The 72,089-nt window shown below is 38.5% G+C and overlaps 1 protein-coding gene across 2 annotated transcripts; it reads left to right on the top strand.

Annotated features, from left to right (window-relative positions):
- Window positions 1-34,665: 34,665 nt before the first annotated feature.
- On the top strand, window positions 34,666-60,225 carry PEX2 (peroxisomal biogenesis factor 2). Of its 2 annotated transcripts, XM_051610385.1 has the most exons (3): window positions 34,666-35,035; window positions 50,780-51,095; window positions 56,156-60,225. In XM_051610385.1, the coding sequence occupies exon 3, from the start codon at window positions 56,176-56,178 to the stop codon at window positions 57,088-57,090; it is 915 nt and encodes a 304-aa protein (XP_051466345.1). In that variant the 5' UTR covers window positions 34,666-35,035; window positions 50,780-51,095; window positions 56,156-56,175; the 3' UTR covers window positions 57,091-60,225. The 2 variants fall into 2 exon arrangements, with proteins under 2 accessions (XP_051466345.1, XP_051466343.1); XM_051610383.1 differs by lacking the exon at window positions 50,780-51,095 and having other exon boundaries at window positions 34,667-35,035.
- Window positions 60,226-72,089: the final 11,864 nt, after the last annotated feature.

Raw genomic sequence — 72,089 nt, 5'->3', positions numbered from 1 at the left:
ATCTTATTTATTTCTACTTGAAGGGTGTAAAGGAATTTGGTACAGACACATATAAATTATTTTTTCTGCTCGACTTCAGCAAGCAGTAAAATATAAAATCACCTAGAAGATAGCACTGGAATTACATCACAGGTTAACATAGCTCTGGATGTGATTTTCACACAAACCAAAATGCAGATCAATTGCAGTAATGAAAAAAGTAATAATTCCATAAAAACCCTGTATATTAAAAGGAAAACGTATAGGACTATGAACAAAGATATGCCACAATCATGGTTGCACAGAAAGTCCCAAAATGAGTCCCTTGGACTTATGTAGTGCAATAATTCCTTTATTTAAATGTTCACATATAATTTCTCAAATAATTCAATAAGTTTATTTTTAACCCACAACCTTAAACTCATTTAAAACAAGTAACACTTTCAAGTATTCCATTCAACATTGCAACTTCATCTCACTGTCACAATTTTAACAATAATTGAGCACTTAAAACATTTCATAAATTTAGTAAAAGCCAGCTGAGTTCAAGGCTTACATGGGAGGGGAGACACCATAATCAGGAAGCATAATTTGTGGTAGTGGGGCACTGCATTCATGATAAAATAAAAATATTTTCTGGTGAAGTTCCCACTAACTGGGAAAGGGGAAACATAAAACTAACATGGTGGATAAGTCACAGAACACAAAGGTAAAGAACGGGAAAATACCCCCACTGTTGGAGAAGAGCAGGTTTGAGACCATCTAAAGAACCTGAAAGTGCACAAGTTCATAGGACCTGACAAGATCCATCTGCAGCTCCTAAGGGAGCTGGCAGATGAAGTTGCAACACCACTTTGCATCATATTTGAAAAGTCCTGGCAGTCTGGTGAAGTTCCCACGGACTGGAAAAAGGGAAACATAACTTCCATTTTCAAAAAGGGAAGGAAAGAAGACCCAGGGAACTACATGCCAGTCAGTCTAATCTCTGTGCCTGGCAAAATCATGGAGCAGATCCTCCTGAAGGCTCTGCTAAGGCACATGTAAAACATGGAGGTAGTTGGAGGCAACAAACATGGCCTCACCAAGGGCACCCTCAGCAAGACTGCTGACGACACCAAGCTGTGTAGTGGGGTTGACACTCTGAAGGGAAGGGATGCCATCCAGTGGGACCTTGACAGGCTTGAGAGGCGGGCCCATGTCAACCTCATGAAGTTTAACAAGGCCAAGTGCAAGGTCCTGCACCTGGGTTGGGGCAATACCAAGCACAAACACAGGCTGGGCAAAGAATGGATTGAGAACAGCCTTGAGGAGAAGGACCTGGGGGTGTTGATCAATGAAAAGCACAAAATGAGCTGGCAATGTGTGCTTGCAGCCCAGAAAACCAATTGTATCCTGGGCTGAGCCAAAAGAAGCATGGCCAGCAGCTCAAGAGAGGTGATTCTCCCCCTTCACTCAGCCCACTTGTGACTCCACCTGGAGTACAACTCTGGAGCCCCCAACACAGAAGCACATGGAGCTCTTGGAGCAAGTCCAAAGGAGGGGCATAAACATGATCAGAGGGCTGAAGCACCTCTCCTAAAACGGAAGGCTGAGAGAGTTGGGGCTGTTCAGCCTGGAGAAGAGAAGGCTCCAGGAGACCTCACAGTGGCCTTCCAGTATCTGAAGGGGGCCTACAGGAAAGTTGGGGAGGGGCTTTTTACCAGGGTGTGTAGTGATAGGACAAGAGGTAATTAATGGTTTTAAGCTGAAAGAGGGTAGATTTAGGTTAGAAATTAGGAAGAAATTCTTTAGTGTAGGGGTGGTGAGACATAGGAACAGGTTGCCCAGGGAGGTTGTGCATGCCTCCTTCCTGGAAGTATTCAAGGCCAGGTTGGATGGGGCCCTGAGAAACCTGGTCCAGTGGGAGGTGTCTCTGCCATGCAGTGGGGTTGGAACTAGATGATCTTTAAGGTCCCTTCCAACCTTAGCCATTCTATGATTTTATGAAGTCACAGAGTTTGGAGGTTTTTTGCCCTATATATGATAAACTATTTTTCCTTATTGGACTGTATTTTTAATTTTGCTAATGTGATTTGCTACACTTCTAAGAATCATAAAAAATCACTATATCCTCACTATGATCAAAAAAATAGCTATCTTAAAAATAGCTAAGTGTCTTGACAACAGTGTCCATTTTTTGAATCTTTTTTGAAGTTTCTTTTTTTCCTGAAGATTTTATGTTCAGCTAACTTAATGGACAGTCATAGAATCATAGAATCTTAGGGTTTGGAAGGGACCTCTGAAGATCATCAAGTCCAACCCCTCTCCTGCAGCAGGAACACCTAGGGCAGATCACACAGGAATACATCCAGACAGGTCTTGAAAGTCTCCAGAAGAGGAGACTCCACAACTTACCAGGGCAGCCTGTTCCAGTGCTCCATCACCCTCACAGTAACAAAGTTTCTCCTCATGTTGAGGTAGTTTCTTCGATCACCATATAACATTCAACATGAAAAGATTTTTTCCTTTCTTGGCATTTATTCCAGTATAAGTTATTTTTTTAAAAAAGTATCTTTTCAGGAACCACCTACTTCATTATACAAAAACAATTCACCCAATTATTAAAAAAAAAATTCAACAGAGAAGAATCTTTAGTGAATTCTAATAAAGATGTACTTACAGTCCAATAGCTGACCTTTAAGCATAACCTATCATGTTCCTTTACTAAATCTTTAGACACCTTACATTCCTTTTTGTTCTCTTCATTTCAAATTTTTCCATCTGTGTCCTCTGTAACTTATCCAGAATTCTAAATCATTATTACATATGTCTGTTGTGTCACAATCTAGGAAAAAGAAAAGATAAAGAAAAGGGTCCTTTCAGGTGAAATCTAGAAGCAAGGTTTGGCACACATTGCCTTCATTTTATTACATCTTCTGAGCATTAGGATTTGTTTTTTCCTCTTTCTAGTATGGTTTGTGTTTAATTTCCAATCTAAAGTAATTTAAATAAAATACATCAGGAATGAAGTTTAAAATTGCAAGAAAAGATACTGTTTTGATAATCAACAAAGCTGAGTTAAATAAGTGCAGTTTAATTCTGGGACGCAGATAAGAAAGAAAAACACATGGAAATAAATGGCTATTTAATATTACTCTTGCTGCTTTATGCGAACATGTGTAACTGTGTACTGAAATGAACTTGGAGCACTCACAAATTCATTTATCCTATCTCAACAGAAGAGGGTGTATTGAACAGCTGCAGGGTAACAAAACCCTAAAAGCACAATATATGTTTTGTAAGTAAGCATCTGTTTACACATCTGGTTACAACTTTATTCTGTCCCTTTCTCAGGTACCCTCTTATTTTATAAAAGCTCTTCCTTGTGACTTCCAAAAAAATGTGAATGCACATCCACTATGTCACTAAATCTAAGTACTTCTCACGAAGGAGAACTCCCTTAAATTGACTGATCATATTAATTCTCTCTTGTAAGAAAATCTGAGTACTTCTCATGAAGGAGAATTCCCTCAAATTGACTGATCATATTAATTCTTGCTTGTTCCAGTTTTCTTGCAACGAAATACTAAGGTACAGACTGAAGGGAGAAGGGATTCAAAAGAAGAAAGGAAAAACAGACCAGTGAAATGCACTGTCCTATCCCCCAAGTTCCAGCACCCGTGGTATGAAAAAAACATTTCTGCAAATACTTGCATGTTGAATAAGTGACTTAGTCTAACTTTGCTTAACTGTTTCAATTTAATTAAATTCAAGTCTCTATGTTAGTTAAAAAGTGTTACACAGATTCACTTTCCTCATGGAACCCGTTAACACAAAGATTCTATCATATTACTCTGAATATGACTGGATGCAGCCCCAGTCAATAAAATATGTATGTTCTATCATTTGCTAACAACTACAGTGTCCTGGTCTGAGCCAGGACAAAGCCAATTTTACTTTCCACCACCCCCCCCCCCCCCCCACCCCCACCCCAGTAAGCTCCCTTTTAAGCAGTACACTTGCTGAAATTAGCAGCAAGATTTCCAGCCGGTGGACTCATAACACTCAAATGTTTACAGATACTACTGAAGGATCAAGGCCACTTTGTTCTGCTTGTTGAATCTGCTGCTTTGGACACTAAAGGGATAGAAGAGCTGTACCTACAACCCTCCCGCAGGGAGGAGTGTACTAGACAGATGGGAAAATTGGCCAAACAAATTATTCCATCCCATGTATGTCCGTCCTAGTATAAAGTCAGGCATCACAGAAGTCAAGTCCCTTCTTTTTTTTTCTCTTCTGTCCACAGCCAGTGTTTGGGGAGGACTCCGTCTATCCATCACCTAGGCCCATGTGTTCCTGACCCTCATATCTCTACCCTCAGCTCCTGTCTGCTCTGCCACTATTTCCAGAAGCAGTCTGGGACTTTTTTTGAACTGCTCACAGCTAAGAAGAGTGCCATGGCAGTTGCTAGGGTCGGTAGAAGGTGATAGGGGTTTTGTACATTCCTGCATATATTTGTATATATCTGTACATATTTTATCATATCATTAGTATTTCATTAAAGCTGTCTGGTTTAGTTTTCAATACAGAAGCCTCTCCTCTTAATCTCTCTCTCCTTTCCCTATCTGGGTGGCAGAGGGAGGGGTTAGAGAGCATTATTGTCATTAGTTTAATTGCTGATCCTGAGTTAAACCATGACATATAGCATACCAAGTGTAAGCAAAAGTTTCAAAGCCAAGCTGTACTGTTAAGTATTGAGGCTGAGAAGCTCAACATTATTAGTAAATTTTAGACCCACAGAGGACAAGTCCAGGATTCCATCAAACTACAGACTGCTAGAGACAGCCAACCACCTGCAAGTAAATCAGTAAGACTGAGGAGAAGCCTCTAACAGCAGTCAGTCATGGGCAGACAAATTTTCTGTCTAATGTTGTATTTAAGTATATTGAAGAGTAATATTCTCCTAGAACAAGATTAAAGCGGCAAGTTTGAATCCAGTTGACATTCTACCTTCCTCCAGCTTTGAGTCCCACTGCCTGCATTTCTACACAAATATCATAGAATCCTGAAGTCATAGATGTCTTGGGTCAGAAGGGACCTCTAAAGGTCATCTAGTTCAACGCCCCTAAAAGATGTGGGGACATCTCACACTAGAACAGATTGCTCAGAGACCCACCAAGCCTGACCTTGAATTTCTCCAGGGATGGGGCCTCCACCACCTCTCTAGGCAACCTGTTCCCATGATCTACCACCCTCATATTAAACAACTTTTTCCCAATGTTCAACCTAAATCTACTCTTTTCTAGCTTAAAATTATTACCCCTTCTCCTATCATTACATGCCTCTATGAACAGGTCTTCCCAGCCTTCTTACAGGCTCCTTTCAGGTATTAGGTCCCCTTCTTTCAGGTCCCCTCAGAGCCTTCTCTTCTTCAGGCTGAACAACCTCAACTCCCTCAGCCTGTCTTCCTAAGAGAGGTGCTCCAGCCCTGTGATCATTTTTGTTGCCCTCCCTTAGACATGCTTGAAGAGGTCCACATCCTTCTTTTTTGGGGGGCTCCAGAGCTGTATGCAGTACACCAGGTGGGGTCTCACCAGGGCAGAGTAGATGAGCAGAATCACCTCTCTCAATCTGCTGGCCACACTTGTTTTGATGCAGCCCAGGATGCTATTGGCCTTCTGGGCTTCAATTACATATTGGTGGCTCATGTCCAGCTTTTGATCCACTGGTACCCTCAGATCTTTTTCCGCAGGGTTGCTCTCTAGCATGTCTTACCCCAGCCTGTATTCATATCTCTGGCTGCCCTGGCCTAGGTGTAGGACCCTGCCCTTGGCCTTGTTGAACATCATGAGGTTCACCTGGGCCCACTTCTCCAGCTTGCAGAGGTCATTCTGGATGGCATTTTGTCCCTCTCGCATATCAACCGCACCACCCAGCTTGTTGTCATCGGCAAACTTGCTAAGGGTGCCCTCAATCCCACTATCTATGTTGTTGATGTACATATTAAACAGCACTGGTCCCAGTACGAACCCCTGAAGGACACCACTTGTCACTGTTTTCCATCAGGACATCAAGCCATTGACCACTCCCCTCTCGGTGCAACCAAGACAATTCCTTATCCACTGAACAGTCCACCCATCAAACCCATATCTCTCCAACTTAAGAGAGAAGGATGTTGTTGGGGACAAAGGTCAAACGTCTTGCAGAAGTCCAGATAGATGACGTCCATAGGTCTTCCCTTGTCCACTGATGTAGTCACTCCATTGTAGAAAGCCACTAGGTTCGTCAGGCTGGATTTGCCCCTAGTAAAGCCATGCTGGGTGTCCTGAATCACCTCCCTGTCCTCCATACGCCTTAGCATGTCTTCTGTTCCATGATCTCCTGGATTGCCTACAGCTCATTGTGATACTTTTCCAATAGATGTCAGGATAGTTGAAATCCCCCAGCAGGGTGAGAGCCTGTGAGTGCGATGATTCATTGAGCTGGAGTAAGAAAGCTTCATCCACAGGCTCCGCTTGATCGGGTGGCCTGTAGTAGACTCCAACCACAAGACTACCTTTGTTGTCCAATCCCTAATTCCTACCCATAAGCTTTCGATCTGCTCATGGCTATAGGCACACAGCAGTCAATCTGCAAACACACAATAATTCACCAAGTCCTGACAGCACTTGATTTATAAAGTTCAACTGTACTGCATGTGCACAGTAAATATCTAATCCCTTTCCATAACTGAGAAATAAGCAACAAAGAAACTGGTAAGAAGAGACTGCCTTTCTCAAAGTAATTAATTCAGCCCACAGCTAGTTTTTGGCAGACATCTATCTTGACGACATATCAAACTTGAGCAACTGATGCAAGGTGGATGAATAACATTGGTGGCAGCAGCTAACCCTTTCCATCACTCCTCCAAGTAGTCATTCCTATTGCACCTTGCAAAAGATAATAATCAAAGGCAAACTACTGAGCAATCGGACTGTGTGGGCAGTTTGGATGCAAATGAAGCACCATGATATAGGTGGAGCATCTGCCTTTCTTCTTGACTTTTTGAGGACTTCTGGCCAAAAAATCTTCTTTTGGATTTATAATTGTGCATTGGTTTTGGAAGAGAAAACCTGATCGACAAACACTGATTATCTGATAATAAAACACACCAATGATGTATTGTTTGTTATTGCTAAGAAATTACCTCCCTTGCTGCTGATCTAGGGAAGAGGTGGAGAGGGGGAGTAACTTCAGTACTACTGAAGAGATAAGCCTATTAGCACTATCATTTCTCAATCCTATGCTATGTAATGCTTCCTATCACTCCAATTGAGCTCTCTTGAAAGGATACTGTCTTTCTGAGATGGTAGGGAAGTGCTGGTGCACTTTAACCTGGCTGGGTTTATATTGGAAATCCCCACAAACAATGTGGAAGTGTTTTAACAATGAAAGAACAATTACAGTTCACCATAGGTCAAAAGGCCACATAGTATAGGTATTCAATATTACTATTCACTTCATCTTTTTCAAATCCAGTAAACACCATTGAATAAAATAATAAATATTTATGCTTTCAACAGTGAAAGCTCAAATTATATTTTCTGCTTTTCATTTTTCAATAATAATGCATACTCAAAAGGAATATATTTTCTTAAAAAACACCAAAACTCAGCAGAAATGGAAACTTATACATTCTTTCACCAAACCATATTAAAATAACTATTTTAACCTTTACAGCAACCACCAGCCATCAACAACTTCAGTAACAGTAAGCAAAATCTGTCAAAACATTGTATACTAATCACTTTCTAAGCTACACATGTTTGTGTATCCTAAGTCATCATTACTGAAAACCCTAGCAGTTTCTGTAAACACAAGAAATTCTAGTTTCATTTTCACATTCATCCACTGAAAATTAGAGCTATCAAATTCCACCTTTGGAAAAAGATAGCAAGTTTTACAAAAAACAGCCATGAATTATGTGCACCACGTATTATGAAAAAAATCTATTGGGAAAATTGTCTCAGGTGAAAAAAAGAATTAGACAGAATTAGATACAAAAGGTGATCATTCAGTGGAAATATGTAACAAGTCTCTCCTTTTAGCCCAATTTCTGTTCTTAATAACATAAATATTTAACAGATCAAGACCTAAATTATATAAATGATACCACCACACACCTATGAATTTTGTCAGGTACAGGTTATGAGGACAAAGTACAGGAACCGGGCTCACATACACATCAGCCTCCAGGGTGAGGACTGCAACATGCAACCAAATGATTTAAAGATGCCAGGCTACTTCACAAAAATTCTTGTGGAACTAGCAGTTTCCCATTAAGCTGAAAAAAAAAAAAAAAAGTAAAAAAAAAAAGTAAGGAGTATAGACATACACTTTAGGGATTTTCTCTCTCTTTGACCCTCAATTCTGAAAAGATAAACGATATCCAAAGAGGTGGATGTATTGACTAAAGGTGGGGAGGAAGGGCACAAATCTGTGGGGCAGTTTTTTGGTATGAGTAACAATGAGTAAGTACATCTTCTACCTACAGATTCTAAGCATCAGATACCAAGAACGGATATCGTGTTTTTCATAGAAAAGGATTATTTGATACAGTCAAACTCAGGAATCCCTCTTAAGACTTCTAACACCCACAGCATCTACAAGCATTGTATTTGCTGATGTGCATAGCCAGGGACATTAACTCCACTGCTCTAAAGTTTTAGATTATATTATATAAAGCAAATGCATATAAGTTCCTAAAAAAGAAAAAAAAAAAAACTATAGGAGAGGACACACTGAGAATATCTACTTGGCAGATTAACTGAGTGCTGCCTTATAAAAACTGCAATCCTCATGTTCTAGGTGGTGTTCTGGAAAGTCCTTGTGCAGCAGCCATCATGTGCCCACACAAAGAAAACTTATTTTCATTTTCCTGGACTTTTAGCCAAATAAACAAGATTCTCTGTGTTACTATGTAGAAGGGAAAGACAACAAGTGATGTTTTAAGCCAACTAGGAAATGACACCCTTAGTTTGTTGTTCTTATTGTTACAGAATATGGTCCTGCTCTTTACAGCAGGATTGTTTCCTGCAGATGAAGAAAAAGACATCATGAATGTGACACAAACATTTTGCACTAGACATCCATATTTTATACTCAAACGATTGTGTTAAATTGGAAAGGGATAGAACTGGTGCAATGGTTAAAGCACAAGAAGATCATCATGAAGAATTGTAGTTCATGCAGGACCACAAAGCAGGTCTACTGTGACATGACTTCAAGACAGAATTGCATCTGAGTGTAATTAAGGATTGTAAGTATAATTAAGGTTAACAATTGTGCTCCATTAAGTAAGAATTGACAGACAGACGCTTTTGCAGCAAGAAAATTGCCTAGCATTTGAAGCTAGCAGCTTGCAGCTCACTTAGCAGGAACACAGTAGACACGAGAAGTCAATGACTTAGAACAGGAAAAGGTAAAATTGCAAAGAAAAACCTACAATGGTTCAAAGCAGGATTGACAGCCATGACTGTTGCATCTTAGAAATGTTTTTTAAAGCCTGTAATATAAGAAAGTAATGCATCATACTTGTTCATAGACACTGTTTGTAGTAAGTTAATTCACTTTTTCTTGGTATATCTTCCACTTCAGAATTTTCAGGGGTTTTGTTTGCTTGGAGTTTTTTTAATCTTTTACATGACATGGACTTTTCTTTCTCCATATTCAGATGTACATTTCTGGCGCATAGGATGAATCAGGACATGGGTCTGCCTCAGATAACCCACTATGCTGTAACTTCCAGCTTGTGGGTGGGTTTGAGATCAGACAGCTAGGTAAAATCAAGTCAGTCATGGCCACAGCAGAAATCTACAGAAAAAACCATGAAGACCTAGTTCAGAACTGGTTATATAGTTAGGAATAACTGGATATGCTCACTGAAGGTCATGTGTTCAACAAGACAAACCAGAATAATGATTTTTGGGAGACAAAGTAGGTAAGAAAGCATCACTGAAGCAGCTGTAGTTTGCATTCAAACATGAACAGTGCATGCACACATTTGTGATAATGGCCAATTACTACCAATTGCTATTTAATTAAAAATTACAGGGTAACAGGAGGAGGACATGAACATACAAATTTCTTTGCTGGGTCACTGCACCGTTTCCAGCATCAGGATGCAAGCGAAATTCCAATTACAGTCTAATGTACCCAGAGTACTGAACTGCAGAATGTATTTGGAAGAGAAATTACATACTTAATATTGACTAAATTACTTAAAAACTAGGATATTATCAGTAATCTATTTAATAATAATAATCTTGCTGACAACATTAAAGAGAAAACTAAGTCCTTTAAACTTACTGAGGACCTTCAAACTTGCTTTGTGTGCTATAACATCCCTTTTTCAAGTAACATAGGTATTATAATAGAATTATGGCCTGGAAGGTGCAAGGTAACATCCAATAAAATGTCTAATTGGTTTAGGGAAGGGGTAGAAAAGACCCTTTCTCCAGGAACTTGCAGCAAACCGACTCTCATTTCTGTAACTTTAGGGGACAGAAAGAAATTGCACACACACTTATACAACCGGTTGCAAAGATGCCATACAGGTCCTGAAAAGGTAACAGAAGTATGATAACCTCTACCATTTTCAGGGATATATTTCGCCACACAGTGGTAACATTCCAGGATATTTGACACTGAAGAGTAGTCTTACTTGTTTTTACAGTGCTGGTTTATGGACTTTTTTCATATATGTTGCATGAGCTGGTGGCCTTATCTTAATCTGAGATGGTCAACACAACCACTGTGTTAGTAAACGCCGGAGCTATCCCCGAAAGAGTGGAAACCTTCCTGAAGCAGTCCACACTAGCCAATAAAAAGGAGTTGTCCCAGTCAGTTGATTAAAGGGAGAGAAAATGTTGCCTATGGTCAGATATAGGAACTCTGGTGGGCATCTCTTATTTGCACATATGAACTAAACTCTTCAAACTGATTAGTTTCCAGCAGGGAAAAAAACCACCATGTTGCGCTGGTTGGAATTCCAGTGATTTTAGTCTTACTTTTTGGACAGGACAAGGTTCTTCAAGGGCATAAATGAAGCACAGTTTGACCCAGATGGCTATGAAATGGAGGCCTAATTGTTATTATTAACCTCATGAAGTTCAACAGGGAGAAGTGTAAGGTCTTGCACCTGGGAGCACATAACCCAGGAGTGCAGTTCAGACTGGGATCCACCTGGCTGGAGACCAGCCCTGTGGAAAGGGACCTGGAGATCTTGGTGGTTAACAGGCTCAACATGAGTGAACATGAAGTCATTATCCCACTCTACTCAGCACTTGTCAGGCCACATCTGGAGTATTGCATTCAGTTTGGTCCCTGCTCCACAAAAAGGATGTGGACAGGCTGGAGAGGGTCCAGAGGAGGGCCACAAGGATCATCACAGGACTGGAGGACCTGCCATATGAGGAGAAGCTGAGGAAACTGGGTTTGTTCAGCCTTAAAAACAAAAAGGCTTCAGGGAGACCTTATTACCATGTTCCAGTACTTAAAGGTGGCTACCAAGAAGCTGGAGACTCCCTATTAACAAGAAGTCACATAAAAAAGACAAGGGGTAATGGGCACAAGTTCCTCTTGCGGAGATTCCCATTGGACACTAGAGGTAAATTATTCACTATGAGGACAGTCAAACATTGGAAGAGTCTCCCACAGGAAGTGGTAGATTCCCCCACACTGGACAGTTTTAAGTTTCAGCTTGAAAGGGTGCTGAGCCATCTCATATAAACTACAGTAGTACCTAGAAAGGTTGGGCAAAATGATCCTTGATGTCCATTCCAACCTGGCATTCTATGATTCTGTGATTATAATTCAAATTTCCCTGATAATGACTAACCTATCCTCCTTTTCTACATAAACACAGCTGACTTTCTTTTCCATTTTACAGGAAGGATTCAGCAGTAAACAGTGTTCCCAATTCAGTGGCTACAAAGAGAGCTGAGAAGGCTGAAAAGACTGCCTGCAAGAAATATACTCTTTGTTGTATTAGAAGGAGCACAGTTATTAGCATATGTCATACTTATCATCTCCATCTACATAGCCACAGCTATCCAATGTCCGGGGGCACCATTTATACTTCAGAACTCCAGAACACGGGACTGAAGGAACACAGATTTTTGGTTACTTTCTACATTTGTGTTTTTTTTAAAATGCCACATTATCTCTCCAGTGATTTGTTGGGCTGGTTACTTTACCCAAAAACTTAACTATTTTTTGCATATTTTTTTTTTAGAGGAAGATTGTATAAAAGATGGTTAGATGTAGCACCATGGTTATTGTTCATGGTATAATACATGTTGGTAGGGTAGTTTACAGATCATGGTTTTCCTCTATTGGATTTGGGGTATGATTTGTGATTGAGCAACTTTATGAATCTAATGTCACATAAACCCTGAATAACATGTATTGTAAAGTGCATCCATGCTTCATGTTACATATTCATGCTTGGTCAAATGTGCCCAGTTCTGAGTTTCAAGAAAAGCTTGTTCTTTTCAACTGCACTGAAAAGATTTAAGTGTGGCTGAAAATCAGAATAAAGACTCCATTCTTCCCAGTTTAGATAGATTAAGCTCTATACATATGAACTGGAGATACACAGAATTAATGCCTGCCATTCAAACTACGTATTTAATTAATCTGTGTCATAATTTGTGCCTAAGTCAGAGAACTTAAGATAGATAACACATTAAGATCAATTCCACCAGATCAGCAGCATTATATGGTTAATTCAGACTATCTCCTGAGATATGGGTTTGGTTAGTGGAATATTTGTAAACCTGTTGATGTTTGCATAGCATGTCCATTTAGCACACAAAGAACAATTTTGGTATTAGGATCCTTAATCATATGAACGTCAATCCTGACTAGAGAAAAATGTAATCAACATCTCAATAAATAGAAAACTCCTAAAAGGGTGTGAGCAGGAACCACTGAAAGAGTGATAAGGCTTTGAAACAGGCTGCCCAGGGAGGTGGTGAAGGCACCATCCCTGAAGGTGTTTAAAAAATGGGCAGACCTGGTGCTTTGGAAGGTGGTTTAGTTGTCATGGGGGTGTAGGGATGACAGTTGGACTTGATGATCTTGAAGGTCTTTTCCAACCTTAATGATTCTAGAATTCTATGAAACTTACGCCAAACTGCATCAAGAAACATATGGAGACAACCTCCTTTCAGAACAGACTGATGCACAGCTCTGGAAAACAGTTTTGCAAGAATTAAATGTCCAAAAACTGCTGAAGGAGATGGACCCTTCATTCTTCCTGCCTTCTTGACTTTTAGAAGTTAAATGTCAGTTTTTTCTAATTTTGACACATTAACAAAGTAGCAATGAAAAATAATAATATATATATATATATATATATTCTTTATTTGACTTTTAAGAAAAGGTTTAGTGAATCTCAAATTGCCCTGAGCACCACTCCCTAATGAAACTTCATACCAAAACTTCTATACAGTTCTTTAAGTCATATGAGTGTCTACAGTGTTTCAAGAGCCACACGGCAACTGGTCAGACTGCTGATTGAGCCAAATCAATTAATCACCTGTTCAAATAATAAATGCATGTGAGAATTGGTTTCTATACTAAGTTTAAAGATATAACACAGCTACTCATCCTTATGAGTCACTATACTTGACATCACAAAAAAAAAAAAAAAGTGGAAAAATAGCTATTTATCAGGAAACACTCTGACTCCCAAATTAATTCAACAACCTCTGTTTATTAGCATCTGCAACAGTGGCAACCTACATCTGTATGCTGTAACCATGAAGTTTATACCTGGAGTTGCTCAGCAAAAAGCAATGTATTTATTCAGGAATTACTTCCCCATTGTTTATATATTGTCAGAGAGGAATACAACTAATGTACACCCATGAACACTCAGAATAGTTAAACTATAACTACTTCTTCCCATTGTTGCACTGTCATTATGCATCTTTGAAATAATATGGAAACCCTAATCACAGGTTCATACAAATGCACCCAACATATTTCCTAACATTAATTTGTCCAGCAGGAAATGGAAAGGTTCCCTGTGAAGAGGTCTTCACATGCACTAACTGTGCGTGAGTTTACTGAGAAAGCCAGTGGAAGCGATTACAGAGCCAACAATGTTGACATATAAAAAAAAAACATTTGAAAATTAAACTATCTCACTACAAAGGATTAGAGGCACACAGACAATCATTGTGGTCATACCAATTCCACATAATATTTATATGACTAATTTTTAGAATTATTAAAGCATTACTTTTGAAGAGAAAAATAACTGGCAAGGAGTAATAACAAAAACAAGTAAAGATAAAACTGCAGCTGAATACAAGGAAAAACTACTTGGCAATGAGCTCTGCAAAGCAGTACAAAAGCATCCCAAGGGAAGCAGTGGAATCTCCATCATTTGGGATATTAAAAACCAAACTGGACATAGTGTTGGAAAATCTTCTGTAGGGAATAATCCCAAATATGTAAGGAGACAGACTGGATGACCTAACAGGTCTTTTTTCCATCTGTAACGCCTATTAGTCTGTCGTTGTCTCACGTACTCAATCTACACATTAAGCAATCCTCACATAGCTCCGGTGTCAAATGTTTTGTGTTCCAAAGCTTCTACTCTTTCTTTACTCGTCATTTAAGACTAGCAGAGCAAATCCTTAGAGCCAGCTTAGATCCTTTCCTGGTGGTGCACAGAAGTTTACACATGGCACACATACTTCCAACCGGTTTACACAGTGTAATTTGCCAATAAATGTGTATCACTAGGAGTTTATCCATGGCCATGTTTATTCTGCAGTAAAAATACCCATACATAGACTTATCAAGATATGTAATGGTTATAAATTTAGGATATAATACCTCCCAGTATAGTCACAGTCTTTATTGTATTTGATCAAAATTCCACAGTTTTAAAACAGGGATATTTCCATACACCTCAGGACACTTACAGTAATGTAAGTATAAATTAATGTTCCATGGTCCTCTCAAACAGTGCAAAGTACGAAAGAAAACAAAACCAAAAAAAGCATTTGTATTTTCTAAACAATATTGCACATTTAAGTAAATATCTAAAATATTCAACTTACATACATATATCATTTATATCTAAGAGAAACTGATAAAAATATATTTTCTACTTCCCTTTGAAAGCTTAAAAAATACTCTAAAAATATATCAGCAATATACGAGATGTGTGACACCAAAAAAATTTGGAAAAAAATCTCAAGATAAGAACAAAAAAGTTGACAACAGAGGTACATACTGAGGTTACTGAAATAGAGAAACATGAGAACTACTAAAATAAATCTTGTGATAGTCCTAAAAGAAAAGTAATACAGGAAGAAATGCTTTTACTATTTGCATAAAAAAAAGAGGTTTACTAAAGCAAACTGCTAGGAAAATACTAAATAAACTAAAACTGCATAAAAATTAAAACCCAAAATGCACTGACTCAATTTATCTTTTCTATATTACCAGCTGTGAAGAGTAAAATAAAGCAAAATAACTGGGATGTCATATTGTTTTTTAACAGGACTGATTCCCAACTACTGCATACTGCTAATTATGTGTCATTCTGAGAGAAGCACCATGTATTCTGACAATGATGGCTTACAGAAGATGAATAAAACAACAACAAAAATTAACTACTTAAACATATGGCAAGATGTAGCAGAAAGTTTATGGCTTTGCATGTATAAGAAGAAGTACTGAGAACTGTTTATCTTCTCCTTAGCGTATCAGGAAGAATAGCAAATGTTACCATTTGAAACATAAATTATAAAAAGTGCACTAGCCATATCTGGTTTTGACACTAAAGAATAAAAATACAGTGCTGTATAGTGCCTTATTTTCCATTCTTGATTTTGCTTCATAGAAAGAAACAATCCCTGATGGTATCGTATTTATACATCCTGAATCCAAGCATAAGTCACAGAAATAATGTATACATATAAGAAGTTGAATATATGCATGTTACTTATGTAAGTTAACTGGCAAATTTGAAACGCAATGGAAGTTTAAATTAAAATTTTAATCTTGAGTATTCAAGCTATTTGTCCTTCAAATGGAGTGATCTAAATTAAGTTTTTATTTTAGGATTTTTTTTTTTAAGTATAATTTAAATATTTTTGTATTTCAGGGTTAAAACAGGCAAACTGTTAATGTGGTGCATTATCTTCCTAAATCCATCACCAACACCCCCCAACTTCTGACATTATAAGATATTAGTGGCAAAAAGCATACACAGCTGATAGTAGAAGTATATCTTGTCACTATGTAGGGAAAGTATTAAGCAACACCAAATGCAAGCACTGGATATCACTAAGTAAACGGTAAATTAAGAACAAGCAAAAGAAGAAACACCTTTTGACATTTAAATATAAGCCATCTCATAGATCCAACCTTAAACTTACCCAGATCAACACATGCATGCAAGGGCATTAGCTTTAAAGCAGTTTCAGCTGTTCCCATCAGCTGGCAAAGCTATCTCCTACAGATCTAGAAAATGGCCACAGGTTAGAAACTTCAGATGTGCCCAAGGGTGATACACTATTTGTTCAATGAGTTAGAATTTACACAACACAAGTTTAAAGAAAATTCTAACAAATGATACAGCACTTGGATAGCATACTCTATGTAGTTATTCATAGGCATGATAAAATTTGTTTCAGATGAAGAACAATTTGCCGATTCATGGAATTTCAGCTACTTTTTAGATTCTAGGTTTTTTAGCTCTTTGTTTTGAAAGGTTTATTTGAGGAAATCACATTACAACTAAACGTAGAGGTAAGCATTACTACCTTCATGTAAGTGCAAGACAAGACTTCATTCTATTTAAAAAAAGACCCATTAACCCATGGATTTACATTTTGCTGTATGCATACGTATATATGGTTGAGAAGCTGTGAGACCTGGCTGCCTATAAACTCTTGCTGCCTCCAAGAGGGGGAAGCGATTGCCCAAAAAGATGCTGCTTCCTGCAGCTGACAGCGGCTTCCTCTTCAAGGGCCTGGAAGGCTGCCTCTAATCTCTACTGCCACTGATTTCCAGTTCAGGAAAATGGGAGAATGAAGCACCTCCCACAGAGGACAGAAGCATTTATCTCTTTCTCAGCATAGGAAAATGACATAGGATGAAGATGAATCACTGTTCAGTGATGCCAGTACTTACCACCAACCTATTTTCCCTGAGTTCATACTCCCATCCTTCATATCCGTCATTGCACTGTGAACTGATAGGCCAGGCTTTTCCATCTTTCTCATCTAAACTGTGTTCCTGCCTAGAAAGGTTTGACCAGATGATCCTTGAGGTTCCTTCCAACCTGGCATTCTATGATACTATGATCTTTCAGTAAGGTGGTCATTTTTGTATCACTATCTTCAGGAAACAAGGAATAGGTTTCACTACAACACGTGAATTCTATAATAAAAGCAGACATGCTCAAGCTGTAAATGAGCCTTCTCATTACAGAAACGTACTAAAGGGGCTGAAGTGATGCTAGAGTGGTCAATAGCATTAATAATAAAATCTTTTCCCTCTAAAAAGTTAAAACAAGTATGATTATTTATACTGATAGTCTATACATCTACCAACTGCAGAGAAGTCAAAATATGAGAAGCAGAATTAAAAGAACATTAACATCATCTTTTTTGTTGACTTGACCAGCAGTAATTAATGGGGTAGATGAACAGCATCTATTAGGAAACTAAACTAATGGACTTAAGGTGAAAGCAAGAGTTTCCTAGCAAAATATTAATGCAGATGCTCCAAATGAAATAAAAAAGCATTATACATTTAATTGGCATTTCTTCCTTTCATAAACAGGAGAATGTCCTCAAAAAAAAAAAAAAAATCTTCCCAAGAAAGCCAACTCCAACTCCCCAGGCACACTGAGGCCACGCAATGGCATTAATGTTAGAGATTACTGAACTAGTACAAAATCAGCTAGTGTATTTACATGTCATATCAAAATACTTTACAGAAACACTAGCTTCAGCCCTAATAACAGAATAACTTTCTTAGTAGCATGCTGCACACAGGCTAATTACTTTTGCACTGCAAGGTGCAGATACAATTTTAAAATCCCCTCCCGCCTCCTATTTTCAGTGTAAACATCTTCTTCCCATTACCTAATTGAGCACCAAACCTATGGAACATCTTTCAAGGAGATATCCAATAAATGAATGACAAGTCTTCTGTCATGGTATCATTCATGTTCAGGTCTCCTGGGTTTTTCCTTTCCCTTCCTTCCTAATCTAGTATTCTGTTTTCTTACACAGGTAATATCTCAAATTGTAGATTTATAGAATCTTAGGCTGGGAAATAAATTATGATCATCTATGCTGATCTCCTGAATAACACAGACAACAGAATTATATGATTCCAAATTAAATCTATCAACTCCGGCTAAAGCAACAGTTTATTGTATTAAATGACCTCCAATTCCAATTTAAAGAGCCCATCATACTCCTATACCATATGTTCCACAGGTTAAGTACCCTGACTATAAAATTAAATCTTATCTGAATCTGCCTAACTTCACCTACCATGCATTGATTTGCTTAGTCTTCTACCAGATGCAAGAGCCTGCTGTAAGAAATATCTAGGTTTCTGTAAGTTTTAATTAACTTTTTTTCTTAAACTTTTTTAGTTAAATTAAGCTTTCTAGTTTCTCTTGGTCATGGTGGGCTGAGGAAGAGAATATCAATCCAAATTAGCAAGTATTTTAGTGAGTCAGTAAACCCAAGGCCTATCAAGAAACACATGGGAAAAATATATATTGAACACAGCAGTTGAAAGACAGAACAACAAACAAACATAAAGTTGAAAAAAATGTTTGTTTATAGCAAGTCAATAGTAATAACATTATATGAGTTAATCTAGTCTGCTTTCAAAATCATAGCAGCCAACTGAGCAACTTCATCATTGACCTCCTTCAAAATCTGTAGCCGTTTGAAGCAAAACTATTGTGAGCACTTAGTAATTCATACAGAACCGATACAATCTTATTTGTTCATTAATTGAAAATAAAAGACAAATCAAGCCCATAATATCAGAAAGGGATCACCTTGCTCAAAATTCTTGCATTTACTATTGTCACAGTAAGCATGCTCATGTAAGTTAATATGTATTTAAATAAAAACAACTAAACAGAATCAACATATCTAAAACATAGCCCCAAGGAACTGCTGAGGAAAAGGGCAAGCTTTCTTACTTTTATTAGAAGTTCAGACCAAGCTGCAGGTTAAAGGTTCTGTAACATACTAACAACTTGGTTTCCTTTAGGATATAGCTTTTGGAAACTTACCAAGATAAACTTTACCTCCTCGTACAATTCTAACACTGTTTGCTATACAAACTTCTTTGCCTCATTCAGCTCCTTCCATAAACTCATGACTGACATGAAGACTGGAAGAAGTGAAATTATTTTTCTAACTCACAGTTATAATATTTATAATTTTCCCCAAGTGAGTAGAGTTTTGTCTCTGTTGCAAAACACCAACACAGTTTAAAGTAAATAATGAACGACTGTTATATGAATATTTTAAAAATCAAGGTTCTGTATAAAATTGGATTATATAAATTTCCTAAAAGTGAGCTAAATCAGTATCGTGTTTGACCAAACTGTTAATTATACAGAGTTACACTTGAAAATTAAAACAGTGAAAAAATGCTGAAAACTTATGATGATCAACAGAAGTATAGGAATAGGAAATTATTTTCCAGAACAAGATGAAAAATGCTATTAGGATAAAAACACAAAAGTAAAGTGACCTACTCAATTGTAACCAATGCAAAAATGAGACACTCTGTTCAGAGAAAGCAAGGACATTTTCTGAAGTGTTACATTAGTCAGAATAAAGGGGGCATTTGAGATAAGTCTGAATGAACAGAAAGCTGGAATTTTAACATGAAAATTCACATGCTGACCAGTTCTTCATATTCCTAGGGACTATGAAACAAACACGAGTCTCAAAAATATTACTTATTTTTTACACAATGAGAACAGTTAATTAGAACCACTTAATTAGAACCACCATTAGCTTAATTAGAACCACTAAAAATATGAGAGACAAGACCTCAAACGTGATTTCCCTGCCGTTCTTTCCTATCTGATACCACCCTAAAAGGAACATTCCTGTTAGATGTCTACATAAGACTAAAATTCACTGAAAAAAATTATTCCTTTGTAGTAAGCATCTCATTCATCCCATGTGTAACAATGCAAATGCTGTACATTCTACAGAAAACAAACAAACAAAACAACAACAACAACAACAACAACAACACAAACCCAGAGGATAGTGCACTCCTTTTTTCTCTAGTTTTGTATGGAAACAAGACGTATGTATTATGTTATCTATCCATTCATCTTGTTTTACTCACTTGAAAATGAGCATATGTTACAGGCTTTAAGCACCAGGAGCTGCTGTGGTGACCTATATGGGGAGTAGGTCACAAACTACAATGTGCCAATCCTAACTGAGATAAAAATGGTGAAAAAAAGTTTGTCTATCAGAGGAGCACAAGGCATCCTTGCTCAGACGTATTTAAGACAGACAGAGACAGGTGTAAGAGGCTGTCTCACAGGTGGGGATGGGGCACTCCAAGCCAAAAGGCAGTAGGGATGTGCCTGAGGGACCATGACTATAGGCAAACCACAGCAGGGCAGACACGCCTCTGAGGGATATCAGCCACTTATGATTCACCAAAGGGCAGGGACACCTCTGAAGGACTATAGCCACTAGCAACCCACAGCAGGGCAGAGACACCCCTAAGGGACTGTAGCTTACAGGTGATCCATGCAGGAACCGTTGACATGGATTAGCAGACAGAAACCATCACACAGAACACCTCACCATGCCAGAGGTGTTCAGATGGACTAAGTATGATAGGACTCCAGGCAAAGTAAATGCAGTTGAAGTGGGGCAGGGGGGAGAGGGCACAGATATTTATTTAAGTGTGTGTCTATTTGCTTCTGATTTTCTTCTCAACACACAAAACAAAGATCAGAGTCTCATGTTGCTTTGCAAAAAATTATCTCAAGCAAAATTCCCCAACTATAGATTGTCTCACTGACCATATTACCTTAAATTTTAATTCAGGAACCTACTCCTACCAAATCTGAGAGCACTAAGTTCCCAAGGTCAATACAATTGTGGTGGTATTCAGTACATGGGGAGGGCCAGGGCATAGAAAGGTGGGAATAATCTCTGTTAATTACCTGACTGATGATAGACCAGGGAGACGTCAGATGTTATTCACTTTGAGAACTACCAGGAGGCCATTCAGCACGTGCATTCTTTGGAATAAACACAAGCTTTGTTTTGGAATAAGCGAGAGCACATGATGCCTTTTCCTCAGCTAACAGAAGTAAAAGGAAGCTGAAGGTATGACAAGCATATGTTTTCCAAAGGGCATAAGAAAGAAATGTGAAAAAATGCAGCGGGATTCAAAGGATATCATAGGACTGAATACGTAAGGATATAAGGGGTAAAGCTTTAAAAAGCCCTAGGGAGATCTAAGGGTACTAGGAAAAGATGCCAAAGAAAGGGGGAGGCAGTAACAGGATGTAGGGGACATAGGACACTCCACCCCCCTAAAATAAATAAATAAATAAATAAATTGGACAAAATATACTTCATTACTTCTCACTAAACAAAATATTGTAATACCCTATCAACAGAGCATTATTGTGAAAATTAGAGATAGGGATTAACTTCTCAATGCGAGAATGTATATGCTTTAATTCCATGATGCTCTCTCTAGCCACAAAGAATGGGCAAAGAATGGGGGTACCACTAACTTTTCCTGCAGCTGCTGCTGTTGGCAGTTAGGAATGCAAGACACCTGGGACCAACCTGGGCCACCATGAGGTTTGCCTTCACACCCTCTCACTCTCTGTGCAATAGCCACTGCTACACACTTTCAGATTTTCCTGTAAAATGATAGAAACTTATCTTCGATGCCAATTATGGCAGCTTCCTTCATCACTCATTTGCTAACTGTTTTTTTCTAACAATTTTGATACTACTTCTCATTGTGCCCTTACTATTGGCAAGATGGTCCCTGCATGACGGTGCTATAGTTTAACTTTTACTAGCGAAAAAAAGAAAAGACAAGTATTTTACCCATAGAATATTTTAGCAAACTAATTAGTATGAACTTGAAAGCTATTAACTTATTGAAAAAGCTATTAACGTATTTTCATTACGCTATCTTGCAAATTAAATATTATCTATGAAACTCGAGGATCAGGTCTTTATTCTGAGAGGAAATGTGTCTGCTAAGGAGATTATTTTTTTTTAATTAGAAAAATAAGGTAACTTGAAAAATGTGAATATCTTTCCCTCACACATATTTATAAACATTGTTGGTTGTAAAGCAAATGTTTACAGACATAAGGCTTTGCCCAATTCTAAAACCCAGTATTTCAGCTCCTCAAGTGACAAATCCTTACATTTAGGCTGGCATGTTTTTATGCTTTTCCTCAACTGCACTTTTAATTTTTATTAAACCAGGGAAAGAACTAGACAAATAGATAAAAAAAAAAAAAAGAGTGGCATCCACTTCAAAAATTAAGTACATAGGAAATCCTCCATCCTTATTAAGTGGGGACATGTCTTGCTTAAAAGTATAATTTAGCACAAAGGTTTGAAATATGGCATGTGGGATGATCTCAATACTGTGTTCTCATGAACCCTACAGAAATTCTCCCACCTTTGGCCAAATTGTGAATCTCTGCAAATTATATATCATATGCTCAGGAGAAAGTTTATCCCAAAAGCAAAAGTCTTTTTAAAAAAATGTTCCTACTGAGTATTCTCCAAGCTGGAGATGAAGAAGGTTATCCAGTCCTTTTTGATGGCCTCTGTTCCAGGCTGTTACAATGCAAAGACAAGAATAGACAGCAAAGGAACATTTCCTTCTGTGCCTTTTGTTCCTTCACTAATTGAGCACTGAGAGTTCACAGAAGAAAGAAGCATAAAAGAGAGAAGAAAGATCAAAGACAATTAGGTAGATTAGACAACTGCTACTGGAACAATTATGCAAAAGGTCAGAAACAAAAACAAACAAACAAACAAAACCCCAACAAAAACATCAGAAGGGGAGAAACTAAGACGATACAGTTTTAGACCTGTATTTGCTCAGAAAGGACAATGAACAAAGTCAGGACAGAAAGTAATGTGAGAATATGGGTTAAGCAAGATGAGGAAAGATGACAGGGAGAGACAAGCTGTGTTAAACAAGAGGGACACAGACAGATGTGGTGAGTTTTGTAGCTGTATAATACATTCAGCTCAATCTGAGTTTACAATCTCAACAGGCTTCAGTGGCCAGCAACCCATATACTTTAGCAACTACAGGTTGGCCCCTATACAGATTATTACCATTAGTCTCTCAAATTAAGTAGCAGATGTTTGCATTATCACAATGAATTATGTAAAGATCAAAATAATTGCAGATAGTAGATTTTTTTTCTTAGTTTACTTCACTTAAAACTTATCAGCTTATATTGATAAAACTACATTTTTCTGAGTGATCATTTTCTAACTGCATAATACTGTTTCCCAAATTACTTTTATTCCTTCCTTCATGTCATAAATCACTACTGGAGAAGCACTGGTATTATATCTAAAAATGACAAAGACTTGAGCTGGCACCACCAGTAACAAGGTAAATATTTTTTTAAAATCTTTTTAGCGCTTTGCAGGAAATACCACCATCACTGCACCAAGCTAATAAATAACCCTTTTGTTGGATAAAACATTTACTGAATTTTTCCTTCCACAGAAAAATAAAATCTTACTGAATAAACCTGAGATACCGAGATCCCTCTCATTGTACATAATTATGTGAAAAAGATTAATCTATTTAATTTCCTTACCACATAGAGTCATTTCAGAAAAATATCCCTCACAGCTAGCCAATTTTTTTAAAAAGCACAATATTGTAAAAGCAATCTTTGTCATGTTTTCCTAGTCCAGATCATCAGAAAGATAAGAGGGAACTTGTTTTGATGAATGTGGCCCCATTTTTTTCATTCAAATTTTTCTGTTATCATTTTTCATTGGGTTGGTCATACACGACCATGCCTACTACCTTAATTGCATGCAACACTAAACTGAAACTTAGAAGTTTAGAATTTAATCTTAATCTTTGTATCATCATTTATAATGTAGCAGGCACTGTAGTGCCCCTGCTCTCATGAACACCTACAGAAAGTAGGAGACAAATGTGTCTTAGGAATCAAGTTAGTGTACATAGTGCTATGAATATCTAAAGGGACAAAAGATGCCAAAGTTTTAAAGCATTAATTTTAAAATGAGAAGGACAGTACAGAAAGCTGGTCCCCTCCAAAAGAAAATGAGGAAGAGATCCAAATAAGAAATACTTCTTTATCTATTGTTCTGAAGAAGAATCTTAGGACTCCTATCAGAGAAATGTTGACTGCAAAGCACAGAAAGCAAATTTCTTGCATTAATAGGTACCATTTTAAACTGTTACTTTTCAGATTAAAACTGCATTTTGCAGTGATGCAAAGAACTGCAAAGCTGAAAAGACGGATTATAAAAAAGAAAGGGTACTCTTCAGTTTAAGAAATATTTCTACTGCTCTCCAAGGAGATTTATTTTATCCACCATATAGCATGTGTCAAGAGTTATGCTGATCCTTCACTGGGAGCTAAGTACCCAATAGTTTTTACATTACCATGCACCACAATAGCAATCCCTGACATTGGCTGTAAGTGTCAGACAGATCCTTCATTAATTGTCATCATCTTTAAGACATAAAGGAAACCCTCTCTTCTTGAATGTTATTACACAAAAAAATGTACATGTTATCTACATAAAGCAAGTGCAAAAATGTTTTGTAGTGTAATAATAATAATTTAAAATATATGGGATAGAAAGTGTACTATTGTTAAACTGTCAGTCAAAACCCTTGTTATACAAGGATAGAACATCACATCCATCTATAACAGCCTTTTCCGTCAGTCAAATGTGTTGTCCTATACAAATCTAACAGCAATTTGATTTTTAAATTGGTAGAGGCTGTAAAACGTTATTCTGATGCTATACCAATGTGATCTAAGTTGCTGTTGATATCACAATACAACACAGGTTTCCTCTTAAATCCAGTTATGCTCCTGCTTTTAGGCATCTACATAATAAAATTATTTTGAATATATAAGCATATGAACAGGCAAATAAAACTTTCTCTTTCATTACACAGCAAAGAACATGTTTGGTGATAATCCTCTTAATTTGAAATAAATAATAATTTGAAAAGTCTGTATCATGGTGATGAAATCATCATTAATATGTACCCAACAAATACTCCTGTTTATCCATCACATACCTTCATTCAGAATCAGATTAGTCCCTTTATCCTATCTATAAAAATGGACTTAAATAGCACTGAATTCCTACAGCATTTTTCTGTGACATAATCCACAGAATGAAACAAATGGGACAAATTATTCACTTGTAAAAGAATGGAAAGTTGGACTCCTGTCCCACTGCAAAAGTAAGCACAAATAAAAGGGCAGACAAAATTTAAGACAAGCTCTAGTCCCTTTTAGCCTGTTCCCACACACACCTTGATATCTGCAATTGTTCTACTAGTACTACTTTTTGTACATGGGTTTAACACAAGCTAGAGAAACCATATAAAATATATCTCTCCATAGGCCATTAAAAATTTTACTATCCATTTTCTTTCATCTTTGAAGTGTGTGAGCAGAGGTAATTAGAAGTACAGGTTAGCAAAAGCAATGTTATGTTTTGATGTCATATTATTTATTTATTTATTTCATCTAGGAATCATTAATCTAGAGTGATTTATTAGCTTCCTTACAATTTGAGCATTTGCAACGTAACAGACCTTTTTCACCAATATAATCAGCAAGTTTTAATATACCTGCCATACAAAAAAAAATATATGGAATACTACCTAACAAATGACAAAATTCCAAAACCCTCAAGAGCTCTAGAGGCAAGTTCAAACAAATTGCTATTGAGATGGTATCACCAATCTGTTTATCACTTGCACTGTTTCAGTAACACCTACAGTCAAAAGTGAGGGGTACCAATGCCTAAACTATCCCAGTTTTCAGATCACTAAAGCTTACAACTGTTAGTGATGGCACAGGACGATAAAACACAGAGGTTATTATAAAGTAAGGTTGTGCTTTAGTTTACCTACCCAGCTACCTTTTTACAGAACAGAGGTAAACAGCTGGCTACAGTAAACCTCAGTGAATCAGAATTAGAACTAAGTTATATACAGAACATTAGTTTACAAAGTCAGGCTATAACTCAAAAAAATCCCAATACTTTGCTTTTGTTCTCAGCTTAACACCTTAACTTCACAGTAAACCACCTAATATTTCTATTACTCAGTTAAAATTTAACTATTATATCTGAAAAAATCTCTTATAAGGCCCAACTAGTTCATTCATATTAAAATTATAAATGGAATTTGCAAGGTAAATGAGCTTACACATAAAAAATTAAACATAGGCAACTCATGCAATTAATATTTAGTGTAATATTTACTTAGGTATTATGTCAAGTGAGGCTAAAACATAGGCACCTTGCATATGGGTACCGTATCCAGTCTTTCTACTCTGACATAACTGTAATGTACTCATCACAGTGCATAGTATATATACTACTGCCCAGCCCTATAACATTCCACGTAGCAAATCACACTACGCTCACTGCTTCAGCTTACGTGCTTTTCAATTTAAGACAAGGGCAAAAACTACAATTTTAAATATTTGAACTTGTATTGAAAGCTGATCTACAATGAAAAAGTCTTGACAAGAATCACAGAATTGTTGAGGTTGGAACAGAACATCTTGGTCATCATGTCACAACCTCACTCAAAGCAGGTTGCTAAAAGCTTTGTCGCAGTTGAGTTTTTCCTACCTCCCGGAATGGAGACTCCACAACCCATTTGGGAAACCTGCTCCACTACTGAATCACCCTTAAGATATGAACAGTAGAATTGCGGTTTAATTTTCAACTTTCTTTAACAATGTTCTATGTAGCCTTAATATAACTGATAAGAATAGCTATTTATTCTTTAGAAGGAAATAGTACTGGAGAAATAACTACAAATTACTAAAAACCCAAGGAAATTAATGTTTCAAATGCAAGTGAGGAGGAAAATTTTGATCAAACTATACCATATATTTTATACATTAGTCAAATGTATTTTAAATTACAGAGCTAAAGATCACAGTCTTAGTGGAAATTTTCTGCGTAATATTATAGACTAAGAAACAAACAAGAAAAAATAAAGTATCTTTTTTAAAAATCAGAAAAGATGCAAAATCTATCTGTTACTTCACAAATAGCAAATCTGAATCATAAAATTGAATGTGTATAATACCTTAGACTGACAAACAAACAAACAACTTTAAATGTGAAGGTTACCACATAATATTTAGATTCTGGAGGAACAGAAGTGTTTAAGATTCATTCCTTCCCCAGCTTTACATGTTCAAAGAAGACTACATCATGGTTGATTTTCAAACTTATTAGAACAGTAATGGAAGTCAGCATACAATTTTGACAGTGACAGTCAAATTATAATAATTATTTTGACTGATAAAAATGCCTAATGTCTATATAATGTAAATTGTAAATTTTTGAGTACCAGTGCACTGCCTTAAGCATAATAAACTATGGAACAGCACTAGTTCTCTCAACAGATCTGCATCTCTACCAGAGCATCTCATGGCTGTATCAGGTAGGTACTATGATTTTTTTCCTCCTCCTGTGCTGTCATGATTATGCCAGCAGAATACAGTTGGATGTACCCATCTTAAAATTTCAAAGCGTAGAACAGATATTAATTTATATCTACAACACTAAGAAGAAAGCAGGTATTTTACATACCAGGCAATAAAAGAAAGGTGAAGTGCTTTGTCTAAAGGCACTTGGAGGAAATTAGTAACAAAGCCATAATTAAAATTCAACATCAAGCTTCACGTTAATCTTCTAGGCCAAACTGCTTTTTCAAAATGTATGATTTGGAACTTCAAAAATAAAAATCAATTCAGTCTCTTTTCTCAATACATGCTTTAATGATAAAATAAACCACCACACTCAGCTTTTTCTTCTCTATTGGCACGAACAACCACCTTTCTTAGGAATCAAATTAATGAAATCATTTGGGACTAAAAAAATATTAAAAAGGAAGCCAAGTTACAGTTAAAGTCTAAATTCCTCATTCAATTTGGCGTCTACCTCTGTGTAGTGAGGAACTCAGGAAAATACACATACACGCCAGATATGCTAGTATACCAACTTACACTAGACTGATTTAATTAGTTTGCTTTCAATGCAAAGGTGCAGCATCTCAGCAATTATGAGATCATTAATACAACAGAGCATAACAACACCTTTAGAGATCTTGTCTAACCTCTAGGCACACATATAACTCCCATTAAGGCTAATGGGAGTCACATGTGTGCATCCAAGGGAGAAGAGACCCATTAAAACGGATACAACATATCCATTAATCTTCAGGTCACTCTTAAGGTCAAACATTATAAAAATGTTTATGAACAGTACTTACTAGGTATGCACAGTGGGTACTTTGGTTTTAGGACAGACCTGTGAGCAGTTAAGGCCATGGAAAATACCTGCTTTAAAAGCATCATGTTTCAAGTGGTGGCACAGAAATTTGAGTTCTTCTGCAGTCAGAGAGGACATTTTTCTATCATCTCCTGAAAGAATTAAAAGGATAGAAATGACAGGGAAGGTCAGATGCGAATGAAAACCTTGAACAAAGGTATGCTTTAGTTTTTCATTTTTCTTCCATCCCCCACTCTTTCTTCATATTGCAGTCCCCTATTTGCGGTTTTCCACTTCAGGAAGAACATTAACTGCAGTAACTAAATTTCTAATCTGTGCAGTGCACAGACACTACAAATAAGATTTTGATTATTGAATCATCAGCAAACAACAATTCAAGCACTGCTTGCAGGGAGGAAGGGGCACTGAAAGTTTTTCAAAGAGGAAGGTAACCTTAGTTTGCTACCCATTTCATTCTGCATATCTGAAAACTCCCTTTTTCACCGCTGTAGTAGTTTAAGCAAGCTCTTTACCAGCTAGAAAAAGCTAAAGGTATCCATTTTCAGCCATTCAGTCTGTCAAACTGATCAGATCAGCAATGAACTTGCTACCTCCATCCATTTGGAGTCCTGGAGGAAAGGCAGATTTCTCAGCAGCATGGGGGCCAGATGATCTCCATATGAACAGAGCAGAAGGAACAGCTGGAGGAAATGTGAGTGTCAGATGAGTACAGAAATGAGGTCAAACCTCAGATATTAACTACTGCTATTTGTTTACCGTTTCTTTCAGGAACTGGAGTGAATGAGGAAAGGTGGCTTCAAGAGTTATTTATGAACTATTCTGAAACTCATCTTTCAGAACTCATGTCAAAACTCCGATTCTGCATGTAAGACTAGCTCAGCACTCCCTACTTACACTTCCTGTTACAGGGTCTGGAAGTATTCCAAATGCTGACAATTCAGCACTGCAAGCTTTTGTTCAGAGACCTCATGTGACAGACATAGATGGTTATCTGGAGCATCAGGTCAAAACATAGGCAAAAGGCTAGGGAGAACAATCTCTCATTAAGAAAGCATGGCTCCCAGACACAGTCACAACAATATCGGCCCCACCAAGAAACAGCACATTGCTTAGGTCTTGAGTTGCAGCTCTTCTGTTGCCTTTCTCTGGTATGTACATGTCACACAGGGTCTCACTGCACAAGATCGTCAAATGGTAGTATAGCTCTTTACAGCTCCTGAACACGGAATTGTTTTTGTTTGCTTCCAATTGAAATATGCAATGCTAAATAAATTATAATGAATAGAATATTAATTCCATGATTCAGTTAAATTAATTACTCCTCAGCAGAAATAAATGATGGTATCATTTTGTTTCAAGAAGAGAAACAATAAATCATGCCAAATACCTTGGTGGATATGGTACACTATCTAAACATTTGGGGTGGTTGTTTTTTTATTACTGGTCATAAGCTTTCCACTACAATGTCTTTCTGAGAAACAAAAGAGCTGTCTTAGTTCAACAGATAAAGTTACCTCATTTTGCTTAAAATACAGTTTCCATATAAAAAGATCTAATGCCCATTTGGAGAAATCAGTCACGTGAGTGAGCCTTACTCACTTCAAATAGTTCTTCTAAAAGCAGAATTAGTCACTGTTAAAGAAGTTTGGCATCTCACGAGAACCCCCTCATGAGACTTCACTCTGGTGAGACCCCACCTGGAGTACTGTGTCCAGCCCTGGAGTCCCCAACACACAACAGACATGGAGCTCTTGGAGCAAGTCCAGAAGAGGGCCATAGAGATGATCAGAGGGGCTGGAGCACCTCACCTATGAAGACAGATCCAGAGAGTTTGGGTTGCTCAGCCTGGAGAAAAGAACACTCTGGGGAGACCTTATAGGGGCCTTTCAGTACCTGAAGAGGCCTAAAGGAAACTGGGGAGGCACTTTTTATACGGGCTTGTAGTGATAGGATGAGACAGAATGGTTTTAAATTGGAAGGGGGTAGATTTATGTTGGACATTAGGAAGAAATTCTTCACTATGAGGGCGGTGAGACAGTGGAACAGGTTGCCTATGAAAGCTTTAGCTGCCCCCTCCCTGGATCTGTTCAAGGCCAGGTTGGAAGGGGCTCTGAGCAACCTGGTCTAGTGGGAGTTGCCCCTGCCCACAGCAGGGTGGTTGGAACTAGGTGATCTTTAAGATCCCTTCCAACCCAATGATTCTATGATCTGTTTTGAAGATGCTTCACTATTGTGAAAAAGTCATTTAAATATTCAACTGTTTCAAGATCATAATGTTCCTAAAAGGCTTTATCCTGTTCTGTGACACAAGTAGTCCAGAGCACTACCTAATTTCTTGGCTGTGAGTTAGAAAAAAATAGTATAAAACCCATCATTAAGTGCCCCTGGAATTGCCCATGGCCTGCTTAGCACAGACAACCCCAACAAGGTATCTGAAGAACTGGGACCCTTAACATCACTTGCAAATCTGTATTCTGCAATATGCCAAAACTAAATATAGTGTTTCGAAATAAATATATCACTATTTGAGTATCCTTTAATTTTTATGTTCAATAAACAATATAGATTCCTCTCAACTTATTTAGAACCATAGAACCAACCATTTGGTCGGAAAAGACCTTTAAGATCATTCAGTCCAAACATTAACCTAAATCTACTGAGCCCAGTGCTAAACCATGTCCCTAAGCACTACATCTACACGTCCTTAAAGTACCCCCAGGGATGGTGATGCAACCCTGGGAAGCCTGTTCCAGTGTTTGATAACTCTTTTGCTGAATAAGTTTCTTCTGGGGAGATCGTATCAATGCTTATAAATACTAGAAGCCTGGGTGTCGGGAGGATGGGGCCAGTCCTTTTCCAGTGGTGCCCAGTGACAGGACAAAAAGTAATGGGCACAAACTTGAACATAGTAAGTTCCATCTAAACATGAGGAGGAACTTCTTTGAGAGCGTCAGAGCACTAGAACAGGTTTCCCAGAACAATTGTGGAGTCTCCGTCTCTGGAGACACTCAAAACCTGCCTGGATGCCATCCTGTGCAACCTGCTCTAGGTGAACCTGCTCTAGTAGGGGGGTTGGACAAGATGATCTCCAGAGGTCCCTTCCAAACCCGAACATTCTGAGTGATTCTGGTGGGTTTTTTTAGTAACATACAATCTAAACCTCCCCTGGTGCTACTAGAGGCCGTAGCTTCTGGTCCTACCACTTTTTACTAGTAAAAACCTACACCCACCTCCCTACAATCTCCTTTCAGGTAGCTGTAGAGAACCATAAGGTCTACCCCTCAGCATCCTTGACCCCAGGCTAAACAACCCCATTTCCCTCAGTCCGTCCTTGTAAGACTTGTGCTCCAGACCCTTCACCAGCTTTGTAGCCCTCCTCTGGACTTGCTCCAGCACCTTCATGTCCTTCTTGTAGTGAGGGGCCCAAAACTGAACACAGTACTCAAGATTCAGCCTCACCAGTGCCAAGTACAGGGGGACAGCGTCACAATCTGTGACCTATTTTATCTCCTTTTTGGAGTGAATTTAACTTATCGGGATCTGCCGAGAGGTCCGCACGCAGTGCTCACCTCTCACAGAGGAGCAGTGAACTTCGGCACTGACTTTTCGGGTGAGACACTTGTTCAATGCTCACTAGTTTTTCCAATAACAGCAGCCAATCCCCCATTAGAATTTATGAATACACGGTTTATTGAGGGGAAGAAATAAAACAATTTGGGGCAGGAGACTCAAAGAGAGTAATTAAAAGAAAATATATTTAAAACACCAAATACCAAGACCTTACATATGCTCTAATACTTATATATATAAGCAAACCTTATTTACACACCCAGATTAATTATTATTATCCACAGAGGGGAAGAGGAAAGAGGCATATGCCTGACGCTTGTCCTGTATAGGGTCGCGATTTGTGTGCAGGTGAGACAGGAACACCTTCGGGAGAGACTTATACCCAGAATACAATCCTTTACTTTGTTCCTGAGATGGTCTAGGTACTTTTATAGTAGCTGCGGGTGACTTCCCCTGCAAACTGGTCTTAGAACCACGGGTGGCAGGAAGAAGTCTCACTGGACGTGCTCAGCAGCTGGCAGGACCGCTGGCAGGACGGCAGGCAGGCTGGCAGGACGGCAGGCAGGCCAGGAGCCGGGACTGCAAAAGCCGCGGGCTTGGCAGGATGAGCCGGGTCTGCGGAGATTAGCCAAGACTACACCTGAAGCGGGAGCCGGTACGAGCCGGGAGAGCTGGGACTAGCCAGGAGCCAGGCTGCAGGAACCAGCAGGTCCAGGACTAGCCAGGAGCCGGGCTGCAAAAAGCCGTGGGCGAGGCGGGACAAGCCAGGTTTGCAAGGATTAGCAGGTAAAGCGGAGCCGAAACAGGAGCGGGGACTTCTGGCTGGCAGGCACCCCCAAGGCGCAGGTCACCCCCCAAAACCAAGCAGGAGCAGTTCCAGTGTCCGTCCAAAAGCGCCCCCAAGCAGCACGCACGCTGTCTCTTTTGTGGGTCTCCTTTGCTCCCAATTGGCCAGTCTCTTGTTTCTGGGGCTTCTTAGCCAATCAGGCAGGGACTTTTTCCCGCCACTGCTGTTACCAGGCAGACTTTCAGTTTGCAACATGCTGCCCTTTTCCCGCCACTGACCCTCTCTAGCTAGCAGCTGGCTACCTCCCCCTCATGCCGTCGGAGTTGTTGTTTTCTGGCAGAGGAGGCAGGCAGGAGAGGGCTTAAAGTGCCACGTGGAGCAGCCATCTTTAAGCCAATTATGACTGTTGACCTAAAAGGCATATTATATTCTTGTGAGGAAAGGTCTGGTCCTTCACAGTCACTTCCCTACTCCTGCTGACCACACTAGTCATAAAAGCCCAGATGCTGTTGGCCTTCTTGGCCACCTGGGCACACTGCTGGCTCATATTCAGCCAGCTGTCAATCAACACACCCAGGTCCTTTTCCGCAGGGCAGCTTCCCAGCCACTCTTCCCCACGCCTGCTGCATGGTGTTGTTATGATGGAAGTACAGGACCTGACACTTGGCCTTGTTGAAACTCGTGCAATTTGCCTCAGCCCATCAATCCAGTCTGTCCAGGTCCCTCTAGAGAGCCTTCCTTCCCTCAGGCAGATCAATGCTCCCCCCCAACTTGGTGTCACCTGCAAACTTTTTAAGGGTGCACTTGAATCCCTCATGCAAATCACTGATAGAAATGCTAAACAGAACTGGTCCCAGTACTGAGCTCTGGAGACCACTTGTGACCAGCTGCCAGCTGGATTTAACTCCATTCACCACAACCCTCTGGACCTGGCCAGTAAGCCATTTTTTTTACCCAGTGAAGAGTACACCAGCCTATAACATATGTATCCAGTTTCTCCAGAAGAATGCTGTGGGAGACAGTTGTCAAAGGCTGTACTGAAGTCTAGGTAAACAATATCCACAACCTTTCCCTCATCCATTAAATAAAAACTGTAAAATTCCTGTAACAGCCATAAGACAAAACTTATTTCTTCTCCTGGAGACACTGAAGGGATGATGTCTTTGAAAGTTTTTTATGTCATTAAGAGAACTATACCTCTCACACAAATCGTTGCTAAACTGGTCTGGCCCAAATACTGAGCCCCAAGGACAGTGCTAGGGAAAAATACCTGTCTGCAGTACTTCCAGGCTGTTGCCACATTTTCTCCCTGGCCTGCTCCGCTTCTCCTCTCAGAGCACTGTGAATCCTGTCAGTAAAGCTACACAAGCCCTGCTCCTCCATGAGCCTCTAGTGCACCATAACTTGCGCTCGACTCCCAAGCTGCTCAGCCTTACCCCCTCGAATTCATCACCCTCGATTACCCCCCACCATGAGCCGGGAGCCTCTCTACCGCCTCACGGGTGGCTAGCGTGAGCAGAGGCCGCTGCTGGCGCTTGCCGAGCTGAAGATGGTAAAACCGCAGCTCTGCTTCCAGCAGAACAATTGACACCCCTCTCACGGACCTAAGAATGGAACCAGCGACCCGCCCAACCTCCCTCACAGCCGCCCTTCTTGCGCCTAGACCAGTTCCCTCCCGACTCGGCCGAGGAGCCGCCCCCTCCTGCCTCTCCATTAGCTCCTTAACCTCACTCCCAGCCAGGGATTCGCTCGGCGGCCTGTCAGTCAAGCTGCCGCGCCGTTCGCCCTGGCCCGGATTCCGCCCCGGGAGCCGTTCTAGTGCGTCATCTCGATGTCGCCGAGTACTTCCTGCACAGCCCCTCTAGACGGTTCCCCGCGGTATCTACTGTCCGTGCTGCAGCCGCTCTAGGCAGCGGGAGCTGGCTCTATGACCCAGAGGGGCCTGCTGGTGGGCCGGTGCCGGTGGGCCGGGGGCGAATCCCGGGGGTGGCCCGCGCAGGCCCCGTCCGCGCAGGCCTTCCCTAGGAAGCTGGAGGCAGAGCCAGCCACGCCTTACCCCTGCGGAGCGGCGAAGGTCAGTGGGGGCGCGGGGCGGCGCGGGGCAGGGGTGCTGCTGGCCTTCCTAGGGAGCGGGGCCGAGGCGGGGCCGCACTGCGGGACCCGCAGCGGGACCCGCCGCCTTCCACAGAGCCCGGCCAGGCAGCTGCTGCGACCCGACAGGCTCGGGACCGCTGGCCGGAGCGCGGCGGAGGGGTAGCCCTGGACGCTCCTCCGGGCCCTGTTGATAAAAACTGGTGTTTGGCCTCCCGCTGTGTCCGGGCGATTCAGCTTCCTGAGGCCCACTGGCGTTCTGTCCCCTGCTGAGTGCATCAGCGTGCAGAGACGCTGCAGGGTCTCCAGGTAGGCCCAGGGTGTAAGGACAGAAAGCACAGCACTTGGTAGCATGCTCTGCAGAGAGGAAAGGGCATAATCTTCTGGCAAAGGGATCTTTTCATATTAATTGTTATTCGAATGTCAGCTGAGAGAGCGAGCCGTTTATAGGCCTCTGAAATCTTTCCTGTGACTGACAGGGTTTCCTATAGGTGCTGCCCGCTAAAGGTGGCAGTGGCTCCTCTCTGCCTTCTCTTAATCCAGTTTTGTGCAGCCTGTAAGAAACAAACTGTTGGATTGCCACAAAATTAATTTACACTTAGTCTGAATGGCCAGCGTGTATAGGCAGAGAGATGAATTGTACATATCATATAGCCCATATTGAAAATCACAGCACTGTATGTTACTTTCGATCTCTTAAGTACATTTCTTAATAGTATGTTTGACATGTCAGTGGAAAGGAAGTGTTTGCCAAAGTCAAAGATTAATTATGGCCGGTTTGTAGTAAAATCTGATTCCAAAATATTTAGCCATTTGTTTTATTTTTTTTTACTGAAAGTTAGTGACTTTATGTCTGGTTTATTTGAGGCTGTTATTAATAGGCAGTTCAGCAACAAGTTGCTTACTATTTTTATTCTTTATTATCTATTCTATTAGCACTGCCTTATATAAACTTTTTTTCCTCTTTAGGCTTTAGTTTCTACTCATAAGCAGTTTGTCTTTTACTTCTTGGGTGTCTGCCATCAGTTGTTTATCGAATTAAGTGATTAGTAGGAAAACAGCTGGGATATCAATTAAGGTAGCAAATAAACTGTTAAGGAAAGTAACTGTTCACACCTCAGAATTCTTTAAGGTTTGTTCACACTGCAGTAAGTCATCCATTTCTATTACCTCATCTGGAGTTAGAGGATCAAATCACACCTCTATGATGTAGAAATGAACTCTTGAAAAGGGTGGGATTTTTGCCCCCCCTTTTTTTTAAGAAATGAAATACACCAGTAGGATACATAATGTCAAGAGTATTGTAGGGACACTTATATTTTAATTCTTCTGGAATTTACTATGAAAATAGATTATCATGTCAGTATTGGAGCTCCTACTGTGGTTGCTAATGCTCTAGCACTCGTTGCTACTAAGAATACTTTTTTAGAATTAAAGAGTTTGATTCTCCACAAACCCTTTGGAGACAGTAGCTCAGCAGTTGTATCTGTCGTGATGCAGGTGAAGAAAAGACAGCACTGTGCATGAGAGATTACACCAGGAACAGGATAGTTCAAAGTAATTTCACTTTCCTATAAAGAAACATTTTCCAATCTTTTGCTATCCCATGCACTGCAGTAATGTTTTGAAAATAATTTGTCTTTTATTGCTAAGAATTCGCAGAAGTTTGTGTCTTTCTGTGCAAACATATTCTTCAAAAAGCAGCATTTTTTATTTTAAAAAAATCTTAATATTTTAATGGCTTATTCATTTACACTCTTAATTACCATGATGATTATAGTGTTCTCTGTATTGTTAAGTAATTGATGGAGTCAGTGAATTGGAAAGTGTAATACATTTAAAGCTATTGTCTATGAAGCTTTTGGTTTTGCAAGGGTCTTATATTTACATCCCTCTTTATTGCTTACCAATCTGGCTTGTATTGTGGGAGGGTGAAAGAGGTGGGTGGGTGTTTTTATAAGTAGCAATATCTTTTCTTTTTTTTTTTTTCAAAACACAATATTATGTACATATATATTTACATATTTTTTTTTTAAGTGAAAATTGAGCACAAACCATACTGAAATCGCATTAATCTGCGGACAAGGTAGCTGAAATAACTTCTTTCTTCGAGTTTTGCATCAGTTTGTAAGTCCTTTTAACTTCTAGGCCTGCCATGTTTCATACTTGTAGGTTTTCATTTGTGGAGGTCATCTTTTTAACCAAATGAAAAAAATCACTTCCCACTAAAGCTGTAGTCAAACTTTTAATGTTGATATAATTTAGTAAATAACTAAAATTAGACACATCTGAGTAAGTTGCAAAGTATCTTTTAGTCATGTTAAAAATGTTGAAACTGGGAAATAATAGTGGTGTCACTTCTTTACTGTGAGAGTGACAGAGCACTGGAACAGGCTGCCCAGAGAGGTTGTCTGAGTCTCCTTTGCTGGAGACATTCAAAACCCACCTGGACAAGTTCCTATCTGATGTGGTCTAGGTGATCCTGCTCTGGCAGGGGCTTGGACTAGATGATCTTTTGAGGTCCCTTCCAACCCCTAGGATTCTGTGATTCTGTGTCTGAATCAGCTCTGTCTTTCATCTCTGCCCTAAGGACTCTTAGTACAAGCATATAAAATATCATTCTCTAAATTTATTTTTAAAAAGTTTAATGTCTTAGGTAATGGGTCTTCAGATGCATTGTATATCCATCTACTGATTAGAAGATTGTCAGGTAGCTGGAATGTTATCCCCCAGTTTGTGTTGGTGGGTTATTAAGGGTTAAGCTAGATGTATGGAATATGTTTTGTGCAAGGAAGGTGATTAGTTTTAGGAAGGAATTTTTTGTTTGGTTATTTGAGAGCTCTGTGTGTTTGTGTCCTATTAGATTAATGTATTATTTCCCTACCCCAACACTACATAAAATTGATTTTATTAGAGAGGGTGGTGACTCACAGAAAGGTGTTGATACTTACTGTGATTTAGGACATACAGGAAGCAAATGTTCTTGTGATGAATTAAATAAAACTCTTACTGTTTTAAACATGTGAAAGTAATTTCAAAGCTGTAAGTTTCAGAGAGAGTAGGGGAAAAGAAAAGACAGAGGAGAGAAACAGATGTCTGAAGGAAAAATAGTAATAAATTAAACAGTAGACAAATCAGTTAACAATTTGGAATTATAATGTAATTATAATGTACTCATAATTACTACCTGTGTGCTTTATTTCTATATTGGTTAAAAATGGCCTACTCTTAAAAATAATAATTAAAACAAAATAATTAAAAAATCCCACAGCGCTTGAGATTTCTATTCAGTGAGAACAGGAATCAAGAATAACTTAAAAAATATAAATTTGTCTAGCTAATACTAATTGATAAGTTTTGAAAATAAATGTAACTTCATTAAGTTAGCTGGTAAGCATGGTGTGCTCTAGTAATAAGAAAAATAAAATAATAATAAGAAGAAACAAACATAATATTTTTTTTATGGAAAGATAGCACTTTATCTAATAAGAAATGTACCTCCTACGTTACCAATAACATCATTCTGGATTAATGTCAGTCTAACTGAAGAATGAGATGTATTCTATTACATTATTTTTAATATCTAACTTCTAAAACTTTTTAGATACTTAATGATTTTTTGGACAGAGAGTTTTTTTGAATACTCTCTAGGTAATACATTTTTTAATAAAGGTATTCAGCATGTTTGTTCCAGTTCATCTCATGTCTCCTTTAAGTTATATGGTCACTGACAGAAATATATATTGGTTACTAATTTTAGTGCCAGCTTTCTCCAAGAGCCTTGTTTAAGCATTAGAAAGCAAGATCACAGTCCTGGACTTAAGGAGGGCAGACTCTGGACTCTCTGGGGATCTCCTAGGAAGAGTCCCATAGGATAAGGCCCTGGAGGGTGCAGGAAAGCTGGTTGATACTGAGGGATCACCCCTTCAGGGCTCAAGAGTTGGTCCATCCTAGTGAGTAGGAAATCAGACAAAAATACCAGCAGCCCAGCATGGATGCCCAAGGAACTCATCACAAAACTCAGACATGAAAAGGAAGTATGCAGAAGCAGGGACAGGTAAACTGGGAGGAGTATAGAGGTAGAGTCTGAGATGTGATTAGGAAAGTCAAAGCCTGACAGGAGCTGAATCTGGTGAGAGATGTCAAAGGCAGCAGGAGTTGCTTCTGTAAATATTCTGGTAGCAGGATGATGACTAGGGAAAATGTGGGCTCACTGTTGGATGGAACAGAAGCTCTGGAGTTACCGTACATGGGAAAGGCCAGGCTACTGAAGGCCTTACTTCCATGTCTACTAGCAAGGACTTCAGGAATTGTAAAACCCAGGGGAAGGTCTGGAGCAGGGAGGATGGACGCTTGGTAGAAGAGGCTTACATCAAAGAATACTTAAGTAAACTGGACATGTATTCAGTGACCTATAGGCTGATCAGCCTCACCTTGATCCCTGAAAGGAGGGAAAGTTGTGGAGCAGATAATCCTGGAAGTCATTTCCAGGCACATTAAAAACAAGAAAGTGATCAGTAGTCAGTATGGATTCACCAAGAGGAAGAAGTCATGCTTGACCAACCTCATAACTTTCTATGATAAAATTACTGGCTTAGCTGTCAAGAAAATGGCAGTAGATACTTTTCCAGTAAGTCTTTCAATACTGCCTCATGTGAAATCCTCATAGAGAAGCTGATGAAGTATGGACTGGGTGAGTAGACACTGAAGTTAACATAAAACTTTCTGAACAGTTGAGCCAGGGGGATGGTGATCAGTGGTGCAAAGTTTAGCTGGAGGCCAGTAACTAGTGGTGTACTCCAGAGGTCAATACTGAGACTGATCCCATTTAGCATCTTTGTTAATCATATAATGGTTTGGGTTGGAAGGGACCTTTAAAGATCATCTAGTCCAACCCTCTGCAGTAAGCAGGACATCTTCAACTAGACTGGGTTGATCAGAATCTGAATGATGAGGCAGAGTTGGGAAGTTTGCTGATGAAACAAAACTTTAAAGAGTGGCTGCCACTCAGACAGAAGGATTATGCTGCCATCCAGTTAGACCTTAACAGGATACAGAAATGGGCTGACAGGAGCCTCGTGAAGTTCAGTCGGGTGAAGTACAAAGTCCTGTACCTGGGAAGGATAAGCTCCATAGTCTGGTATCTGCTGGGTGTTAAACATCTGGAAATCAACTGTGAAGAAAAGGCCCTGGGTTGGACACCAAGTTCAAAATGAGCCAGCTGTGTGCCCTTGTGGCAATGGGAGTTAATGACATCCTGGACAGAACTCAAAGGAGTGTTCTCAAGGGAGGTGGTCTCCTCAGCAGTGGTCAGGCTGTGTCTGCAGTACTGTGTCTGATTCTGGCTTCCCCAATATAGTGAAGGCCTGGACATACTGAAAAGCCCAACAAAGGGCCATAAAGATGATTAATGCACTGGATCATGACTCCTGTGAGGAAAGGCTGAGAGAGTTGGGTCTTTTCAGCCTCAAGAAGAGAAGGCTCAGGAGAGATCTTATTAATTTCTATGAAGTAGACATAATTATGTAATTGGTATAGTCAGCAAGTCAAGGGAGGTGATACTCCCGATTTACTCCACTCTTGAGACCACAGCTGGATTATTGTCCAGTTCTGGAGCTCCCAAAACAGGAGGGATGTGGAGCGAGTCCAGAGGGCCACAGAGATCATCAGAGGGCTGGAGCACCTCTCCTGTGAAAACAGCCTGGGAGGGTTGGAGTAGTTCAGCCTGGAGAAGAAAAGGCTCTGGGGAGACATCATAGTGGCCTTTTAGTATCTGAAGGGGGCCTACAGGTTAGCTGGGGAGGGACTTTTTGCTAGTGTTTGTAGTGAGAGAATGGCAGGGAATGTTTTTAAGATGAAAGGGGGTAGATTTAGATTAGATATTATAAAGAAATTCTTTAGTGTGAGAGTGGTGAGACACTGGAACAATGTGCCTGGGAAAGCTTTTGCTGCCCCCTCTCTGAAGTGTTCAAGGCCAAGCTGGATGGGGCTTTGAACAACCTGGTCTAGTGGAAGGTGTCCCTGCCCATGTGGGGGGTTGGAACTAGATGATCTTTAAGGTCTCTTCCAGCCCAAACCATTCTATGACTCTATAATTACCTGAAACAAAGGTGCAAAGAGGATGGAGCCAGGCTCTTTTCATTGGTGCACAGTGATGGGACCAGTGACAGCAGGCACACACTGAAATGCAGGGAGCTTGGCTTGGATATAAGGAAATGCATCTTCACTGTGAGTGTGATCAAGCACTGGCACAAGTTACCCAGGGGAGGTTGTGGAGTCTCTGTTCTTGGAGATACATACTCAAAAGCTGTCTGGACATGGTCCTGGGCAACTGGCTCCAGATGGCCCTGCTTTGAGCTTCCCTGCAGGACTTCATAAACTTACAGTAAACACACTGATCCCTTTCTACTTGTCCCTGTTAATACATTTATAAAAAATTAAAAGGGAGGGGGTGACAGTCAACTCTGAAGTTTTCTTTTTGTTTTTCTTTTTTTTTGTTTTTCTTAGCTTGCAGTAAATATACAAGCAATATTTGACAACCCACCAGTGGACTCACACATGTTTTAGGAAATTCAGAGATAGAAAGCACTCCATACTACTTTAAAATGACTGCAAAAAAAGACCTCTTTGCCAGGAAGGTTCAAGAGAGGCATATTTGTCCTTAAATCACAAACAACTACATGCTACAAATATTGGGACATGTCTGTTTATCTTTCACATCTTAAGTACACTTAACTCTCTGCAAATATATTAGACCTATACATATGTTTAGTATATACTAAGCTGAACAACTCATAAGATACAAGCACAAATACATCCTTTTTATATTTTGTATCTAATGTGCACAGTTAGAAGATAATTTTGTTGATTAAAATCAAGTCTTTCACTAGAATACCCTAATGCAAATTTCTCTCTATCAAGGTCTGGTTTCCAAATGCTAACTTTACAGGAGGAATATTTGAATACATACTTTTTCCTGAAGCATGTATAGAGAGAATTTAGCCTAGATGATGGCAAGTTGTATACAACTAAAAATATTAATAGATTCCAACTCACTGTGATGCTGTTAATGATGACAGCCCCTACAATTTGTTATATCTCTTGGATGGCAACAGAAGGTTGCTTCAGTATGGTGCTTTTAGGCAGACTGCTTATACTTTTTTGGGATTTTTTTGTTGGTTTTGGGGTTTGTGTTTTTTTTGGGGGGGAGGTTGTTTTTTTTCCTCTTGACACCTAATGTAATACATACTTTTTCACATTGACTAGTGAAGGAGCAATAGAAGGATGTGATGCTACAACTAGTATGCTCTCAACACCAGCTTCTCTACAGCACTCCATGTGCTCTTAAGTAGTAAAGTTAAAAACAGCAAATAAAAAAAATTAACAAAAAGGTGGGTTTTGCTAATAAGCTGCAGTCTATTGAGTCAGATCATGCTGTAGATGGACAGAGAAGGTAGCAGGGTCTCGTCTTGCAGCTTTTTAATGAGCTAAATGGTTCCTGCAGCCACATTTGACCTACGTCTACAAACATTGTTAGTTTGCATCCAGACTTTACAAAAATCTTAACGAGAAGAAGAACAGAAAGGATGCTATCTCTTTGTAACATGCCCTTCTCAGATATGGTGGTAGGTATTTTGGGTTTGGAGATAGATTGCAAGAAATTGGAAAATTATTTCAGACTGTTTTCAAAAAGAAATGAAATACAGATTTGTCAGAGGAAGAACAGGTAAAAACTAAGAAATACAAAGCTTTGAGATGGAGTAAAAAGATGACAAATACATGACATGGGAAGATAACGGAATTGTAACAGTGGTGCAACTCTTGAATCAAGTTTGATTCTGACTGGGTATGGGCACCTTCTCCTTTCCCTTCAGGAAAGGACCTGTGGATATTGTTTGCATTTAGAAGTAAGTTGAATCACTTTAATACCATTTTGTGTCTGTAGCTACTTGAGAACAACCTCTCTAAAAATGCTGTCCCTTCCACTGCTTATCTCCACCGTCTCCATTTTTGCTAATGTTGGCAGTAGGGTTGGAAAAGAAAAGAAATAATCCAAATATAAGTTGTAAGAAAACTTAATAAATATATTAAAAATAATGTTATTTAAAAGTATTAATTCTACAAGCAGAGAAGCTGACAGGACATACCACAGGAAGGGGCTGGCGAGGCAAAAGGAAATTTTCCTGGAAATTTAGTTAATGTAGGCCATGACATTGTGGGTGATAACTAAATAAGTAGAATTCACATTGGAATTGCAGGCAGATTGTAGAAGCTGTCACAGTGCACAGCTTAAGCTACCCGCTAAGAAAATTAATATCTCTCTTCTAAACTCTGACTTGTAATAATACGTGTACCAGTGTATTCTAAAATGCTAATTAAGTTCTAGATGTGAGTGTGATGAAAGCATATCAGTCTTCCCATGTGTACTTAAAGTTACTGTATTTACCAACTAATAAAACTGTCAAGATTTGAGGACACTGAGCACATTTGATTTTCCCAGCATCCTTATTAGTCACCGTGTAGGCCTAACATTTTGGAGTACATTCATATCAAAAAGGTAAGAGTAGGATAGGAATCACGTAGTGATGCTTACTTAAACAGAGTAGCCTCTCACCTGCAAGTTTGCATCAATCCTACAGCAGACTTATACAAATAATTCTTTTTTTTTTTTCTTTTCATTTTTGAAAGCAAAGTTTCATTATTTGTATTTACAGTGTTGGGATGATATTCTTGCATATTCAACACGTCGGGTTTGAGAAGCAGATTTCTTCTAGTCAAAGGAAAGGCTTGATTTTCTGTCTTGCTTTTGACTGAGAGTATGATGTTGAGATTCAAAGGCAGCCAGTTTCATGACTGTTTTTCCTGGTCCTCATGCCCTTACTGGTACTGGACACATCTTACCTGATGCTGTGCTGACCTGTTTGTGTACTGAATCTACAGAAAAATGAACAGGTTTGTTTTCTGCCAGTTAAACATACAAGAGCAAATCAGTAAAGGGTCAAATGAAGATTGTCACTAGTCTGTAAGAAAAGGTGGCAATACACAGTTAAAGGAAAATGGCAGGGAGTGACTGTAGTCAGAAATTACATCAGTTTATGTTTCTGTATAACACAAGGCTAAAAAATGAGACATGCATGGCAGATAAAGAACTGTTCTTTATCCTTCCACCAGTTGAGAGACTTTGATTGTAGTTGGATCCAAGTATTCAGTAATTATGCCATATAATACAAAGCTAAAACTTAAAACTGACAGTGAGCAGGCTTTTTTTTTTTTTTTTTTTTAATTGATGCAGGGCATTCTTGGCTTAAGCATATCATAAATATATAGTCTGTAACAAATTTTTTCTTGCATACAGTTCTCATTTTGCTACAGATGTGGACAGAGTTTAATTATGAGTTGGCTATGCATTTAAGGCAGATTTTGCCTTTCTCTCAAGTATTTCTTATAAAAAGGTAAAGGACCTTATGTTCCTGCAGTTTAGTACTTGGATCAGCATTGTTACATTTGCATATCTGATTATTCATGATTGTGTAGTTGGTGTGCATATATATGTAAAAAGGGAGAAAGTTGGAATAAAATTTTGGCAATGACTGAGTTTCACAAATGATGAGACTAAGGCGCTAAATGCAAAATTTGAGTTCTGTCATCTGTGGTAAATTGTATCTGTGCATATCGAACAAACACTGTTTCTGAATCCCTTCTACATATCTTCTCAATTTTCATCCTGACATTCCCATACCTGTCTGATGATCCATTCATATGGATCAGACAGGTAGGAGCAGAACAGAAACACAGAGCTGTCAAATGGGAATTTAAGTTAATGACTCTTTTTTTAAGTAGTTTTGAATCAAATAAAGGTAAGGAGGGATATAGAAAAAATGCATAAAATTGGGGTTGACACTGTGCTTGATAAATATAGGCTATGTGAGATACAGTGCCCTTACAACAGTGCAAAGCAGATATTAGGTATGTCACAGGGCATAAGGTCAATTTTTCAGGTAAGTAACAGTACCCCACAAATGAAGAGTTATGGCTGTAACTGCCTATAGTGTGCTCACAGCCATGCATTCATGTTCTGTCTTTGAACCTTTCTGAAAAGGAGCTGCATACCTCTGCCACAGTGTGATGTTTCACCTTTTTAACACAACGGATGACACATCTACTAAGCTTTGCATCCTTTTCACTTTTACACATGCAATGCAATATGACTTTCAGTTATCCATCCTTGTATCAGATCTTTGTATTCTCATCATAACCAAAATCTCTTCAAACCCAAGGATCTCCCTGTCATCTGATGATGTGATCAACAGTTGAGAGCTACAATTATAGCATAGGAGTTCTTTTATCTTTCCCATGCGCTTATACCCCTTGATAAAGGTTTAGTCAGAAATATTGCCGGAGAATGGCCTATCTTCTCCCCCCACATAAGCCCCTTCCTTGCAAGGGGCTGTTTCTTCCTAATTAAACATCACAACTGTAACACTGTCAAGCTACTTCAAGAAACCCTCCAACCATTTTGGTTTAGCAACTTGATAATTCCCATTATCTAGTTCCAAAGAAAGAGAGTAAATACTGTGTATTGTGCATGTTATTTTGCTTTTCAATTTAGAGTTCAAGGTATTTTTTTGAATTATTTTTTTTAAAGTTTCAAATTACGATGCAGCTTTCATTTGTTGAGCTTTTGGATTCTTTTATCACTGGTTTAATTAAAAGTAACAACAGCTGGATTTAATTTACTACAGCAAAGAATGGGAACTTACAAGTGGAATTGACACATCCTTTTAGAGAGGACTTTGCAATTTGACATGCTAAGGAAAAGGATGTCAAGAGTAAATAAGACGGGGGAAGAAGAGGAATGGCATACGGCATAAAGAAGAATAGTGATTGAACATTTGACTTGTTACATGCTTATATTCCTATTTATTCTAATACATTAAATTTGGGGCCATATCCAAAAAGTTGGTAGGAGGATTCTCTTTATGTTCTTTATGCTATATGGAATACAAATGTACATTGAGCTTTTGTAGCCTTAAATTTAACATAAATTTTAAAAGGTGCTATCTTAAATATTAGTGATGCAGTAATTAGTCTATCAGATTCAATTTAATAATATGTCTCTTAAAAGTGCTGAGTGATCACCAATTTTTCTGAAGTCGGTGGGAGCTCTTAGCATTTGGAGTATCTTTAACAGTAGCCAATAATAGTCTTGGTTGCTAACATTCATTGAGAGAATGTATTACATTGACATGGGATTTTCAGTTTCCATCAGATACTGTCAGAAATTACTGATATACAGCTCCTAACAGTGCAGTGCTTTCCTACTGCTCTTCGTTACTATTACATCATTCTGGCTCTTCTGAGCTGGTTTTGATTTTGTAACTTGAAGCCCTAATATTTTGAATCTGTCAGGTAGTTTATGGAAGATAAATCAATGGGTTATTGTTGCGTTTTCTTGCTGTCTTCAGGCATTCAGCAGTGGCTAATCTCTTGTATCCTATTTTATTAAATCTAAGTTTACAGAGTTAAAATTGGAAAAGCAACCTGTGATTTGAAGGTATCTTTGCCCTGCACTTCATCTTCTGACATAGAATAGATCGGTATAATTCAGGATACTGGAACTTGTTACTAGCTGCTCATTTAACCTCCTTAGTGCAAAACTTAATTTTATCTGTGGGATTGATTTTGCACAGTCAGTTATTCAGTGTTTTCCTTTATTTTCTAAATTTTAAAAATAATCCTGCCTCTCAGGAATATAAAAAATGTATAATATTTTCTGTGATTGCAAAGTGTTACTGATTTTTCAATTAGTGTTAGTAGTTATTCCAAATGGATAAATAATCCGTTGGTTCTTTACAAAATTATAGTTACCTCCTAAAGTATATAGAAATCCATACAGTAATACAAAATCCATCTTTTGTAAGTTTATCTGAGTTATTGATATAGCGATAAGTTAATTTTACAGTGACTAAGAGAGAGCACAGTTGGAGCTCCCAGTTAGAGGTGGATCTGAGGATGTATCTCTCTGCACTACATGAGCAGGAAAGATATGAGAACTAATGGCAAAACATATTTTGAGCTGCTGGAGTTTAGGTTCTGTGTTTTATTATGAGTTAATGTAAAGGAAGATTTTAAAATTAACTCTATAGATATATATTTAAAGTGTATTGATTTCAAGTTGACGTTAAAATATTCTCTATTGAGAAAAACTGAAAAGAACAATTATATGGAATATTTTCACACAAAAAAAACCCCACAACAACACAAAAACAACTGGGAAAAATGCATCTCACATTAAAAAAATATTTTGGCATTCTTGTGGTGGGTAGAAGATAGTTTTCATTGGGATCTTTCCAGCAGGACCAGAACCCTGGACTTCTACAGAGCAAACTTCGGCCTCCTCAACCAATTGTTAAGGGAAGTCCCATGGGACAGAGTGCTAGAAGGTAAAGGGGCTCAAGATAGCTGGACAATATTCAAGGACCACTTCTTGCAAGCACAGCATCAGTGTGTCCCAATGGGTAGAAAATCTAGTAAGGGAGCTAGGAGACCAGCGTGGTTAAAAAAGGAACTGCTGGGGAAACTCAAGTGGAAGAGGAAAATCTATAGATCATGGAAGGAGGGGCTGGTCACTTGGGAGGAATATAGGAATGTTGTCAGGGAATGTAGGGAGGCAACTAGGAAAGCTAAGGCCTCCTTGGAACTTAACCTTGCAAGTCGGGTTAAGGACAGTAGAAAGGGCTTTTTCAGATACATAGCCAACAAAGCTAATACCAGAGGCAATATAGGCCCACTGCTGAATGAGGTGGGTGCCCTGGTGACAGAGGATATGAAGAAGGCAGAGGTGCTGAATGCCTTCTTTGCCTCTGTCTTTACTCCTGCAGGCTTTTCCCATGAGCCCCAGATTCATATAACCCCAGAAGTAGTCAAGATAGGTGAGGACATAGTAGATGAGGATTGGGTTAGGGATCAGTTGCATAATCTGGACATCCATAAATCGATGGGTCCGGATGAAATGCATCCAAGGGTGCTGAGGGAGCTGGCGGAGGTCATTGCTAGTCCACTCTCCATCATCTTCGGTAAGTCATGGGTAACTGGAGAGGTGCCTGAGGACTGGAGGATAGCAAACGTCACTCCAGTCTACAAGAAGGGCAAGAAGGAGGACCCGGGTAACTATAGACCGGTCAGCCTCACCTCCATCCCTGGAAAGGTAATGGAACAACTTGTCCTTGGCACTATCTCTAGACATATCAAGGAGATGGGGGTCATCAAGAGCAGTCAACATGGTTTTACCAAGGGTAAGTCATGTTTGACTAACCTCATAGCCTTCTATGAGGAAATTACTAGGTGGATAGATGATGGTAGAGTGGTAGATGTGGTCTATCTTGATTTCAGTAAAGCATTTGACACCGTCTCCCACAGCATCCTTGTAGATAAGTTGATCAAGTATGGGTTTGATGATCAGGCAGTGAGGTGGATCAAGAACTGGTTGAAAGGAAGAAGTCAGAGAGTTGTAGTCAATGGGGCAGAATCTAGTTGGAGGCCTGTGACTAGTGGAGTCCCTCAGGGGTCGGTACTGGGACCGGTGTTGTTCAATATCTTCATCAACGACCTGGATGAGGGCACAGAATGTACCCTCAGCAAGTTTGCTGATGACACCAAGCTGGGAGGAGTGGCTGACACACCAGAAGGCTGTGCTGCCATTCAGAGAGACTTAGACAGGCTGGAGACTTGGGCGGGGAAAAACCTGATGAAGTTTAACAAGAGCAAGTGTAGAGTTTTGCATTTGGGGAAGAAAAACGCCATGCACCAGTACAGGTTGGGGGCTGACCTGCTGGAGAGCAGTGTAGGTGAAAGGGACCTGGGGGTCATGGTAGACAGGAGGATGACCATGAGTCAGCAGTGTGCCCTTGTGGCTAAGAAGGCCAATGGCATCCTGGGGTGTATTAGAAAGGGTGTGGTTAGTAGGTCAAGAGAGGTTCTCCTCCCCCTCTATTCTGCATTGGTGAGGCCACATCTGGAATATTGTGTCCAGTTCTGGGCCCCTCAGTTCAAGAAGGACAGGGAAGTGCTTGAAAGAGTCCAGCGCAGAGCCACAAGGATGATTAAGGGAGTGGAACATCTCCCTTATGAGGAAAGGCTGAGGGAGCTGGGTCTCTTTAGTTTGGAGAAAAGGAGACTGAGGGGGGACCTCATCAATGTTTACAAATATGTAAAGGGTGAGTGTCAAGACGATGGAGTTAAGCTTTTTTCAGTGAAGACCAGTGATAGGACAAGGGGTAATGGATACAAGTTGGAGCATAGGAGGTTTAAGATGAATATCAGGAAAAATTTTTTTACTGTAAGAGTGACAGAGCACTGGAACAGGCTGCCCAGAGAGGTTGTGGAGTCTCCTTCGCTGGAGACATTCAAAACCCGCCTGGATGCCTTCCTGTGTGATGTACTCTAGGTGACCCTGCTCTGGCAGGGGGGTTGGACTAGATGATCTTTCGAGGTCCCTTCCAACCCCTATGATTCTATGATTCTATGATCTTAAATTTGTGAGCATAAAAGGAGGGATAGTAGACCAAGGGTATGGCTTGCTGTCACACACATCCAGCGTGGCAACACTGAGTGCACAGTATCAAGTGCCTTGTAGCTCCTGAAGAAAAGAGGAACTGTCCATTAGTGCTGGTTTCTCCAGAGGGATGTGATTCCTCTCATGTCCACCTCAGTTCCCCCTGCTTGGGCCATAGATCTGAATGCTGGGACTTGGTAGAATTGAGTCTGTTGAGAAGGCTATAAAATCTATTTTTTCTTTCTATTGAGATAGTTTATTATAATAAACTGAAATAATAATAAATGTTAGAGACTTGATATATCGGCAATTCTTCAGTGGACTGGAAATCAAAAAGAGTTGTCTGGGCAAAAATAATTCAACATGGGATAAATGTAAAGGAGAAGCATAGGAATGTAAGAATAAAGTCAGTGATTCTAAAGAATAAAGTGAGTTTAATTTACAAAGCATGAGAAAAGAAGCAATGAAAGGGTCCAGAGATCTATGAGGAGGCACAAAGGGATAGGCCCATTAGCAAGTTCTGTTATTAAATAAGAACAAAGAGCAAGTAACAGATTTTCAAAGACTGATTCTTTACTTCATACTTTGTAAAAGATATATTATGACCTGTTACTTCATAAAATTAATCTTAGGAAATAAAAGTGGAACATAAGCACATAAAGAATAGCTTAAGGAATCTTAATATAGATGTGCTCAAGTGGCAAATCCTAGTAAAATTCATCCTAGAAAGACTGAGGAATTAGACACCACTGATTTTATCTCTTTATTTAATGTCTCAATGGGTAAAAAAAGCCAGCAAAATAGGTTTGTGTGTGTGTGTGGTTTTGTCTTTTTATTCTTTTGTTAAGAAAATTGTTGGAGCTCTCAATTTTTATTCCAAATAGAGATTCAGGAGTAAATAGTTTAGCAATTATTTTTACCTAAATATGTGCTAAAAAGAAATTTTAAAACAGCCAGTATGGTTTGACTTGACCTGTTTGTAAGAAACCTCAATCTCTTTCTCCTCTTAAGAGTGACAGGCTTAGTAAGTAAGAGGAAAACTTTAGGCACAATACAGCTTGATTTTAATGAAGACTTTTCCCCTACATAAGCAAGCTAGGGAAACATAATATTGTCATTGTCTCCATTAGATGCTAATATTATCAGCATTAAGTTGAAAAATTGTCTTTACAGAGAAATTACTACTCTGTCAAGATGAGCAGGTATTAATAAGTTGGATGACTGAAGAGAACCCACACAGAAGTTACTGATGATACTAACCTGCAGAGGCATTGAAAGTTTTGTGTTGGGTTTTTTTGTTTGTTTGTTTTTTTTCTTTGTTTTGAGTGTAATCCAAATACTCCTGATGGATTTGGAGAGAACTGCTGAAATCAACAAGATGGAAAACAATTCAGGCTAGCATGAAGTACTGCATTTAGAAGAAAAATTCAAACAAATACTCAAACAGAAAAATGACAGAAAAAGATCAGAAGATATAGTAGACCTCAAGGTAAACACTAAGTATGCTGCCGGAAAAAAATTTGTGTGTTGTTTTTTTTTTCTGATAGATCATGCCAGGCATGTTTTAGGAAAGATGACATTGTCTAATTGGCAAATCTTCTATATGTAGTACCCTCACTTGCCTCACCATTTTTAGCTCTTGAGAATACGTAGACAAACTTGAATTTCTTCTCTGTTGTTCTTACAGTGTTCTCCCATGGAATTAGCACTGTTCTTATTTGTAATAAAGATGCTTTAGGTTTAATATGAGAAAAAGATTCTTTGTAATTGTTAGTGTGATAAAACACTGAAACAGAGAAACTAGAGAATGTGTGGAATCTATTCTATTAAGCAGTTGAACATCTGTCAAAATATTCTTGAGCTTGCATTTGTGCTGAGTTAGGATTAGCTAGTCTCTTGTGGTCCATTCTTGTCTGTGCATTAGTGCTCAGACTACATGTTTTGGCTGCACAGAAGAGATAATCTAAAATAGTTAAATCATTAACTCAGTTAAGTGAATGGGGGTGCAATGTCTTGCATCCTAAATGCTATTTTAAGTTAGAGCAGTAAGAAATTAAGTTCATTTATTTAATAAAAATTATTTGCACTTCCCAAAAAGTGTTTTGACAAATCATACTTAAAAATATTTTGAAGTTTCTGCATACAATATTTTATCTTCTAAGGATTATGCTAGAAATGCCGAGAATGCCCCTTGATTACTCATCCACAGTGGAATAGCCCTGTGGAAAAAAATTACACCCTAGAGGTTACTTGGATTTGTATATTCCTGCAGGCAAAGTCTACAGACCTGTAAATTTAAATGTAGAATTTTTGCAGGTTGAATGCATTGACAAATATGCCTGATTGTAATACATCTCTTACTGATAGTCCCAGAACAGGTCAATAATAATGCTTATATTGATAGCAGCAGTGCAGGAGATGTTACTTGGTATTGTAGCTAAAATCCATGTTATCCCCTTAATCATAATTACATTAATATTGACAGACTGTTGACAATACTCACATTACTATTGATAGATTTCTGCCAATAACATGTTTCCAAATAAAAGATATTCATTCATAATTTGTACAATGCTCAATAACAGTACTAACATATACCAGAAGACATTCACTTTTCCCTGGTGATACACAATAATAATTTATTTTTGTTGCAGAGTGAACTGTACAAGTAGCATTGTTAACTTGTTTAGTTTAAAAAAACAAAGCAAAGCAACTAGGTTATTTAAGAAATAAATGTTCTGTGGGGTTTTCTCTGGGAGGCAATTTTAAGGTTTTCTATGCAATACCTGTGATGATACAAAATCAAGTGAGAATGTTTCAAGTAGTAGTCTTCAGTGTTTGTCTTGAAGTGTATTTATGTAACAAGTCAATCACACATAGAGTTTATTATGTATCTTCACCTGACTTTTGACTGTTCAAATCTGATAATATAAGCTAAGCCTATTGGCATCCTTCACTGAGCATTGATATTTTTCTGTTTCATTACTGTGTTTACAATTCTGAATTCTTAAGTTTTTTTTTAAAAAATCAAATAGACCAAATAAGGGAGTTAAACGAGTAAGGACATGGCAAATATAATTTAATGCAGAAACACAGAGGAAAAGAAACATTCTCTTTATAGTCTGTGTAGCTCAGCAGAATATCAAATGCAAAAGTAACATTTAAAAGTACAAGTTAAATATTTTGACACTTACAGGCTGTGTTTTTTATCTAGTCTTAAACTAGAATATTTCTCATTTATTCCTTCTGTAGGACTACTATTTTTAAGAGACAGTACAAATTGAAAAATCTACAAATTTCTGAAAGCATTTTGTATGGAAGAAGTAATTTTAAAAGGGAGAACTTTGTTTATTTTTTTTTTTATTATCACTTGAAAAAATTGTTACCACAGATAAAGAATATAATGACAATTCCCAATTATAGCAAAATGGAGACTACCATTTAGGCCTCTTCTTTCAAAGAAATAATTGCTGTTATACAGATCATTAGGATATTCGCAGACATTTTTCATAGGAAAACACACATTTCAAACTTAATGTCTGTTTGTGCGAAGTAAATGTCTACTCTGTAAGTACAATAAAGCCTTAAATCGGTTCAGAAGTAAGCATAGCATATAACTGTACACTTGACCCCATACTAAACAGTGTGCACACTCAGATGTGCTTACACATTCTAATCAAAGCCATATGGATATAATCTTTAAGTAACTCACAGAGTCCAGTTAACAGCCATGGTCTGTAGCTTAGTGTTCTTAGCAACAAAGAACTTCAGAACAATGCCCAGTTTTGTTGCTTAAATTGCTTGCCTAATTGTTCATCAAAAAGAAAACTTTGCTGCCTTAGGAATATTATAAGCATAATTTAAAAGATTTCAATATTATTATTTATTGCTTGTGTTTCTAGTGGATATTTTCCATCTTTTTATAAAAGTTACTTCAAAGTTGAATCAGTCTGCTGGTTGATAATTCAGGAAAATATGTTTAATATGTCACATTTAAATGTTGATGCTAGCTTTTTAAAAAGGAGACTTGGATTTTTGCAAGATCTCAAAGGTTAACAAACAGTGGTTGCACCTGTTGGTTCAAAAATAGTTCCCATTTTCTGTATACTAAGTTCCAGCCCACAGTGACAGCTTCTTTGAAGTTATTCTATGAAGTTATTTCTATAAAGGATCATGGACATGAAAAAAAAAAGAGGAATTGTCACAAATTAATTAGATTCTACAGTGAGGCATCCACTAATTTTTGGGAAGGCCAAGGTCCAAGTTCCAGGGAAGAGCTTTACAACATCTAGTCTGTCCTCCTGTGAACATCTGGAATAAAAGCAATGCTAGAACATTGCTTTTAAGCGATGGTTAAGGCATCATGTGGTCAAGTTTTAAGAATCTCCAGGGATGGAGGTCTTTTAGTTTCCCTTTGTCCAATTAGAATTTCTTGTGTAGCGAATTACAACCAGTGGCCTCTCTTTCTTTCACTGCATCTTACAGAAAGGTTTGACTTAGTCTTCTCTGCAGCCTTTAGGTAGTGGAAGATTATTAGATCACTCCTCAGCTGCCTTATCTTCAAGTTGAACAATATTTGTTGATAAGCTCATAAGTTCAGTAGTTTGAAGGGTAACTTTGTGTATTGGGAATTGTATAAAGTACTAGTAGGAAGGTGACTGAAAGTAGTAGGAGGGAGTAAAATGAGTGGAAGGGACTGAGGTCTTACCAGATTGGAGAAGTTGCTAGACTTTTAGGGGTTACAAGTGAATAGGACTAAACGAGAATGACATGTTGCAGAGCAGAGAGTTATTGGAGGCTGTGGTTTCTAAAATAGTAGTGAGAGGAGAAGATGAGTAGTAGGAAGCCAGTCATTTGAGCTGGAGATTTTTAAGTGATATGGCAAGATCTAGTAGGGCTTGAATTGGTCCTTTGATCACAAACTGGAGGAGGTAAGATACGGGGATGATCCTGGATAATGCTTTCCAACAGCACTTCCTATGCTTTGGTGCTACTACAGAAAAGACAGAAGTGTGACTGAGACAGACTTGGGTATACTGCCTTTCTATACCCTTGCATCCTGACTTGTCAGGCCAGCGTGGATTGATACAACAAACCTCGTAGCTGTTTGCCAGGAGGAGGTGCCCTTATACTACCTTCAGCCATATTTTGCTTGCTAATGAGGAAGGAGCAGTTTAAAGAAACCGTGGAGTTACTGTGTGCCCTACCCATGTTGCCAGTGTTAGTTAATTGGAAACTACTGTTGTACAGCATATATTAAGCAAAATAATGGTTTTAACTGGGTTTCTTAGAAAACAATTACTGGTTTGGAGGATTATTCTTTTAGTATTCTTAGCATCATTAGCAACCACTTCTATGTAGGATCCTACATGGCATCTTTTATTCAAAGCAATCTTGAGTTATAGCAGGTTTTCCTCTTGTAAATAAGGATTTGCAGTGCCTTCTGTACTTTCTCTAGAAGGCTGTTAACGTTTTCTTGTCTGTTATACAAAGTATCTGGTTTAGAAAGTGAAATATGTTGCTTACTACCTGAAATACACCACTTCTTCTAAAACACTTGTTTGTTTTTTTTGTGGACAAAAGGAACCAAAAATCAGTTAGCCCACAATTTTGCATTACTGAGGTGTTACCCATATTTTGCTTATGAAATTTATTGCATTTAATTCCTTAGTCACAGAATTCCAGATACAATAACATTTAAACCAAGTGATTTTTGAAGATGTTTTGGTTTGTTTTTTTCTCTGCAATCCTTGAACAAGAAGAGTATACATTTGTTGAAGTTTCTGGGATGCATTGATCATCTTGCCAGGAGGTTGATTATACAAGTAGCACAATGCCACACCTGTCAAAAGACTAGAAAATATATACTAGTTTTGGTGATGTACTGTATAGTAATTTAGGTCTGATTGCTGAATATTTCTTTAATCTCATACGGTGATTCTTCTCTAAACTAGTAACTGCCTTTATTTATCAAATTTATCATTCACATCCTAATTTTCATCTAACCTTCTCTAATCTTTAAATTTGTTCGCATTTCTAAGATTTTACTTTCAGCTGCAGCTACTGAAGTACTTACATGGCAATATTTTCTATCCACCCCACTGTTCTCTTCTAGATTTTAGTTGGTATATTAATTTTCCCTGTTTCTCCATAAAACATTATGTAGTTTTACAATTCTTCTTCCTAATCATCTATGCTAAGGTCCAGTTGAATATTACAGATATGCATAGCGTTATTATTTTTTAAAATTTGTAGAGTGAAATACTAAATCTGCAAAGTGTTGTAAATACTTAGAAGCTGTTAAAACACTTCCCTATAACCAAATTCAAATGTTACTGTTTGTGAGAAATAGTCTCTCTTCTTTTGAGATGAAATTTTATACTGTTAACATAAAGCTTCCTGAAAAATCTTTTAGCATATTAATACAGAATTATGAAAAAGCTTTTGTTATTGTCTGCTGCTAGTGTATATAACAACTTTGTAATCTTTAGCAATGATAAAAATAGAAAGTGCTCCATTATACTAAAATATTTTTGTGTTTGTTTGTAGAACATTTTCTCTGTGAAGAAATGGCATCCAGCATTGGAAATGAAAAGAGTGTGAATCCCGTGCTCAGAATAAGTCAACTTGATGCTCTTGAGTTAAACAAAGCCCTGGAACAACTAGTGTGGTCCCAGTTTACCAGTTGTTTTCATGGATTTAAACCAGGGGTGTTGGCTCATTTTGAACCAGAAGTAAAAGCATTTTTATGGCTTATATTATGGAGATTCACTATTTATTCCAAGAATGCAACTGTGGGGCAGGCTATTCTGGATATTCAATACAAGAACAACCTATCTCAGACAGAGAAATACCAACCTTTGAGCAAACACCAGAAGTTATGGTATCTTATTTTCACTGTGGGTGGAAGATGGTTGGAAGAAAGATGTTATGATTTATTTAGTAATCGTCAGCTGCAATCTTTCTGCAAAATTAAGCGTTGTATTACCTTTGGAGCTGGACTTATTAAACTTTGTGGACTTGTAAATTTTCTGATTTTTCTTCAGAAAGGAACATTTGCAACACTTACTGAACGCATTCTAGGAATTAGGTCAGTTTTTTGCAAGCAGCAAAGTGTTCGTCAGGTAGGATTTGAATACATGAACAGGGAGCTCTTATGGCATGGCTTTGCTGAATTTCTGATCTATCTGCTACCACTTATTAATGTACAGAAACTAAAACTTAAAATTTCTTCTTGGTGTTTGCCTGTTGCAGGTCTTTCCAATAGTGAAAATACATTAACAGCTCACTGCAAGGAATGTTCGCTATGTGGGGAATGGCCTACCATGCCCCATACCATAGGCTGTTCACATGTTTTTTGTTACTTCTGTATTAAAAGTAACTATTTATTTGATATGTATTTTACATGTCCTAAATGTGGCTCAGAGGTACACAGTCTGCAGCCACTGAAATACAAAATTGAAATGACAGAATTGCATGTGTGATAAGGCTTGTGTGGTTTGGTTTTATACTAGACCTGGAGTACTACATTGCAGAGATTAACAGAAAAATTCAGAAAATCTTGTAAAGGGACTGTTTCAACATGCGTTTAGAGACTATAAATTGTTGCAGCATGTTTCTTTACTGTTTTGTTTTCTTTTTTTAACTGAGTAACAATGACAACTTGCCTCTCTGTGAAGGACAGAACAGAACGGAGTTCACCAGCTCTTCTACTCTCTTGGATTGCTTTATTCCAGTTTGGTACCCCTATGTTGTCAAGTCATTACTTCTAGATCCAGAGTCTGTCAGCCTGCCACGTCCTAACTACATGCTATGTACTTCCTTCAAAGATAAGGAAGATGCCCAGTAAGCTTTTACTCATTTTGTGGATTTTAACTGCCTTGTTCAAAAAGCTTCTGCCATTGCCAAATTAGCAGGCAAAGTCCTCCTCATCATGCCTAAACACCAATTTTAAATTTGAATGTTTAAAATTTGAATTCCCACTGTGATGTTTCCCTGCAAAAAGGAAAGGTTTGAGATTGTCATCTCAAGCAGATCGTGGTTTTCATCATATTCAGCCATCATAACAGACATATGAGATACAGGTATAGATCATAAGGTTAGCATTCCATCTGGTAGACAGACAAGATACTCCATGGTTAACACATGCCTACAGGAGATCTAACCACTTCCTTTGCAAATACAATGCACCTTCTAGACCTTTATGAGATGACAGAACTAATTTTCTCACTCAGCTGTTTGTCTTTGATCTTCAGTGATGTATGTATGAACACCTCCGCCTTTTTCTGTATAAAGCTGAGGGAGGCAGTCCATCATCCATTGGAGCATGGCAGCTGCCCAAGGTAACCTGCATTCTTCTGAGTCAGAGACACTGGAGAAAACTGCTTAATCACAATATACTGTCTTTGGGACTTGCCAGTCTTTTTGGTGTGGTCAAGGCGGGTGTCAAACCTCACTAAGTACCACACAAAAGATCAAACACAGTTATGTGCATATTGACATATTAAAGAAACGGATAACTCTTCCTGTTTTTTACCATTAGTATTTGCTTTCTCTGTTGGCTTTACAGTGTTTTTATTGTTCCCAGTTTTATCACTTTATCCATTTATTCTCTGACCTGGTTTTATAAGATTTATTTTTTTCAAACACTCAGTCCTTTTTGAACAGTAAATCTTACCCAGAAGTGTCTCATTAACACAAAAATACATTGCATCCTTTTTTGGCTCTTAAATCAAATTCTCAAAAACTTAGGCAATAAAATGCAGTAAATCACTTTATGATGGCTGTGTTCTTGAATGGCTATCATCAATAGTCAGTCTCAAAAATAGTATGGTAAAAACTGATCCAATATTTTTTATCTCCTTTTATGAACTGTTTTATTACATTCTTCAGTGTCTGATTAAAACAACCCACCAGCCTATTTGTTTGAAGATCTTAAATTCTAGGTTTTGATCTTTAGTGACATGCAACGCTTTCATCTGATGCAATTAAATATAGTTAGGAGGTTCATAAGTATCTATGGGCAGCCCAAAACTTGATTAATTCTGCTACTGTTCTGTGAGTCAACAGACTTCAGAGCAACTGCTTCCAGATACTGTGCTGCAATGTATTATTTGTCATCAAATGTAAGTATCAGCAGCCTGCCGAATTTGTGTTATTCATGGCTGCAGTTTCGACAAGCTGATGTAAACCTGATTTTATTAGAAGTATCAAAACTGGAAAGCCTGTTGAATATCCTGGAGTCACTTGATGTTCCTGAGGTGATTCTGTTTGAACTGTCCCTGCACTTCACTTGATAGCTCATCCCAAGCTAATATATTAGGAGCCCTGACTTTGAGGTGGTCTAATGTCTCCAGAAAGGGTTGTCAGCATTCCTGTTACCTCTCTCTTTACCTGTTTTTAATTAATTAAGATTTGTACGCATCCAGTGTTTGTATTTTACAATCATAGCACATCTTTGTTTTGCGTGGACTCCATTCCTTCTGAAGTCACAATGCAGTATTGTATCATTCTAAAGTCACAGAGCAGTATTGTGTCAAAAGAGCATGCATTTCCTATATTGGATTCTGTTAGGTGTCACATTCTTACGTAGGAGTTGACTTCTTTCCTTTTTATAAATGTTTCTTTTTCATGATTATTTAAGGAGTGCTATCTTCCTTTTTCATTTCACCTCTCTTTGTCCTGCTGTTTGATTTACCTAAGCTGTATGAGTTTCCTGCGGTTTGTTTTGTCTCTTGCAGCTTCATGCAGTTGAAATCCTAGAAAAATCTATGCGGTTTTTCATCCCTATTATACAGTATCAGTAGAAGACCTGCTTCCAGAAGTTTTGTACTTCAGTTGTATAGCTGTTCTCACTGTGCTCTGTTGCACTTGGCTTCCCTGTTTTTCTTCTGGAGTTGGACTTTTGATAATTAACTTTTGATGGATTGTTATACCAAAGCATTGGCCTACTACAGTAGTACCTAATTGTTAGTGTGTTACATTTGTACCCCAGAACACTGACCAAGTTTGTAAAGTCTTTGTCTTAGGGCATAAATAAACTGTTTGCATTACCCTAAGATTCTAGATCCTAAGGTGTGGCTTTAATTCTTCTATTTTCCATGCAAGTAAGCAGGTACCACGCATCTTGCAGAAATAGGTTTGAGAAGAGAATGGTTATTTTTGTCAAATATATATTTTATAATTTTTTTTCAATCTATCATGTAAATGAAACTTTTGCTCAGATGTAGTCACAACTGAGATTGATGAGACCAAGACTTCAGCTTGCATATTGAAAACCTGCTGACTACCAGGTTAGTTTTCTAGTCAACATTCAGCATCTTCCTTATAGATCTGTAAAATTAAAAAAGTACACTTTTTTTTTTATATTGTAATTCTATTCTGTTGTGTCTTGTGATATATAAACTGGAGAGAAGTGTCACTTGAAGATATTACAGAAAAAAAAGTAGATTATTTGTAGAGTAATCAAAGGATAATTAATTTTACATACTAATTGCATTGATAATTTGTCCTCATAAGCATTGTATTTTCAGGTTAAAACTGTACTATAACAAAGGACTAAGATACATCTGGTGATTCTTCCTGCAGTAGAAGGAATAAAATTTATTTTGCAATGTTAATCTCTTCAGTCATTTTCTCTAAACAAAAGGTTTTTGCTTTTCAGCTACTATGACAGTGTACTTTTAAGCAGTCATATATGCATCAGTGAAAAGGATGAATACCTAGAATTTTAAAAAAATTAAAGGACCAGAATTCTTACTCAGTCTTGGGTAGGAATTACAACCATTTGGTAACACTTTTATCTGTTCTCTTGTGTGCTACATGAATGTTTTCATTGTATCAGAAATGAAAGAATGAAGCCATAACTGAAACACACTAATTATATATATTACTAGTCATAGCAATAAATTGTCAGCTTTTACACTTTGCTGTGTTCTTGCTAGGAAGCTGTCTTTGCTTGAGCTAAGAAGAGAATATTGTGACATGGCTGGACACACAGGGATAGTGTCATGTTTACTGCCATGATAGATACTAAAGCTAATGGTAATTTTTTTTAATAACAAAAATACGGGAGGCTAGGCTACTGCAAGTCACCGTGCATACAACCAGAACACCAGGGAACAGTTTCAAAAAGGTGCTTCATACTTTTTGAATGTCAGCCCCTCATGCATTCCCATGAATTAGTCAAGTAGATTACAACTGCTTGCTTTCCCCCTCTCAGGAGCGTTTTCTGTGTTGTCACGATCAAAACATCCACCTAAATCCTACAGTCCTAATAGTTTTCACCATTCCAGGAGAGGCCGCTTCCAAGGCAGGACTTGACACAAGCCTGACAAGGTGACCAAAGAGATGGCATTTGAGCAAAGGAAGATTGTGGGAGAATCCCTCTCATGCTGGGGCACTAGGACTTTTGACTACACATACAGAGGTACTTGTAGGGCATCTCTGAAGGCCAAGCACTGATCTTTTCCATTCTCTGGAGCACACCTGGGGCTTTTTACCTCTCCTCAAACTGTTCACTGCACACACAATGCAGAGCCATTTCAGGTAGGACATGCAGGCAACCTTGTACAACAGCAAGTACAGGTATTTTACATCTTGCAGGAAGTTTGTAAAATGTACAAAGTCCCTAGTTGCATACCTCTCTGATCCTGTGTTTGCTTAGAGAGCAGATTGGTGCAAAGTACAGTAAATTTGACCAGTGCTACAGTTCACCTCAAAGGAATCGGTCTACTTTCAAGGAGATATTTTGAGGATCCTTCAGGTAACAAGTGTTTGTCAGTCTGGTAACTGCTCTGCATTATGTTATATTGGAAGACCTGTAACAGAGAACTAAGCATAGTATATTGGAGTAGCTCAGGGGAGGGGGCAGACTGACTCTTCTGCCATTCATTACAACCTTCTGTCAAACCTCTGACTGCAGAACTGTCAAGTTTGATTAAACTGACCAAAGTGTCCTGTCATGTTAGACATTTGCCAGCACCAGGTGGGCCATCTTGTTCAGAGATCTTACCTAACTAGTCTTTCAGGACACAGTCTGCCAAGGAAGTAGCCCAAGCTAGTGTCTCTCAGTTCTTTTTATACTTGGAAAGGCTACCTCTGGTGCAATAGGTATGTCAAGGATCTTCCTCAGAGATACACTGTCTTAATGGAAATTTTAAAAAAAGTAATGGCTTGTTTGTTCTGTAGAAGTCTTCTGGAAGGTATACCTAAACCCCTAAAAAGACTGCTAGCCTGCCCTCAGTAGTTAGTTCTCATGGTTTTGAGGCCTAAAGACAGGGTGCAGAAAGGATGTGCCAAGAGGCAGGGCAATTGCTGGGGCTAAGCACTTAGGAGAGTGCCTATTGCAGCAGGCAATAAGAGGTATTTGTGGCAGTAGTGACTCTTACATTGGAATCTGCATTAGCCCGAAGGACTAGGGTATAGATGAATGGCTGACAAAGGCATAAGAAACAGTGCTCACAATGCAGACCCAGCAGCTAATTAAGCTTCTCTGAAAATACTTCCTCATTGATGGAAAAAGGTTTCAGTCCATTTGTACTTAAGTAGGTACATTTGTCTTATGAGTGACTACTATAGCCAGCTATAGTATCAACTAAACAGTTCCTGTAATTAGCAAAACCCTGTATGATGTGAGTGCAATATTTATTGATAACTTGTAACTCCAGTCTCCTTTTGTGTAGGTTCTTACTTATTGTGGATTGCATGGCTTGCTCCATATAATAAAGTCACATTCAAAGATTCAGAGAGGAAATAATTGCCATCGCTTCAGGATAGTTTGCACAACAGGCTCTAACGTCTCTATGACTGTTACACAATGTATAATAGCAATCAATCCCTGATTTCTTCATTATTAAGCCAAAGGATCAGAATAGGGCCAGACTAGAGGCAGTGAGTGGTAATGGACACAGGAATCAGAGCTCTAGAGGACCATGTCTTCAGGGTAAGCAGCATAAGGATTTTGAAGAGGGCATTTTCTATGCAAAAGCTTTGCACTCTCTGCTGTTCATTCTATATATAGAGGACAAAATGGACCCATGGGTGATAGTGTGAATGGCTGGAGCATGCTGCAAATGCAAGCACAAGATGAGCAATTAGCTGAGTGGCACAGCTTCCATTACATGCATTGTGGAAAATGGGATAACGGCTAAGTCATGCTTGGCTCAGAGTTTAAGCAAGCCTCGCCATTGCAGAAGGCATTGTTGGACCTGCAACATGCCTTCTCAGATACATTATTTTTAACGGTCTCTGTCACTGATAGCAGCAACAACAGACAACATGTAACTATTTCAAAGGTGGTACGTGTGTGGCAAGGCACAAAGGAGTACCCATTGCTCCTTGCACCATTGCTTTGTGCCACAAAACCTCATCTTCATAAAAATACAAATTGATCCAAAAAAGGTTGCTATATTAGCAGTGCTTGCAGAAACAATACAGGTGTCAAGACAAGGAGGTAAGGGTTATGAAGTAAATAGCACTTTAATGCATTTTGTGTTTCTTTAGCAAAATCTGTGTTGCTCTGTATGTGAAAAAAATAGTCATTAAAAATAGATACCTATACATTTTCAATCACCTCCAGCTATCCCTGGAAATATTTGGCAGGATCCAAAAAGAAATCACGTTCAGGCAATGACATCTGTATTGAAATATCTCAGGATACTGGAAGAAGTTTAAAGATCATAGAAATCTAAGTCAAGTCTTGTTCCAGTCGCTCAGTGCATCACTCCAGTCATGTGAGTCATCCCACCATGTTTTGTTGATGGCAACTATATAATAGTTTTCCTGCTGCACAATGGCTTCCAGCTCCTCTTTTTTTCCTGTGCTGCATGTGTCAGTGTAGAGGCTATTCAGCTGGCCTACTGGTCCCATCCCCTTTTTGTGAGGAGAAGTCTTAATTCCTACCTGAATGTTCTCAGGCACTTCAATGGTAACTAACCCATCAGTAACCCTTACATGTTTGTTGCCACATAGATGTCCGTCCCCTACCTCTACTCAAAGAGCAGATTGGAAGACCTCGTTAGCACACCATCGCTCAAATATGTGCTGGCCTTAAGCCTATTTCTAACAAGTCTGGGTTTGTACCCTTCCCCCTTCAAATCTAGTTTAAAGCTCTTTTGATAAGCCCTGCTAACTCGTGTGCCAGGAACATTTTTTCCCCCTTTGAGATGGGTATACTCTGTTTCCAGCAGGCTTGGTGTTGTGTAAATCAACCCATTATCAAAGAACCCAAAGTCCTGCTGGGTGACACCAGGCTCTGAGCCAGGTACTGATCTGCTGGCTGTTCCTGTTTATTCACCCGTCAATTCCTGCAACTGGAGGGACAGAGGAGAACACTGCTTGTGCTCTTGATTCTTTAACCAGTTGTTCCAAGGCTTTGAAGCCTCTCTTCATTGCCCTTGGACTTCTTGCTACTTCATCACTGCCTACCTGAAAGATCAATACTGGATAATAATCTGAGGGCCATACCAGGGAAGGAAGCTTTCTCTGAACATCCCTAACTCAGACCCCAGGGAGACAGCAGACTTCCCTAAGAAGTAGGTCTTATCTGCATATTGGGCCTTCCTTCAGAGATGAGTCACCTATGACCTCTCTTTTCTTCATTAGTGAAGTCATTATGATGCAGGGTGTAGTCCGATTTAACCTCGGAGACACCTCCAAGCAAGGTTAACCATCATCCTTGTCAACATTCAGTTCCCCCTGCAGAGCACTGTACCTATTTTGCAAGGGCAACTGGGAAGGTGTGGCAGTTGCTGGGGAGGTATACTTGCAGTGCCTCTGTGCTGGGCAGGAAATTGTCATTGCCCTCCTCTAATGGTAAAGAAAAGATAAGCAGTTCTCCATATTATGAGCCCTGTTAGCCTGTTGGGTTTGTTTCAGGGAGGGTAGGATGTGACTCCAGCGGTATCTCTCTCACATTCCCTCACAGTCCTCAACCTACACACCTCTGCCCAAAGGTACACCACTAAGCAGAGGAGCACCTCCGCCTGCGCACACCTCCCACAGCTGTGCTCACTGCTACCATCCGATAGTGTGAGAGTAGGGCACATCCTGCAGCCTGACACTGAGTCAGTGCTGAGTGGCAGCATTTTCCCACAAGAGCTCAGTCTGGTAAGCTGTTTGCAGAGCTGAGGGATGCTAAGGCTTTCTGTCCAGTGGATACCACCATTCCCTGGCCAAGCTTCAGCACCCTGCCTGCATGGCCTTCCTCACCAACTGCTGCGCCCTGCTCTGGCTGATGCACTATGCTCTGTTTACCCACTCTGCTCACAATGCTCTTGCCAGATGCAGAGGTGAGACTGACCAGCATGTAGTTCCCTGGGTCTTCTTTTTTTACTTTTTAAAAAATGGTGATTTTCTAGTCAGTGAGAACTTCACTGCCATGGTTCCTCAAATATGATGGATAGTGGCCTACCAACTTCATCTGCCAGTTCCCGTAGGAGCTGTGAATGCATCTCATCAGGTCCCATAGATTTGTGCATCTGCAGGTTCCTTAGATTGTCTTGAAGCTGGTCTGCCCCTATTATGGGTGGTTCTTCATTCTGCCAGTCCCTGCCTTTGCCTTCCGTGATTCGGGCAGTGTGGCTTGACCACTTGCTGGTGAAGAGTGAGAAAAAAAGGCATTGATTACCTCAGCCTTCTTCATATCCAGGGTAACCAGGTCCTATTTCCTTTTGGAGAGGGCCCGCATTTTCCCTAGTCTTCCTTTTATTTCAGTCAGATTCCTAAAAGTATCTCCACTAATTATTTCGCAGACATACAACTCTCTTAAGGCGGTATGATTATGAAAACTTATTTTTCACATTCAAATGGTCAGTTCTAACCCCCGAGATACCAGTTTAACTCTTGCTTAAAGGAGTTCGTTAGTAAAGGGGCACACAAGGAAAATCAGGTACTTGGTTGTTCATGGTTACAGAGAAACATGGTTGCTTTTTGCAGAATTGCTCATGAGTATGTTTTTCTTCTATACTATGGTTCAGATCTACATTTTGAAACAGAATATGTATTTTTTTTTAACAGAAAAGGATTCATTTTACTTTAATATATGTTAACAAAAGTAACAGTCTTAATATTTTTTCCTGTTATTTTTTTTCTCTTGTAAGACCTTAGAGGATGGATGATTTTTTTTTTTCTATTATAGAAATAAAAACCCATTTTGTAAGCAGATGTATTCTGCTAGTGACTGTCTTTTCAATAATGCATTGGTCTAAATTCTGAATTCTATTATTTTACATCTACAGCAACAAAAGTATATTTTTTTATAAACAGCAAACTTCACCTCATAAAAATTCATTACATAAGGGCATAAACAAGTACTTTTCTTCCAGTCATTGGCAGTAAGTGATTCATCAGATTTCCACAGAAAACCAATTTCGTCGCAGATGTTCTGTAATTTCCAGACTCCCTGAATTGTAGAATCATATCATCCAATCACAGTGCAAGGAATATAGGATTTTTTTTTAAAAGGGGGGAAAAAAGGCTGTGCTTAGTCTTTTTAGTAGGATTGAATATCATTTGCTGTCTCATCAGTTTTGTGACATAACCATAATGTAATCAGCTTGCCATTCTTTCCTTTCCTGTACAGGGTATCAACTGACCCACAATGCTGATTCCGTAGCAAGTACGTAAGTGAATAACTTGCAGGAGAGAAAAATCTTTCTTTGAGGTTAAACAAAATATAACTGGTTTACATAGATCTTCCTTCTTCCCCTCCCATCTCTTCCCTTCCCTTCCTTAATACTTCAAAATACAGAAATTTCCCATAGTTATCAGCCAGTAATTTTTATTGTCAAACAGACATGGGTTTTCTTTCTTTTCTTAAAAAAAATTAAAATTACAGTTTACTGTTATAAAAACAAGTAATCAGCTGCTAATTCAACTCTGGTTAATCCCGATGAGCCAGAAATATAAGCTACTTTTTGCAAGTGAATCATGGAATCATAGAACTGTTCAGGTTGGAAAAGACCCTTGGGATCACCGAGTCCAACCATCATCCCTACTCTACAAAGTTCTCCCCTAAAACATATCTACCAACATCACATCCAAAAGACCCTTAAACACATCCAGAGATGGTGACTCAACCACCTCCCTAGGCAGCCTATTCCAGCATCTACCCACTCTTTCTGTGAAAAAAAAATTCCTAATGTCCTGTCTAAACCTACCCTGTTGCAGCTTGAAGCCATTCCCTCTTGTTCTGTCATTAATTACCTGTGAAAAGACACCAGCACCAACCTTTCTACAATGACCTTTCAGGTAGTTGTACAGACTGATGGGGTCTCTCCTCAGCCTCCTCTTCCTCAAACTAAACATTCCCAGCTTCTTCAAGCGTTCTTCATAAGATTTATTCTCTAGGCCCTTCACCAGCTTCATTGTCCTCCTCTGTACTTGCTCCAGCACCTCAATATCTCTCTTGAAGTGTATAAAATTTTGTTTATTCTGTATAGGATATAGAATCCACCCTATTATATTTCCATTGCATTAAGGTAGATACCAGAGTCAATTCTGATAGGTGAAGGAGTGGAGACAAAGGAAAGAATATATTCAGATGAAAAGTAAAAAGGAATGGAGAAAGTTTGAAGCTGAGAAACTAGAACAGTAGCCAGCAAGCAGCAGGAACCAGAAGGAAGCATTATTTTCCAGTAGTGAGAGTAAATTTCATCAATAACTCCAAGATGGGGTTGAATTTAGCCCCTAGAGAGGAAGCTGATAGTAGCAAAATGCACAGATTAAACCAACAAGTAAATGTTGGCTTATACTGCTTTAAATCTTGCTGTAAGTCTTCAGCTTTCCGTTTTGTTTTCTCCATCACTTCTATTTTTAACATAGCATGATGAAAGAACATTTCTCCAAATGTGTCTGATACACTGAACCAATAACAGAGCAAGATCCAGTCTTATGTCTGTATCCACAAAAACAGTATATCATTTGATGCTGAAAAAAAATTGGTGAAAGTCCTAAAGAAGAAACCTTTGTTCAAAGACTGAGTAAACAACAAAATCTGAATCCAACTGAGTTTTGTTGACCTGACCAGGTTCAGAATTTCACCACATTTAACAGCTACACTGTGTCTGTAGTAGAAAACTAAATTGACAAGGACCTGGGATTTCTTGTTACTATGGCCAAGTCTACATGGCACAGTCCCCAACTATGTGAGTAAAATCACTAGGCATCAGAACAGGAGGACTTTGAACACTTGGGCTCAGCTGAGTACATTTATATGTAAATCTATTAAAAAAAAAAACAACAGGGACTTAATTTCTAAATTATTTCAAGTATATTTCACATGGTAAGCATTTCCCATGTATTGCAACTATGCTCACAGATTGTGCAGTGTAACTAATCTCAGTAACATACGAAAACAGAGGATGCATGTTGCCGCCTTAGACTAACCTTCACAGACATCGGTAGAAGTTAGGGAGCCATGAAAGGAGAATCAGCTCCAACTTTGGCATCACCAGTTCTACAGAAGGATCTGTGAGTGCTCTCTGCTATTTTATTGCTTCTCCATTTTACTTTTTTCCAGAGCAGAATTCCTGAGTGGTTTTCCTGATGTGACTTTTAGAATAAACAAGGGAGCTCTAACTGCTGGTGTTCATGTTTCCAAGATAAAATGCATACATTTTGCTAAGAACAGTGCTATGGAAATCATCTTCCCATGCCATCCAAGTTCTTGCTCTGCAAGGAAAATTGAGCAAATGGACTGGATTTAAGCATTACTATCACCCAAGCTCGCTCTTTCCAACCAGGATGTTGACAGTGTGTCAACAAAACTGAATTTGGCATACCTCCCAGAGGGCAGTGCACTCAAGCTACCTGTATTTGTCTTTTGCAGATATAAAAACAAGAACCAGCCCATGCTAAAGCTCTGAGCGTATTCCAGTTTTACCCCTTTAGAGAGTTATGGAACTTATTCTGTATGTCTGTATTTATATATGTTGGAAACAATATGGATGAATAACAAATCTAAATTCAAGAATGTGCTTAGACACTTAAATCTATAGATTTGGTATACATAGAAAGAATGAACAATGGTGTTGTCAGTTCTGCTTGTCCGTGAAGATGGAGCTATGGAGTAAGTGCCAACCAATGCAAAGAGATCTGTTCAGTCCTAAATTCAAGTGTTATGAAGAACGAGAAATCACACCCTAATAGTAATGAAGAATTGATTTCTTCATATATAAGTATATACATACATAAATATGTATTAAAATATATATATTATGGCTTGTTAACTATTTTTTAGGATCTACTGTTGTAGCATTATAAACTTTCTTCTGGGAGCAGTTGCAGCTGTCCCCCAGGGGGCCAGAGATTGTAAGATCAGACACCTAAGAGAAGAGTTTACACAGTTCTGTAAGAATGAACTGCAACAAGATATAAAAATATGATATGGGAGAAAAAAGCTCTAAACAGACATATGAACAGAAATAAAGAGGAAGTAATTTCAGAAAAAAGGCTGAAGGAGTACTTGGAAAAGGAGAACGCACTTGGCAAATGGGGACAAGAAAATTCACATGCAGCCTGATGGAGTTGAGGATAGTGTCACGTAAAATGAAGAAAAGTTGATTCTCAGTGAGGTATTGAAAAATCCTATTGAATTAAGTTTTTCCTCTAAGATGCTTTACTGGATCTTTCTGTCTGAAAATCAAGCAGCCTTCTAACTGCAGGCTCCAAGTGAATATGTAGGAAAAGATTTTCCTTTCAGTGATACAGGTTACACTGACACGTAGAATGGAAGTTTAAAACTGTACTTTATCATTAGTCCAATTAAATTACAGATATCAACTTCTTTAATAAATTAAAGTTATACCACACAGAAAAAAGGATTAAACCATGTACAAAATTAAGGATATCTTCATTATTTTCTGGTCTTAGACCCAGTGAAATGAAAAGAGCTGGATTGAGAAAGTTGCTAGGAGACCATAATCACAAGTGCCAGAATAATACATTTTTATTTAAAATAGATGTTTTCAATACCTTTACTCATTATCTCTTAAGTATGTTCATTAATCAAAATTTCCTATGTTCTATCAAATTTCAGGTGAAACATTTAATTTATATGTTGAAAAGCCAATGAGAATTGAAACTCTCCAAGGTAAAGCCAACCAACACATGCAATTAAAACTGAAGGGCGCAATATTTTCATAAGTACTTGATTCGAAGTTCATAGATTCTGAAAACAAAGACTGAAAACAAAGAAGAGAAAAGTAGATGATTTAGCTATTAGAGTCTCACATAGGCACGTCATTGAAAGTAGGTGAGATACAGGAGAAGATGCTGTGAATATAGCACATTAAAACTAGAGAAAACTAATCAGTAAATTAAATTGATGGTAAAGAAGCTTCAGCCTAAATGGAAGTTAACTTATTAAACCCTGAACAGAAAGGTCCTAAGATTTATTAAACAAAATCATCCAACAGTGTCTACTGTGACAGCTGTCTTGATTTAGTTTGTGTGATGACAATTTAAACAGGTATTTTGCCCTGAAAACTCTAGCATGATATTTTGCATGTAAAATTCATGATCTTTGTGTTCTGGGATCCAGCAGTTAAAAAATGTTATGTAGCTAGGAATCTGAAACTACAAGATACTGACTCTCTCACATTTAGGTATAAGTGGTGATGCACAATACACAGCACACTGTGATGACCATCTCAGCTTCATGTGTGTAGCATGGATTGTGTTCTTATTGCTTCATGTCAGTATCTTGGCAAAGAAACAAGCCAACAAGACTGTCCATCCAAACCACATAAAATAATTTTAATGCTATGAACAAATTGCTTCCCATGTGCTAACAGACACCTTCAGAAGACAGGAAATGAGATACTGATTCAGTGTCTGGCTGCTGATCACTCCTCATACTAGTAAGTACAAAAGCTTATCATAGATAAAAATCTTGCTAAGTCTTCTAGGGAAACAAAATCTGTAATAACAGAATCAGAATCACAAGACGTTCTTGAAATTATGTTAGTTCAAAATGATCTGATAATTCCATTTTTAATATTGAATCATCATAAACGCATAATATATTTCTATGGTGGTTTTACTTAATAAGCAACAAATCCAAACATTTATTTTTCCAAGCCATCACTTCACTAATTCTAACTTAAATATTTTTAATAAAGTGTTCTATGCATAGGTTTATTTCCACATACAGCACAGATTATTTTTAATAAGAAAAGGCAGTTGTATGCAATGAAAAAACAGTCTTGCCTAAAGCAATTACAATGCAGAAAATATACATTGTTGATGATGTTAGCTGAAATGACATCTGCTTACACAGAGAAAGCATAACCTGAAATAGTGCTTAACTGAAAAGCAAAATAGATTAATGTTATTTTAATAGTTGGCTCAGATTTGAAAACTCTAATAAGCAGCAAGGTGTGAAACTGATAGTTTCCTACTAGCCGTTAAAATTAGGGTAAAAGTGTTTTGGTAACTTGTAATTGGGAAGAGCATGTATGCTTTGTGGGGGAAGGGCTGCCACTATGGATTCATCTCTTGAATGGTGCTTTTATCATGTACAAAAAATAAGAGTGAATAAGAAAAAAAACCCTGTTTATTTCTTGATAGAAATGACAAACTTCGATGAAATATATTTATTTGAACCTTGATACCATCAATATTTAGTCATCTTTATTCACAGATTGTTTTTTTTATTTATATTCTAATTTAATTTAACACTAGGACTTGAATCTTTTTATTATTTAATGAATACAAATTCACCAGAAATACATCAGTAACTGACCAATAATTAAGAAAATTTATTCATTTCTGTTGTGTAAGGGAAAAAACAAGATAATGTTCAGTACAAATTAATGCATTCCTTTTCTTCCTACACCTTAAGTGAGTTATTTGCTGAAATATGTAGCAGCGTTTGCTCTTAGGAATCTCGGGAAAGCAGTTACCAGCTGAATCTCATAGCTATTATATGGGGGGGGAGGGAAACCCAAAAAAAACCCAAATATGTAGAAATTAGTAGTTTCCTTGGAACATTTAAGAGAACTTTTTTAAACTTCATACACAAAAAAGACTATTTAAGATAAATGTGATCAGTTAGTAAACAGAAATGATCAGGCTCTAAGAACAGATTCAAGAAAGTTTTTCAGCACCAAAGTCCAAGAGAGTGATCCACAACCCCCATAAAATATTTAGCCACTGGAAAATATTTTCTACCAGTAGCTTCATTGCTACAGCAGATCTTTTAGACGTATATTACTCTGGTACTATGCATGCCCTAAAGTACAGCTCTTTTGGGAGAGAATTGCCCATGCCCATCTTGTGCCTAGGAACTTGGGATTTAAAAAGCAGCTATTCTTTTACCTGTGCATCCTGAAAGGCTTGTTTCAGCAGCCATGCACCAGGATCACCAAAAATGCATTGACAACCATGAGTCACACATAAAACATAGAAAGAGGTAGTGAGAGGTGCACCTCCATATTTTTTTAATATAACAATGGGTAGATGTGAGAGATTTTATATCTGT

Source organism: Apus apus, chromosome 2 (assembly GCF_020740795.1).
Source record: "Apus apus isolate bApuApu2 chromosome 2, bApuApu2.pri.cur, whole genome shotgun sequence".
NCBI classification, from domain to species: Eukaryota; Metazoa; Chordata; class Aves; order Apodiformes; family Apodidae; genus Apus; species Apus apus.
This window is presented reverse-complemented; position numbering and strand designations above follow the sequence as displayed.

Excerpts from the sequence above, each read along its gene's own strand:
- PEX2 (XM_051610385.1), top strand. The coding sequence starts at position 56,176 with ATGGCATCCAGCATTGGAAATGAAAAGAGTGTGAATCCCGTGCTCAGA.